Source organism: Pisolithus orientalis (assembly GCF_024613125.1).
Source record: "Pisolithus orientalis strain OTSU chromosome Unknown F5J12scaffold_72, whole genome shotgun sequence".
Lineage (NCBI taxonomy): Eukaryota > Fungi > Basidiomycota > Agaricomycetes > Boletales > Pisolithaceae > Pisolithus > Pisolithus orientalis.
In genome coordinates, this window is record NW_026260853.1 from 2,192 (window position 1) to 74,112 (window position 71,921).

At 45.8% G+C, this 71,921-nt stretch overlaps 7 protein-coding genes across 7 annotated transcripts; 4 read left to right on the top strand and 3 right to left on the bottom strand.

The window, feature by feature from the left end:
• Window positions 1-3,385: 3,385 nt before the first annotated feature.
• F5J12DRAFT_907693 (kinase-like domain-containing protein) lies at window positions 3,386-5,126 on the top strand (the record flags this gene model as incomplete). Its single annotated transcript, XM_051748972.1, has 10 exons — window positions 3,386-3,398; window positions 3,459-3,745; window positions 3,782-3,785; window positions 3,838-3,980; window positions 4,024-4,097; window positions 4,134-4,228; window positions 4,288-4,521; window positions 4,585-4,641; window positions 4,726-5,048; window positions 5,109-5,126. The coding sequence occupies 10 exons, from the start codon at window positions 3,386-3,388 to the stop codon at window positions 5,124-5,126; spliced, it is 1,248 nt and encodes a 415-aa protein (XP_051594795.1).
• Window positions 5,127-7,616: 2,490 nt separating this feature from the next.
• F5J12DRAFT_786874 (uncharacterized protein) lies at window positions 7,617-9,841 on the top strand (the record flags this gene model as incomplete). Its single annotated transcript, XM_051743542.1, has 10 exons — window positions 7,617-7,814; window positions 7,969-8,485; window positions 8,533-8,672; window positions 8,724-8,937; window positions 9,059-9,096; window positions 9,145-9,255; window positions 9,432-9,496; window positions 9,546-9,552; window positions 9,576-9,727; window positions 9,775-9,841. 10 exons carry the CDS (start codon window positions 7,617-7,619, stop codon window positions 9,839-9,841), a joined length of 1,509 nt encoding a protein of 502 aa, XP_051594796.1.
• An 8,921-nt stretch (window positions 9,842-18,762) lies between these two features.
• F5J12DRAFT_786875 (uncharacterized protein) lies at window positions 18,763-19,305 on the top strand (the record flags this gene model as incomplete). Its single annotated transcript, XM_051743543.1, has 3 exons — window positions 18,763-18,831; window positions 18,891-19,112; window positions 19,198-19,305. 3 exons carry the CDS (start codon window positions 18,763-18,765, stop codon window positions 19,303-19,305), a joined length of 399 nt encoding a protein of 132 aa, XP_051594797.1.
• A 9,568-nt stretch (window positions 19,306-28,873) lies between these two features.
• On the bottom strand, window positions 28,874-29,679 carry F5J12DRAFT_774588 (uncharacterized protein; the record flags this gene model as incomplete). Its single annotated transcript, XM_051742298.1, has 2 exons — window positions 29,255-29,679; window positions 28,874-29,068 (listed from the first exon to the last, which is right to left on the bottom strand). Exons 1-2 carry the CDS (start codon window positions 29,543-29,545, stop codon window positions 28,874-28,876), a joined length of 486 nt encoding a protein of 161 aa, XP_051594798.1. The 5' UTR covers window positions 29,546-29,679.
• A 57-nt stretch (window positions 29,680-29,736) lies between these two features.
• F5J12DRAFT_930080 (uncharacterized protein) lies at window positions 29,737-31,070 on the bottom strand (the record flags this gene model as incomplete). The annotated part of the gene is made up of 4 exons (XM_051749527.1): window positions 30,967-31,070; window positions 30,745-30,918; window positions 29,970-30,696; window positions 29,737-29,861 (listed from the first exon to the last, which is right to left on the bottom strand). The coding sequence occupies exons 1-4, from the start codon at window positions 31,048-31,050 to the stop codon at window positions 29,737-29,739; spliced, it is 1,110 nt and encodes a 369-aa protein (XP_051594799.1). The 5' UTR covers window positions 31,051-31,070.
• Window positions 31,071-35,145: 4,075 nt separating this feature from the next.
• Window positions 35,146-39,213, top strand: F5J12DRAFT_786878 (uncharacterized protein; the record flags this gene model as incomplete). Its single annotated transcript, XM_051743544.1, has 17 exons — window positions 35,146-35,169; window positions 35,260-35,275; window positions 35,472-35,565; window positions 35,770-35,803; window positions 35,900-36,049; window positions 36,312-36,563; window positions 36,616-36,834; window positions 36,895-37,080; window positions 37,131-37,246; window positions 37,508-37,550; window positions 37,646-37,803; window positions 38,110-38,191; window positions 38,244-38,453; window positions 38,512-38,616; window positions 38,650-38,820; window positions 38,878-38,971; window positions 39,065-39,213. The coding sequence occupies 17 exons, from the start codon at window positions 35,146-35,148 to the stop codon at window positions 39,211-39,213; spliced, it is 2,103 nt and encodes a 700-aa protein (XP_051594800.1).
• Window positions 39,214-39,772: 559 nt separating this feature from the next.
• On the bottom strand, window positions 39,773-40,240 carry F5J12DRAFT_786879 (uncharacterized protein; the record flags this gene model as incomplete). Its single annotated transcript, XM_051743545.1, has 2 exons — window positions 39,773-40,078; window positions 40,133-40,240. The coding sequence occupies 2 exons, from the start codon at window positions 40,238-40,240 to the stop codon at window positions 39,773-39,775; spliced, it is 414 nt and encodes a 137-aa protein (XP_051594801.1).
• Window positions 40,241-71,921: the final 31,681 nt, after the last annotated feature.

The following is a 71,921-nucleotide window of genomic DNA, read 5'->3' on the forward strand; positions in this document are numbered from 1 at the left end:
CCCGACCCACATGTAAACTACGATCACCAAGTTCCTGTTGAACCGCCCCATTTCTTCTCGTCGTCTGACCGCCTGCCTGTGATGCATCTGTGAGGGAAAGACTCAACCATCGGTTTTTCCTTACTACCATTCTCGATTGCTCATAGCGATGCGGCAACGGGTTCATCCCATACTCTGCGGTACCAAGCCAGCTCGATAGGTATAGTTGTGTTCCTGGTGAAACCTACTACTGATCTTCTCAGCAGCTTTGTGTTTCTGTGCCCCGTCCTCCACGCCAGACACCGCAGCACAGTGGAGCTTTCCCAGCTCCCCCTTCGGGGATCTGGCTTCCAAAAACATTCTTCCACAATACTCTGCCGTGCAGTTGGGAAATCCACAAGGAACATGTCTCTTTGCTAACTTACCCTAGCATTAGCGCGGGGTGTGTTAACGATCAGTGACCTGATCAAGGCGCCTGCGCAATCACGGGGTCAAGATCTGATCCACGAACCGACGTGCTATGAACTACTTCCATTGGTGATATTGATGACGACCATTGTGGACATCCGCACCCGTCGCTCTATTGCAGAAGAGAGCGGCGGAGAAGAAATCTTCCACTCGCGCAAAACACCTGTCGGACGCAGTCAAGCCTTCCTCACCTTCTCTCGCCACTCGTACCCCCCTCCCGAGCGAGCACGTCCTGCTCAGCGATTCGCCCACCTCATCATCCCCTTCAAGCGCATTCACTCCACTTGGCGAGGCGCGAACGCGCACCTCGGACGACGGGACGCAGGAAGGTTGGTCAAGCATGAACGACGCCACCCACCATCGGCAGTCTCAACCGCATCAGCCGCCGTGGTACGCTTGGAAGCATCGCAGATCGTGTCCATTGGAAGAGTGGCGTTAATGAGTGCAGTGGGGAAGTCAGTCGCAAGGAAGCTCAAAGGAAGGATAGAGAAAGGACCATGGCAGATCTGGCTTAGTAGATGTTGGACACGACACTGGCGATGCGCACACCTCTGCAGCCACGAGTGGCGACATGCATCAAGCGTTGTTGGGCCCCGACAGGACCCCTGAAAAGTCTATCAGTGCTGGTATTAGCTCCATGCCCAAGCGCGGCTCTGCATCCTCTACGACATACAGGCACCCCCACGAGTTCGCGTAACTCGGCATCGTTATCAACTGCAACAAGTGCGACATCCGTCTTTGCTATCTCATGTAGACACTCCACTGGTGTAGGCTAAGGTCGACGGAACAGTGCGGGGAGCGATATCTTGGGTGTCTACTCGGGTGGTGACGGTACTGTGAAGGATCGCACGGGCTTTCTGGCAAGTGGAGCTGAGGCGTTGGAGGAGGACTGTGTGCGCCCTGTCCCACCTCAGTCTTTCCACGATGTTGCATTTCCTCTCGCTGCTGGCGATGAGGGCAGTATCGAGCGTATAGTATCCCTGGAGAACCCACCGTCATCCAAATCCTATGATGTTCATTCGCACGAATCAACAAATCATGGGTTTCACTGCTGCACTTGAGACTGCACCTTCCGTTCACTAGACACCCTCGAAGAAATGGAGTTTTCTAACGTGCTGAATATCCAGTTGACGAGTTCGCCCTTGGTTGTGTCCATGAGAGTGGGAGACAAGGAGACATCGAGCTTCCCGCTGAGCCCGCGCTCCATACAAAGTTTCAGTCAGCAGTTGCGAAAGGGGTAAGCCTTTGCCTGTTCTGCGTCGAACAAAACTGTTTGGTCACCGATTTAACCAGAAGCCATCGGCTCTGCCGCCTCTTTCGCGTCGCTCTCTTCTGTCGGGTCCCCTCGAATGCCTGGCTCGCCTCCCTGCAGTCTAGAAAGACACCCGATCGCAAGATAGGGGGGGGGGGGTTGTAAGTTGTCCAGGAACTGGTTCCAGTATCAGCAATACCACCGCGTTCAACGCCAACGTGAATGCGTCACCCAGCCCTGTCCCTTCGTTCAGACGTAACCAGTCGAAACGCCTCACACCCTCCTCCATCCCATTCTTCCGCCGGTCATCTCCACACATTGTGCAAATATCAATGTCAAACGCTGCCGCGGTCCCAGTAACACCAACGATGTCGATGGCTCCAGTCGTCCTGTCCGGATAAAGCCGTATCAAAGTAGCAAATAGCTCGCCCATCAAAGAATCATTTTCTAGGCCTTCCCCGACCACACCAAGCACATCTCAGGAGAAGACATCAGTTCTGAGTTTAGGGTGACCTTCGTTTCTCAAGGGTTCAAGTTCGAAAAGGAGTTTGCACGGCGATATGAGTGACACTGGGACGGCCAAAGGGACGAGAGAAAGTAGTGGTAATCACAAAACGAGGGAAGGAGAAAAGGCGAGGGCGATGCAAGGTCTCGAGGATCGGAGCGAGAGTAGGACATCGGTACTGATGGGCAGGAAAAAGGACAAGGCAAGTAACAGCGTACTTGATTGATCCTCCTTTGGATATCCATGTGTAACAAACTATCATTTTGCAGACGCTCTCTTCCGCGGACCCGAAGAAGGCTCCGGCTGTGGCTTTGCACCAAAGCAGATGTCCGCGCTTCCTGCTACTACCGCGCAGCGTGTCGCCAATCTAGAGAACAACTCGGTACCTACAGCTGCTTCTGCCATCACGATGACTCCGCCGTCCTCTCGTATCAGGTCCCAAACCGTGAGCTCGATGGAGAAACAGTCGCTGCGAACCACCGATCAGGTGCCCACGATTGCCGACTTGCCTCCAGTTGGTACGACTAGTCATAGCGCGTCAAAAGAGCCCAAGGATCATCCACCCTCTGCTCTCCTCAATATGTTTGGGCATTGCCAAAGAAACCCCCAGCCAAGATACCTCGTATCTCGGGTCGTACATGTGCAGCTGGTTCACCAGGACTGCGTTCCGGGTGGGACACACTAGTTAGCAGACGCGTCAGCCTGAACATGACTGCTCCCTCTGCAAACTCGTCACCGATACATGCTGACGCAGTGACGGACGAATTTGGCGTCTTGGAAAACGGAGATGCTCAAAGTGGCAACAAGTTGCGGAAGCGGATGGCCAGCCAGTCTCCAGGCGTCAATCTGCGCGCCAGCGCCTCCGCTCAACGAATCATCGCACCTTCCCCCAAGGTTCTCAGCACTCTCCCCCCAAGAGCCTGAAACTCTTGAGCCCTAAGATTTCTTTAGCGGGTGGCTGCTCCTCCCATCATCAGCATCGTGCAGCGGAGTCCATCGTCAAGCCGTCAGTCACTATCGACGCCGTCCCCGGTTCCTGAGGCGGTGGAAGAGGAGTTCCTAGGTGATGAAGAGATGAAGCAATACATCAGTCGTCAGCAGGTAAAGATGGCACATGGAGCAACGCACGAAGAGTTGGATGAGATATTGAAATCCAAGACCCGATTTCTCCCACACCCGGAATGACGCCACAAGGTGAGTTGTACTGTGTGGTCTTTACCCGCTTCTCGTCCCCCTTACCTCGACTTGTTGCAGAACTGCTGCACAGCCCACAGGCTCGGCACCTGTGTCCCTACGCACGTGAAGAGATGTTCCATCATTCTCTAGTTTATTTCATTGGTACTGGAAGTCAGAAGAAGCAAGCTGATCCGGACATCTATCTAGTAGTGCGCAGTGACCACCTGGCGTATCGATATGAAGTCGTGGATGCCCTAGGCAATGGATCTTTCGGTCAGGTGTTGAACTGTCGAGATCACCGAACTGGTGAATCTGTCGCGATCAAGCTAATTCGAAATAAGAAACGCTTCCATCACCAGGATTTGGTCGAAATCACGATTTTGGACAATCTACGCAAATAGGTATGTGTGTTTCAACCGCAGTTTTTCTACCTTCCCTTTCATTTTCCCTCACCGAGACGGTTTTTTTTTTGGAATAGGACCAAAAGGAGAAAACCACGTCGTCAAGATGACAGAGCATTTCTACTTCTGCAGCCACTTGTGCATCGCAATGGAGCTGCTGAGCATTAACTTGTACGAGTTGATCAAGGCGAACAGACTTGTCGGGCTTCACCACCACCTTGATACGGCGTTTCACGAGCCAGATGACCATGTCATCGTACTTGATGTGGGATCATAATCATAGAATCGTTCGCTGCGGCCTTGAGCCCGAGTTAACGTACCCAGACATCAGTGCATTGTTCTGTTAACTCAGGCCATCCTTCTCAAAGGATGTTCTGCTCAAACACCCGCCGAAGAGCGCGATCAAGGTGATCGACTTTGGCAGTACTTGCTTCGAGCACGAGAAGAGTGAGCTTGGGTTCCATCAATTCAGGAGGTTCACTGTTATCTCACTCTTCTTTGCCTAGTTTATACGTACACCCAAAGTCAGTGCTACCCTTCACTGGAGGTCATCCTCGGCATCAACTACCATGTGGCCATCGACATGTGGAACCCAGGGTGCATCCTCGCCGAATTGTACACGGGATTCCCGATCTTCCCTGGCGAGAACGAGCAGGAACAATTATCTTGTATGATGGAGGTTCTTGGTCCTCCAAATCAAGAAGTCATTGACCGCAACCCACCGAAGAGGCTCCTTTTCGGTAAGTTTGAACAATGGAATCTACGTTGTCATCGCAGTTCAAACCCTTTTCTTGTGTGTATAGATAACAGTGGAGCACCACGATCCGTGGTCAACTTCAAGGGTCAGAGAAGAGGACCTGGTACGAAAAACCTTCCTCGAGTTCTTTGATGCCAGGATGATGATTTTGTCGGCTTCGTGGCACGGCGTCTTGTTCGGGACCCAGAACGGCGCATGAAACCACAAGCAGCACTTCCGTATAGTGTCTTGAAAACCGGACGACGGTCCAAGGTCACCAGTCCCTCGCCCACGACCACCACGGCGCTACTGCCATCATCCAGCCTTTCTGAATCACGGACGTCGAAGGTTACGGAGACTCCGAAGAAATCGCAGATTAGCGCACTGACACCTTTGACTGTTCGCTCCAGTCGCACTGTCGTCACAGACGGTGTCAATGCCACCCCCGTCCGTGCAACCTCTATGGGTCCGTTATCACGGCCCTACCGTTCCTCGCGACATTCATTTTGCCGGACACTAGGTGGGTTCGCCGTGTGTTGTCCATCATCGTCGGATTGGCCGTTCTAACAGGAGCTTATGACTTGGATGCAGGTGGCAACTGCTAAATGAGTTTTGGAACGGATGGATGGATTTTTCCCCCCTTTGTTCCTCTTTGTCTTTTTATGTTAATAAAACCCTCTGGGGAATCTTCACCCCAGCATAATTCAGTAGCAGGTTGACCTGAATCCCACACATCACACATACTAAGTTCATAATTTCATGAGTATGTTGTGTAGTGCTGCAAGTCTACTGAAATCCAAAGTATCAGTAAGGTGTCCATGATGTACAGTAGACTCCCTCTTAACCCATGGCTGTCAGGACTGTCTGGGAGGTATGGATTTTCAGGGAGTATGGGTTCTGTAAGAGGTTGGTTTTGAACAGGAAAAAAATATACTTCTGCATATGTTTACCTAGTAATAGGGTAGTAGATATTGTTCAACTACTCTTCCAAAGGAAAATAAGAAATTAATTTAGTATCCTTCATATTCTGTATCCCAGCTGTGCAGACCCTTCAGTCACCTGTAGGCCTGAAAGTGGGTCATCTGACATGTACATTTTGTCCTAAAAGTGGGACTAACCAATGTCAGCTGATGGTGCCCAAAGGTGGGTAGGCTGGTGTGTGGAGGTGGGATTGGCCAACCTCATGGGGAGATGGATGTACCCCATGGAAGTGGGGTCAGCCAACCTGTTTGGAGGGTGGACTCAGTGCCTGGAAGTGGGGTTGGCCAACCTGTTTGGAGGGTGGACCTGCTGCCTGGAAGTGGGGTTGGCCAACCTGTTTGGAGGGTGGACCCGCTGCCTGGAAGTGGGGTTGGCCAACCTGTTTGGAGGGTGGACCTGTTGCCTGGAAGTTGGGTTGGCTGACCTGTTTGGAGGATGCACCCACTGCCTGGAAGTGGGGGTTGGCCAACCTGTTTGGAGGGTGGACCCAGTGCCTGGAAGTGGGGTTGGCTGACCTGTTTGGAGGGTGGACCCAGTGCCTGGAAGTGGGGTTGGCTGACTTGGCTGGAGGATGGACCCACCTCCTGGAAGTGGGGTAGGCTGACCTGTTTGGAGGGTGGACCCACTGCCTAGAAGTGGGGTCAGCCAACCTGTTTGGAGGATGCACCCACCTCCTGCAAGTGGAGTTGGCTGACCTCACTGGGAGATGCACCTACCCACACCAATAAGAGGTTCAATTTTGGTACCTTCAGCTTTCTGTCAAAACTTGTATGAGGGCATTGCAAGATAGCATGGCAAAGTACAGAGTAAGCCCCCTCCACATTACTTGCTTTTTGGCCTTTCAGCAGGTCTCCCTTCACCACTAGGCACCTTTTGGTTGCGACCCCCAGTAGCCAGTACTGCATCAGCATTCATTGTGGAACCCCCCCCCCTTTGTCCCTAGGAGCAACCAATCTTGACAGTCTCTTGCTATGTCTCCATTCTTCATGTTTGATCCTAATCTAACATTCTGCACTTAGTTGTCTGTCTGCTTGTTTTCTTTTAAAGTCTCTTGTCAGGTTAGAACTGATCCTCTCATCCAAGGGGGTCTAAAGCTCCAGGAATCTGCTGACACTCACTGACAAGTACCAATGCAGTACCAAGGGTGGGACATTACAGCTGAGATGTTATGAAGTTGATCAAATGATACTGAACACAAAAGTGGACTTGCTCTGTAGTTGACATGTTATGTAGCAGTGTCCTTGTACAAGTCCTGACAGAAGGCTGATAAAGAAGACCTAGTAGAGGTATTACAGTTGATATTCAAACTGAGGTATCTACCACATGAGTTACCAACATATGTATGTACTACCAACAAGCAATGCAGGCTACAATGTAGGTATGCACAGCCAACACAAAGATCCCAAGTGCCAGTAATCCAAAGACTGACAGGTATGGTCCAGTACATCAGCAAAACACAAAAATGTGTTAGTAACTCATAGCTGCCCATAGTATTTGCACAATTCCATATTAGTCCAAAGCAACATCAAGCATCCTAGCAACTCATAGTGCCAGAGTAGACTACACCAGACTTGCCCAAAGTAGTTGCCAGCATCCAAGCAACTCATAGCACCTGAGTAAGCCACACCAGTGATACCAGCAATCCAAAGATGAATAGCTACCTAGCATACAAGGGAACAGACACACCTAGCTAATACAGCAACCTAGATTCCCACTGTAGTAGAGAACTTGGTAGATCTAACTTTGTTCCTATGCATGAAGGCAACAACACGCAGACATAACATACAGCATTTTTTGATAAGTACAGGAAAGTAATGGATAGTACTAGTCTAGATGAATGGCAAGTATTCAACTACCAGCATGCTCAATAATTGTGCCTATCAAGATCCAGCATAAGTAAAATAGTGGCCCAAAAGAAAAGAGCAAGCATAGCATACCATCAGACTTGAGAGATGGCTGCAGCTCACCAGCCAGAACACTAACATCAAAAATAGGCTCCCCCAGTCCACATTTTTTCATTGCTACATGTAATGAGCCAACCTCCATATCTTTTTCATGGACTCTTGCCTTGCTGCTGCCCACCTTGTACTTGTACAACTTGGCCATTGATTTGTATTCATGGGCAATGCATGTGGCCAGAGCTTGTTCTGCATGAAAGACTTTGCATTGTGTGCACACTACATTGAGAAGGAGAAGTGCCTCATGAGAAAGTTGACAGATCTCCCCAACAATTCCATTGTAAATCTTCTTGCACCTCTGCCCACTTGGCAGAAAAGGGGTGGGGGCCACAGTGCTGGCCAGAATGCAAAACCAAAGGTCAGTTCTAGTTATTTGCAAATATCAAGCTAACCACTTGCAAAGTCCAATGTTGCCCCACCACCCTATGTGCCTCCCATTGTGAATGGTCCTAGCCCAGCTGATATGCCTCCAGTGAATGTCTTTTCATACTGATATACAATGTTCATTTCAGAATCCCATCCCTCAGTCTTCAACAGCAGTAGCAACACCTGTCTTCCATCAGTGCCCCACAGACTCCCATTGCTTTAGTTTCAGTGTTCCAGCTCAACAGCCAGGTCATATCATGCCTCCCAGGCTGGAACCTGACCTTCAAGTGCTCAATAATCCTTATATTGCCACAATTCAGGGAGACCAAGTTCCCAGTAATACATCTTGTCCACCAACACCCCAGCCCAACTATCAGTGTCGGTTTATCCCCCACCAGCTGCCTGCTACTGTCCCTGACTCTTGTATTGACCCCTCCCTTGATAGCTTGCTCTCATCAAGACAAACTTCGGCAACTGCTGATGTTTGCCACAGGAGTTTGGAGAAGCTGTCATCAGAGGGCTTCTCAGAAGAGGAGTCAGAGTCCTCAAGTAATAACCCATTGGATGCAGAGGCTGGTGAGGTCTCTGGCAATGAGTCTGACAAAGATGAGGACAATGCATTTGGATGGGGTGCAATGAATCTTAGGCAATCAACTCATCCTGGTATGTGTCAGAGGTTATTATGGTATTGGCTCAATGTTCTTTGTTAGGCTTCTCCCAAGAAACAATGACAAGCAATCCTATTTGCTACAATTCCTTACCCCCTGACCATGAGTTTCAGTACTCACACAATGAGGATGACAATGCAGCTCTGCGAAGCTTACAATCCAAGGACAAGGCTCAGCCAGAGGTACAAAAATGCCATTCCTGCTAGCTTTATTTATTCAGATTGTTATTTTAGGGTTCCCCACATGGCACTGTTGTCAACATTCTTGAATGCCACCATCACACTAACTGTCATCCTTCTGTTCCCAATCATGATCTTCTGACCCTTGCACATGACTTGGTCAATGAAGTATCTCAGTGCACCAGAGCCCCTCATAACTCCAAGAAAGCTAAGGATGAGGACCAATTGCCTTCACAACTGAGATTTTACAAGGCAGTATGGAAGGACTGTCTTGAAGATGCTAAGTGAGAATGCAGGGCTGCACATGCACTTTCTAACCCATTCCCATCAAAATCTCATGACCTCAACCTCTCCAACTTTATATGTGTCTCGTTATCCTAACTTTATAGGTTACTGGCCTGACCACAAGCAAGATATGGCATGCCTTGTAAGTAGTCCTGTCTTTCAGTTACAGCTACTGACATACCACTGGTAGCTCCTTGGTGATATATCTACCTGGCATTCAAAATTGAAGTCAGTTATGCTGGCAACCATGCCATCTGCATTCAACCTTATCCCTCCTTCTGATGCTGCACCATGGGTTCATGTACAATGGATAGAGACTGCTGCTGCAAAGCTCCTTGACAACTCACTTTTCCTGTGAGACAGTTTCGATGAGAATGTATGTTCACACAGTTCATTGTCTGCACTACTAAGAGATTGGTTTATCAGGGAAAAACCAGGAATTTCACTCACACTATACTGGGACCTATCAAATTGCAGATAAGTGTCCTGAGTCCTTCAACAATTCAGTTCCCCTTTCCTGTCTGGCTCTTGTCACAGCCATGGTGAGTTATTTTACACCCCAAGTTGCTGCAACTCAAACTTTTCTTGCAGTATCATTGTGTGTTGGACAGATTTGCAAAGGACAGCACAGGAAAGACAATGCCTCAATTCTCTGGCAAGGCTTACAATTCCATTTTCCATGGCATGATGAAGGTGCTGAACAACATCCTTCATAATCCCTATCACAGTGCAAGGTTGCGTGATCAGCTTTCTCAGTGGGTGAAGGAAGGATGGTAAGTACTGGGGTGGCCAACATGCTTGTGCTGACTCCTCATATCAGGGCTGCACTGCAAGAGGTTGATTTGAATGTAGAGAGGTACCAGCACATTCGGGCAGTCCTTGATTGATTTCATAATACCTAGTTTTGTCATACCTGTCATTACATGTAGTACACAATTGATGCCAATGCTCCTGTTCCTGTCATACCTGCTGTGAACTGTTCCTAGTTGTGGAGTGATCACATGTTTACAAAGTAAACATTGAGATGGGGAGTACTGGACAACACCCCAAGGAGAATACAGTCTGGCTAGTTTTGTACAGTGATATCTAAGCATGAAAGTTCCATAGCAATTCATAGTAAGTAAGATACTGGACAAAGTTCCATGACAATGTGACCACTCCATAGTAACAGGCAACTAGCCATAGCAAAAAGTGTTGTTGGGTGCATCTGTCCAGCCTGGACCTAGCTAGGGGACTCTGCATATTATGGAGCACTGTGGAGAGCTCCACAGCTCAAAGTGATTTACTGATGTATAGTAAAGGTTAGACCCAATGGATTGAACATGAGCTTAGACCAATGGATTGATTACCTTGGTCTTGGGTCCCAAGACTTTGGCCTATGCCATACCCATTTGCCTACTACTTACACACAACCTCACACCCACCCCATGTGGTATGGATCCCTTAGATTTCACACTTATCTGACCCTCAGGTTTACCCTTTAACTCAATCACCAGGGTGGTGGGATTTCTACTTTGCCCAGTGCATGTCCTTTGCTAGGGTTAGGGTTAGGGTTACACAACTTCAAAAAATCAAGCAGCATGGGGGCAATTCATGTTACACAGCCTAGCAACTACAAGGATTGACCAGCCAAATACACAGCCCAGAAAATACAGGATTGACCAAATACACAGCCAAGAAAAATACAGGACTAAGTTACAGAGCAAATGTTCCAAGTGGAACTGAGACCTCAGGCATCCTGGAGGGGCTCCTCCCCAGAAAGACATTGAGATCTCTAGAGAAAATAAGGTATCTAAAAGACTAGTACAAAGATAATATAGATGTCAGTCAGAAGCTGGCCTGCACTGGCAAGCACAGACAATCAATCCCCCAGAACCCACAAAGCTGGCCTGCATTAACAGGCACAGACTATGCCCCCAGGTCCCACAATGAAAGAGTCCTAAGCTGACCTGCACTAGCAGGCACAGACTATGTAACCCCCAGAACCCCAGCTGGCCTGCAAAAGCAGGCACAGACTAAACCCCCAGAACCCACAGGAAGATAGTATCAGTAACCTACACACCCATAGTGTGCTGCAGGACAACAGCAGGATACTACAAGACATACCTTAAACCCATGCAGCTGCAGTCTACATAGGTGAAGTCTGGCATCAAAGGAGTGGTAAGAGGAACATGGGAGAGAGAAAGATGAAGAGTGGTGTGTTGAAGTGCATCTTTTATAAAATTTTCTGTTTGCTGCTGTTTGGTCATCAGCCACTGGTTGTAGCATGTGCAGTGAAGCATGTCACATGACATCACATGACATGCTGATGGCACACTGCACAGCACAACATTACTTTTATGTAATCACAAAAGCAGACCTTACACTACAAAGTAAAGTAGTTAATTGGTAATGAAAACACAGCTACAATGATGTCATGGCACATTTGTAATGAAACCCTGCCACAACTAATTACATAAGCATACCAATATTAATACCATCAGGGGACTAGATGACATTGAGAACAAGTGTGGAGTAGAGGAAAAGGTTTCAGTTGGGGAAGAGCCAACAGTTAGCAAGGTTGCACCCTCTACAACAGCTTCCATGGAAACTGCCATCAATGAAGGATCAACAACCTGCAAGCCATCAGCCTTTTGGCAGTTAGCAATCAGACAGAATAGTATCTGGTTTGCCTTCATGTGCATAAAGATGGAGCTGAAGTGACAAGAAAAACAAGTGCTACCCAAACTCAAAAGTTCATAAAAGTGGCAACACTTCAGCAGTGAACATACCAGTAGAATGAATGAATGCATCCACACAGAGATGTCCAAGCTTCTCCTTCCAAATGGCTGTGATACTGTTCCAGGAAGGAATGGTGTCAGTGATGGAGGAAAGAAAGAGGACCTGCCTTGCACATACCAACAGTCAAGCAGAGGCTCAAACTCCCTGCTAGTGACAGCATTTCAAACCCAGGTACAACATCACAAACACAGGAATGTATGTATCAGAGTACAAGAGAAATGAAGTTGACACATAACAACCCCTACCAAACAGAAGATGACTGATCACAAAGCACCAGCCATTTCATTCATAGTGACAGCCTGAATGCAACAAGGTGACTGGCAATGGATGTGATGACATAGCAATAATGTACCCTGCTGTTGTCACCATCCAAGGAATAGCACTGACAAAAATAGAGTACCTCAGCACAGACAGAAAGCTAGAGAAGACACATACCTACCTATATTTCACAAGTTGAAGCAGTAAGCTGGTGTGCAGGCATACTATGATAGTGACAGCAGTGGGGGGGGGGGTGAGCAATAGTGATGCCTGTCATTGGTTGACTTAAAAACTTGGAATGTGCTGGGTAGCAATATCAGCAATCTCTGATTCTCCAAAACCAACATCTGGGCAACAGCTATGCAACACAGCTGTTGACTAGCCTTTCATACTTGAGCAAGCCCTCTCATTGGCCAATAAGTGTTTTACCAAGCATGAAAGGAGTGTTACAACAAGTCACTTCCAAATGGAGGCATCCATACACTGCTCATCCCCTCAGGTAGGTTTGCAGATGAAGCATGCTCTCCAAAAACAAATCTAAATGCTCTCCAGAAACAAATCTAAACTGTTGTTTTAATTTTGGATAGTAGCTAGAGATTCTCTCCAGGTAACTTCAAATTCCTGCTTTTCATCAACCCTTCCACTAGTCCAAACAAGAAGTTTCACCAAAATTAGTAACAGTTCTGTTCTTTGAACATCTCTGTTGACCACCTTCTGTTATGCCCAAGCACAGTGACTTCTTCAAATGGAATAGGCACAAAGTGTGCAAGGGGGAGCCTACAGGCCGAACATGTTGTAACCCCTATGGCTCAGTTATTGCTGAAGTCTGACAGAGGTTCACTCCTTCTGGTGGTCCGTAGGGTTGTCACACAGAGGAGGGAATGAGGATGAGAGCAAAGGGATGAAGCTGAGTTGCAAGCTATTGAAAAACTGAGGATACAAGGTAAAGTACATGGGACCATATACTTCTAAGCATGAGTACCATACCAGTTGCGACAAGACATGTCATGACACATATCTGCAGTAACCAACAAAAGCATCAGTCAAATAAATAAGTCAGAATGAGTCATATGGTGTCATATGATGGGCAGAGGCAAGGAAACAAAGGCTATACCAGCTGCACAATCAATGTGCAGCAAGGAGCCAGACACTGGAGCTATAGTACAACATTTGAGCAACATAAACAAGTCATAGACAGACCAGAAGTGGGGAAAATAACAAGCCATCCATCAGAGAGGGCAGTGGAACACTGGATCAAACAAGAGGCACAGTCTTGACAGGTATTGGAAATACCTTGACAGCTGGAGATCTGAGTGAGCCTTGTGGCATACAAACCCCTAGGATGGTGACAACCATGAGAGATGTGATGAGGCATGTGATACATGTGACCTCATGAAGTCAAAAAAGGAAAGACCCCTGACATGGGTGTAACATCACCCCCCCTCTAAGGTCCTCAGACCCTTGAGGACAAGCCAGATGCATTGGCAGGGTGGGCAGAAAGGGGTCAGTGAGTAGTGTAAATGCAGGAATGGGTCTGCAAGGTGATAGGTGATGATGGTGATGGAGTTGGTGGTTCCTTGAGGGCTGGAGTATAGCAGGAGCCACATCCATTGCAACATGACCAATATCCCAGGTAATGACACTGGAAACATACATGCTGGTAGAGGATGTGGTCAGCAGGGACAGGGGACTGTCCTCCCAGATAGAACTGAAGTTGATCCACAGGGATGGGGACAAAAGGAGTAGCAGGGAGAGGGTCAGTGGAGTGGATGGCATTATGGTAGTGCTTGTGGATCCCAGCCCATGAAGCATCCTGCAGTAAAACCTCCCAAGCAGAGTTGTGAGTCCCCATACCAAGTCATGCACCAACCTCTTTATACAATGCAGCCCCATTGACATAGGTCAGCTCTAATGCCTTCCACCCATCATCATTCTTCCATTCTGACATGACTTCTTCCTTTTGTTTGTGGGAAACTGATGGTTCCTCTTGTTTTGGGCAAATCCAATCAAGAAGTTGAGAAGCAGGGGGTGTGAGGAACTTGCCAATCTGCTGATGGAGAAGATGATGGTATGCACCCCCAGTTACCACTTCTAAAAGTCCCAACAAGCTTCTTTCCAACATGTTGACCATGACAACTTCTGAGAGCAGGGCTGTACCATTAAGCTTCCAGGTGTGAATCTTAGAGACAGCATGGTCCCTGTCGTGGAAGACATCAAGCACCCTAACAATGTCCAGGTAGTCACCTGCTGCAATTGGTAGTTGAGGCTTGTCATCCCAGGCAAGGGCAGCCAAGGTGAGGAGGTTGACAGCAGCATGGTGTGTGCCATCAGAGTAGGTGGTGAAGGTGATGTGTAAGTGGGGAGGTTCAGGAGCATTGGTGGGACCAGCCTCGGCTGCTCAACCACTGGTGTCATCATCAGCTTGTGCCTTACCCTTTCCCTTTCCCTGCTGGTTACTGTCCCCACTGGGGAGGACTCTGGCCTTGGGGGCAGGGACCCTCTTAACTGAGAAGGATGTGTGTGGACATGGTCTGAGAGGGCAGGCAACAGGGGGTGATGTCATGTGAGGTTGTGAGACAGGGGATGAGGGGTATGAGTCAGGAAAGCCAGTGGTGGTTGTTGGAGGTGAGGTCAGGGCATAGACAGTGATGGGGGGGATGAAGAGGTCATCCCTGTTGGCTGCAGGGTCATAAAGGGATTCTGCAAGGGGGAGGTCGGCATAGTTGTTCTCAGTGTTGACAAAGTGAGTGGAGTCCATTAGTTGCAGAGGTGACAAGTGAGTTTGTACTGGTTGAGGGCCTCCAAAGCATGGTCTTTTATATGTTCCTCAGGTTCCCAGGTGTTTGATGAATGTGGGAACCCTTTCCACTTGACCAAATATTTTTGTTTACCTCTGTGCCCATTGACCTTGTGATTGATTATTGACTTGACTTCCCATTTGATTTCATCATCAATGAGTTCCAGTAGCAGTGCTGCAGGTGCAGCTCCATAAGTGTCATTTTCAGTAAAGGGGAAGATCCACAATGCATGGAAAACTGGGTGACCCTTCCAAGTGGGTGGGAGGTCCAATTGGAAAGTGACCAGTGAGATGACCTGAGTCACCTTGAAGGGCCTGAGATGTTGGGGCGCAATCTTGTCACACTGGTTTTTGATGTGAAGATGCCCAGTATCCAGGAGGACTTGATCTCTGAACTTGGGCAGTGTATAGGACCATTTTGAGCACAAACACATCAGGTCCTGTGCCTTTTTGTGAGCAAGAATGGCAACATCTTGACTCGAGGCCAGTCTTTCCAGTCTTTCATCAACCAAGGGGACCATGGTGAGCTGCTTTTCAGGGTAGGGAGAGGGGTCATAACCCAGGAGAAGTGAAAATGGAGTCATTTGATGGACAGAATGGATTTGGGAGTTGTGAGCAAACTCAGCTGATGGGAGTTTGGCTGCCCACAAGTTTGGCACTTCAGCACAGTACAGCTGAAGGTACCTCTCCACCTCTTGGTTGACACATTCACTTTCTCCATTGGTCTGTGGGTGGTAACCTGTTGAGAGCCTAGTCTTGACCCCTATCGCTTTGTACAGCTCCTTTGTGAATGAGGAAGTGAACTGTGGACCACGGTCTGAGATTACCGATTCAGGAACTCTGAAGCATGAATAGATGAATTGATGGAACAACTGGGTGATGCCAATGGAGTCAATTGTTTTGTGACACAGAACAAACAGGGCAGCCTTTGTAAGACCCTGATTGACAACCATGAGAATAGAGTCATACTTCTGTTCTCCTGAGACTGGGAGATCCATGATGAGATCCATAGATATTTTTTGGAATGGGAATGCGGTTTTAGGGGTTTTGTGAGGGACAATTGGTGGAGTTGGTGGGTGAGTCACCACTTTGGTGGTCTGACACATTGGACATCCTGCCATGTAAGTTCATATATCCTTATTCATACCTTCCCACCACACTTCTTTTCACATCTTTGCAAACATCGCTTTTTGTCCTGGATGTCTGGCTGACTCATGGTCATGATACGAGCACATGCAGTGGTGATGATCTTTGGGGGGAATGTAGAGATGTGTATTTCCAAACCATTTTGTTCTGTCTTCTGCAATAGTAACATTATCCCAAGGTTCCAGGCCTGTTGAGTCCTTTGATGTATTGTTCTTGATGCACTCATACAGGTCCACAGATATAGTGTAAACTCCCCTTGCTCCTTTTTCAGGTTTCCTCAAAGGGTGAGTGTCAGGCAGCCTATTCTCCTTTGGTTTTTCCTCAGCAGGGTGAGAATACAGCTTTGAGTTTTCTTTAGAATGTTGTATCTGGGTGGGAAGGCATCCTATTCACATTAGATGGTTAAGTTTTAACTGTTTTTGTCATTTTTTGATGGAAAAAGTGGGGGAAACAAGACAAACATGGGAATCCACCCCCTCTGAAAGCCAAAGGTCTTGGGGGAGGACTGTGGCTACTGGGGCAGGTTCCTCGAGAGTCCCTTTGTGGGACAAGGTGTCAGCTGGGACCTGTAGGTGGCCAGCCTGCCAGGAGAACCAGATAGGGTAGGACTGGATGGTAGTGGCCCATCAGGCCTGATGAGGGGTGAGCTGTTGAGGCTCACATTAGTATTCCAAGTTTTTGTGGTTGGTGAAGACCACAGTTGGTTCAACAGGGGATAGCAAGTAGGGTCGGAAAGCCTTGAGGGTGCAAATGACAGCTAGCATCTCCAAGTCATAGACTTGGTAGCATTGCTTGGCACCAACCAAAGACTGGGACAAGTAGGAACACAGATGCCACTCATTGTCAGCTCCCTTTTGGGTAAGTACAGCCCCAGTTCCAAGCTTCGAAGCATCAGTGAACAAGGCAAATGGCTTTGAGAAGTTGGGTATAGCAAGGACTGGAGAGGAGCATAACAAAGACTTTAACTTTTTGAATGTGGCATCGCATTCTGGAGTCCATTGATAGGGCACCCCTTTCTTGGTGAGATCATGAAGGGGTCTGGCGATGCTTGAGAAAGAGGGGATAAACTTGCAGTAGCAATTGCAGAATCCAAGGAATCAATGAAGCCCAGTAAGATTGTTGGGGGCTTCCCAATTACTAATGGCATTGGTCTTTGTTGGTGAGGTCTCCATATGCCCTTTTCCTATGATCATTCCTAGGTACTCAATTTCTTTGGCCTCGAAGCAGCACTTGCTAATCTTCAGGTGTAACCCTTCCTTCTTGCAGATCTCCAGGAACTCTTGAACTCGGATCCAAAGTTCCTCCCTTGTTTTAGCATGAATCGTGAGGTCGTCCATGTATCCCACTTGCTTTCCTCATTGAGACTCAAAAGTTTTGTACATATATTGCTGGAAAGAAGAGGGTGAATTGCACTGGCCAAAGAACATTACCATGGGTTCAAACAACCCTCTGGGTGTGATAAATGCTCCTTTCCATTCATCACCTTCCTTCACCCTCAGATTAGTGAACCCCCAATGAATGTTGAACTTGGCATAATACTTGGATTTGACCAACTCATTGAACAGAGCCTGTGTGTTAGGCAGTGGGTGTGCATCTGGGATGGTGAACAAGTTGAGATAATGGTAGTCTTGAATTAACTGCTTCTTTCCATCCTTCTTTGCAACAAAGAACACTGGTGTGGGACACTACCTCCAGGTAGCATGCAATTAGGGGGGGGGGAGCTGTAGGGCAATCCCTAGGCTCAACCCAAGGGGTGCTGAGTAGGAAGGAGATGTAGAAAACAGTGGTAGGGTTGATCGAGGAGTTGAATATGGGGCATGGAATTTAATTCCACAGAGATGTAGGCAAATTGGGAACCAGTAGACTTGTATACAAAATTCCAAGTTATGACCTTGGCATGAAGAAGTAATTCTGAGACTCATGAGAGACGGAGGGAAGACACAGCAACACAGAAGCCACAGTAGATGCAGAGTATGTGGCAGACACTTTTGAACACTTAGACATGTGAATGACTCAGATAGTGACTCCAAAAGATGGGGTGGGTATATTTCTGACATCATGGTGGAATTATATAGTACAAGGGAAGTAGGTACAAGTTGGAGTAAGGTGGGGTGGAAAAACTAAAAGACCAGAAAATAAAGGAAAGTATGTCAGATGTCAGTGAAAGTCCGGTGGGTAGTAGACAAGAGTAAGAACAGAACAATGGTAAGGGGTATCTTCCAACAGAATGAGTATGTGTACAAGTGGGAGGTGGAGCCAAGCAGCACAGGGGGGCAGAATGTAGCATACTGGCATGAAGTCCAGCTTGCAGAATTTAGGGTGACAGGGGAAACCAGAGTGTATTAGAGGTAAGTGGCATGGATGACCAGTGACATGACTGAGTGGGGGCATGGCTGCTGAATTCTGGGTGACTCTGCATGAATGTGGAATTTCCAGATCAGCAATTTGATGACTGAGTGACATGCTGAAGGGTGGCAGAAACTCTGAAGGCAACAGGGGTTGGGAGGGAACATGAGGACATGAGCAGGAAAAATTCCGAAATGGGTTTGTTGTAGATGCCTGCAGAACTTAGTGACAGATTCCTGTTCCAGCCTCAGGGAGTATATGGCTCCCTACACCTCCTGGGAACTTTGAATGCTGACTGTCCTCAGTCAGACCAAACTGAGACACAACAGAGATGAGTGTGGAATATTGACAGACATTATGTAACAATGATGGCATGTGGTTGGAGTTCTGCCTCATGCAGAGGGAAATTCTGCATTGTATGAGATGGCCCTGCAGAATTTAAACACACTCAGAAGGTGTCTCACCACTCATCAAACATCCATGCCCCAGCTACACCTGCATCCACTACCCAATCCATACCCAACCTTTGGGAAAAGGGAAACAGAAAGTGTGCCCTATGACCTTGACAACTCCAAGCACACACGCTGACTTCAACAAAAATTCTGCAGGCCACCAGCAAGGAGGATGAGCTGGCTGACAACATCGACAATGATGAGGGTGATGGCGAACCAGGTCCATCTGCAAAGGGACCTCATGCAGCTGGGGACAACAAGCCCTGCGAGGCATGTGCCCAGGCAAACCTTGTGTGTGTCAGGGAGCCAGAGGCATCCTGCAAACAGTGCAGGAAGGCAAAACACAAGTGCTTGCACTCTCGAGGCATAGGGAGAAAGGTGAGTACTGCACAGGTGAAATTCTGCAAGGGACTGAGTTGACACCACCTTCAGTGAAAGAACTCTGGTACTGTTGGGGAGGCAGGGCTGTCCCACAAATGAGTCAATAATGATCTTTGGAGAGAATAAGGACAGGCTTATGATTGACAATGACAAGAAAGAGTCTATAGCTCTCATGCTCAGGCCTGAATGAAGTAACCATAATGCCAGCTCCCATTCATTGTGGGAGTTGAAGGGGTAGTGCAGATTTGATGCCCATAGGTTGCTGAACTGGTCACCATTAAATTTGTCCATAAATGTTGGGCCAAGTCCAAATGTTTTAGCTGTGCCCTCAAAGTTGTCTGTGGTTGGCCCCCACATGTCAAATGCCATATGAACAAAATCCAGGTAATCATGAGTTGCATAGTCATTGGGGTTGGTGCTCATTGGGACATCTTCTAAGTGTGTTGGGTGTTGAGAGTTATGAATGTTCAAGCTCGAAGGTTGGAGAGACTCGTGAAGGTGGACTAAGTTATTGACCCAGGTATTGCACCCAGAGGATGGCTGGCTCATGTGCATTGCAACAGTGCTGTGACTCTGGAAGCCACCTTTACTGCAACTTGGACAGCAGGGCATACTCTAGATGGTCAGACAGGCTGATTCCATGTTACATGATTATCACTTCAGTGCAAATCAGGACATTGTTCAGATCGCTATGGAGTGTATTTCTCATGTACTACCCAATCACATACCATTCATGAACATAGTCACTCATGTCCATTTATAACCTCAATCACACACACCTTCATGCTGGATCAACCATGCCCACAGTTGAGTGTCACCCAGGCAGCAAAGGACTGCCCCATAAGCCTCATGATGGTGGGTTCTCTTCCTGCAACAGCCCCTCTAGCAGTGCTGAGGTCAAAGCAGAGACAACTGGTGTCTTAGTGGAGATGTATGGAATATTGGAGTTGTCCACTCACACAGGAAGTTCTTTTTTTCCTTCCTAATAACTGCTCATTGATAGGTTTTCAATCTGCAGCATGAATCAAAGAGTCAGCTGAATCACAAGGCACTTCTCCTTCTTGATGTAGCACACACACAATGTGAAGTCTTTCATGTGGAACAAGCTCTGGCTGCATGCATTGCCCATGAATACCAATTGATGGCCAAGTTGTACAAGTACAAGGTGGGCAGCAGCAAGGCGAGAGTCCATGAAAAAGATATGGAGGTTGACTCATTATGTGTAGCAATGAAAAAATGTGGACTGGGGGAGCCTATTTTTGATGTTAGTGTTCTGGCCAGTGAGCTGCAGCCATCTTTTGAGTCCAATGGTATGCTATGCTCACTCTTTTCTTTTGGGCCACTATTTTACTTATGCCAGTTCTTGATAGGCACAGTTATTGAGCATGCTGGTAGTCAAATACTCACCATTCATCTAGACTAATACTATCCATTACTTTCCTGTACTTATTGAAAAATGCTGTATGTTATGTCTGCGTGTTGTTGCCTTCATGCATAGGAACAAAGTTAGATCTACCAAGTTCTCTACTACAGTGGGAATCTAGGTTGCTGTATTAGCTAGGTGTGTCTGTTCCCTTGTATGCTAGGTAGCTATTGGCCTTTGGATTGCTGGTATCACTGGTGTGGCTTACTCAGGTGCTATGAGTTGCTTGGATGCTGGCAACTACTTTGGGCAAGTCTGGTGTAGTCTACTCTGGCACTATGAGTTGCTAGGATGCTTGACATTGCTTTGGACTAATATGGAATTGTGCAAATACTATGGGCAGCTATGAGTTACTAACACATTTTTGTGTTTTGCTGATGATTGGACACAACAGGTGTGAGTGGGGTGCCTGAGTCTGAGGCTGACCCTGGAAGTGACATTCAAGATGATGTATGGGTATGGGCTGAAGAGCTCAAGGGAGATGATAATGAGCTGCTGGATGAGTTGGAAGACAATGCAAGAAATGAAAGAGAACAAGATCTGTTCACTCTCTGTACATGCCCAGTTGCCCTGGCTCTAATGCACAAACTGATCATGCATCAGGGAATGATATTCTATTGGATGAAGATCATGACAATATCCACACATTTAACCTCCTTATGATGGGCCAAATCACTTGATGTGCATACTCACAGATATGATTCACTTTCTGACACAAAGTGAACCTTGACTTGCAATATGTCATCTTTCAGTGTGTGGCCAAACCATCTGGGATCAAACCCCTCTTGGTTGACTGCTGTGGAAATTCATGTGTGGCCTACACCAAAAAATATATTTATCTTCAGTCTTGTCTGTTCTGTCAAGAAGTGCGATTCAACCAGTACAGAAGGCCACATTGACAATTCATGTATCTCCCACTTATCCTACAACTGCAAGGGTATTTCCAAAGCATGAGGATGATCAAAATGCTCTCATACCATGTGGATTATGATATTGGGAGAGGAGAGATTGTGGATGTATTTGATGGGAATCATTACCAGTGGCTTCTCCATTGTCATGTTATTGTTGATGGAGAAGAGTTACCTCACCAATACTTCTCAGATTCCCAAGACATTGCATTGGGCCTTTGTACCAACAGCTATTTACTCTTCAGGTGGCGACACAAGGGCCCATCTGGTACACCATTCCTGTTTCAGAACTACAACCTGCCTCTACATGTGCAAACTCACAGCAAAAACCTATTGTGTGTCAGAATTATTCCTGGCCCACACCAACCCAAGGACCTTAATTCTTTTCTCATTCCCCTGGACAATGAATGTGCTGAGCTAGCATATGGCATCCAGACTTTCAATGCATCCCAGCAAGCCCTTTTCAAGATGCATGCATATATCATCATCAAATCTGGTGATATCATCACAATTGAGTGCTTCTTAAATCTCAAGGGCCATAACTCAATCTTCCCTTGTCATTCATGCAAGGTGAAAGCTGTTCATGGCTTAGGCAAGACCTATTATGTCCCTCTTCACCTGCCATCTCAAAACCACAGTGCAAGGACCCTCTATCAACCAGCCCCTTTACGAAACCATGATGACTTCTCAGATGCAATGGCGAGGATTGTGGTGGGAAAAACAAAAAAAGAGATGGTGATGATCACAAAGGAGACTGGCATCAAAGGATTGTCAGGCCTGGCTCATGTCAGGTCCTTGGATTATGCATGATCATCCCCATGGGAATGGTTTCATTTGTTCTTAGAGAACATTGTCCTGAACCCTGTTGACTTCTGGATGGGCCAATTCAAGGGTCTTGGGACAGGTAATGAAGACTTCAAAATTGCGACCAAAATTTGGGAGGAGACTGGAAAAGAAACTGCTGCTGCTCTCTGACACATACCATCTACATTTGTCCACATGCTCATGAATATATTGCAACAGACCACTCACTCTTTACAGTGGAGACATGGTGTTTTTGGTTTGTGCATCTTGCTCTGAAGCTACTGAAGGGGTGCTTTCCAAAAGACAAATACTACAAGCGCATGTGTGAGCTAGCAGCAATCATGAAGGCTACTTTACAGTTTTGCACCCCACATGGACAACTTGACAATATCAAAAGACATGTTATAGATTGGGTGCAGAAATATGAGAGGTATGCATGTTTCTGATTCAATTGTATTGCAACACTATTTTTTGTCAATAGATACTATGATCAATATGACATTGAATGCCTGCCAGCTTGCATGCTCATGATCCATGGTATCTTACATGTCATACAGGGTATCCAAGACTGTGGGCCAGTGTGGACCAGGACATTTCATATGGAGTGCTTTTGTGGGATGCTCCAGAATACACTCCATTCACACAGCCACCCTGGGAGTAATTTGAATAAAGCATTACTTCATTGCACATACATGGAACAGTTGTGGATGCAATATGACCTTTCAGATGAGCTTGCAAATGAAGATGAGCATGAAGATGACAGTCCAATAGGATATGAACATGTCCTCAAGGATTGTGAGTATGCACCAATGTCACTTACATGCAAAACTCATTCTCAAACTGACCAGACCCAGACCATGTGCTTTGGCCTCCATATGAGATGGCACACAAGCTTGATTGTGACCTCCATGAAAGGGTTGCACGATACTTGGGACAAGTACTTGGCAAATGAAGCTCAGAGATCAAGAAACAGCTTCCAGCACTTGTGCTGTTTACAACAGGCAAGCTTAGGGTCCACCATGGTGGAGACTTATTTCAGACTAAAGAAGTGTCATGCAGATTTGGTGCATTAGAGTGGAGGAATTGCTATGTCAGAGTAGGTCCATCATGGTCAGATACTCATAATGTCTCTAGTTACTAAATACCATAGTTTTAAACAGTGTTTGAGACCTGCACAGGTTCTGTCTTAACCCAAACTGGGTATGGTGACCTAGAAAAAATAATAGCCCTTGTTTTGCCTGCCACACCACTCTTTGGAGAACTCAGAGGCAAAACCATTGTTGTCACACTTGTTAGACCATGGGACACAGATGGAAAGGTAGCCTCAGAAGAGGTCATGTTCTTCGAGTCTTGAAAAGCAAGGATAATTATGGACATCAGGAGCTTAAGAGCTGTTGTAGGCCTAGTCAAGACATGAGGGAGATGGGGTATCATTGACAGGGCACCTGGGACAGTGATGACAACCTTCACAGATGATATGATGGAAGGATATTTACATGATGAACATGGTGACAATGATGACTTCATTTTGTGAGAGAAGTAGTTGATTCAATATAATACCATATACATGGGAATTTGTGGTGCAGCAACGTGCAGGATATTGATACATATATACATAATGGGGAGAGATGTGATCCCTTTCCAGGTGCAAGCCCTGACTCAGTGCACTCCAGATCCAAAAAGCTACCTGAAGGATGTCACAACAGACCTGCACCCACAATAGTCAATGATGTCTCCACCCAAGAAGGTGACTCCTACAGGTCATCAACATTATCACACAAAGCTGTCCTGGTGGTGATGGAGCCTGCATTGTGGCCATTGGCAGAGCTGGAGATGGGTTGAGAACTCTTCATGATGGGGTAGAAGGTAAGGGCAATGGTGGCAGCTGCAGGAGGGGCTGACCAGGAGAGGGTGCAGGTGGACAGATGCCAAGATGGTGCCAAGAGCCAACATTGTTGAGCCCAATGTTACAGGTCCTTGGGGAGGGGAGGCTGGGACAAAGGATAGTGAAAGTGGTGTGTTTGGTGGTACTCACCTTGCACCAATTTCATAATGTTCTGGTGTGTATGGATTACTTATCCACACCAGGGGTGGGCCAAAAAAGACAACACACCTTCACTTGATCAATGATCTTGAAGCATCCAGAACTATCAACTTCTGCAACATCCCTGGTGTGTATCCAGCCATCCTTCAGTGTCTCCTGGGTAGTCTTCTCATCTGATGGACACCATTTCTTCTCACAGGCCTTAGAAAATGGCAAAGAGGAGATGTACCTTTATAATATCCCATGAAGCAGTTCGGGCCATGGACACATAACTCTCCATGTGGGTTCAGCTTATTGTTAGACAGGTAATTCATCACTGGAAGGTCGATGAGTTTGACTTCGAGAATTGGTTGAGGCGGGCCAATTGTCCCACCACCAGTTGGGTCTCCCTGCAAAGTGTGTGTGCAAACTCCACAATTCTCTGTCATGCCATAACTGCCTGGAGTCATTAATGGAACATAATCAAGCAATCCCATGACCTTGCTTACCCTGGATGAAAATTAGTGAGGGAAGGAAAAGAAGTAAGTTCATCACACCTTCTGTAACACCACAACCAAAAGCAATCTGAGGAAATCAACCACTTTTCTGCTAATGGGAGCAGAACTGGTGACCATCAGCAAAATGTTCCCTCCAAGTGCAGTGCAAATCTGGAAGCCAAGCAGAGTGAGCCAATTGAGTACTGCATCAAGAAGCCTGCCATGAACATTGTGGAACACCAATGCATCCCATATGATGTGGGCAGTTACCCTGGTCTTGTGAAGTTGATCTAGTTTCATCTGCACTGCTTTTCGGAAAATAGCACCCTTCACACCCAGCACACTACCAGCAGACATGGCAGCTTGGTATACCCTAATCAGCACTCATGGTACTGATGGGAAAAAGTGAGGTTTCAAGGCTTGGGTGTCATCCATCAAGTGCATGTGGTTGCCAGTGGAGTACCCAATACATCCACCCACAGTGATTACTGTCAATTTGCAAATCTGCTGCACACTCAAATCATGGAGACATGTTATTAGACTTAAATAGAATCCCATGAACCTCATAAATGTGCACCAGTGGCAAGTATGACATGAGACAGCAGCCCAGGGGAAAGCTGGTACTGAAGGTGTTAGCATACACCATGCTCATGAGATTCATATAGGTGATGATTGCTCCTGTGAAAAGATAAGTTAGGAACCACTGGTGTCATGCACAGTATTCCACCTTTTGGCAAGTTTGTTGTTCCCTATCATCCAGAATGAATGAAGCAGCTGATCAAGAGTGCAATTAGGAATGTACTGAGGTGTAGCATGAAGAAGCGACCTGATCAGGAGACACTGGAAGGGGTTCAATGAGGTTTTCCTTGCCATATGTCTTGACTGTACAACCAAAGGTCAGTGTACAGGCCTGCCTGTCAAAAAAAAACAATCACAAGTTGATTTTGTGACCATATACCAACTGTCTCCATGTCTGTTGCCTTGAGTGTGAAAACCATGAAGACCTACTACATGATATGGGTGACAGATGTCGGCCAATGGTATCACAAGTAAGGCTCAGTGAAATGGGTGACAGATGTCAGCCAGCAGTTTCATGAGCAGGTCAAGGAGGTCTGAGTGCATGAGCACCAGCTCACAGAAACAGGCAACAGATGTAGGCCAACTGTTTCAATGAGCTGAGAAATTGTGAACACTTACTCCATGATATGGGCGACAGATGTCAGCCAACAGCATCACAAGTAAGGCTCAGTGAAATGGGCAACAGATGTCAGCCAGCAGTTTCAACGATCCTGCAGAGTTAGTATTAGAAGCTTCTGAGATTTGAACATGCATGACATAATGTGGTCAGTTATGTTGTGTGGACCTGTTTTCACATCAACAACACAATTTTCTTGTTGCAAGTTAGCACCTCATGTGTCAATATTTCGTTGAGGAACTATCCATTGCCAGAACAAGGCAGAATGTGAAGAAAACCACATCCAGTATTGTGCCACAAGTGCAAATCATTCACACTGTTCATGCAACCCCCATCCAATGTGCATCCATGCAGTCCACCTCAAAGGCTTCAACACTGAGTTTGTTGACATCTGTTCCATCCTCTCAGGGACAGTCCCCTCTGGCTGAGGAGTGGCATAACCAGGTATGTACTGTAGGTCCATCCTCCTATCACTGCTAACATGATAAGTAGTATTGCTACCTTTGCCACAATAGAGCTAAATACTTATTTGAGTGCTATTCCTGCCCTTGTGTCATGTGTGACCCCTGCTTAGGATTAGTGCAGTGGCTCACAGACAAGGCCCATGCCAAGGACATAGACTTCCAGTGTCCCAGTGTGAGTCAAAGTGGGGCTCAGTGGTGAAAACCAACCAAAACCAACACAAAAGACAAAAAGAGCAAGTGGTGGTGTGCCTATGCAGTACCTAGATGGTAGAACCTTTGACCTGGGTGGGTTTTTGCAAGCTACAACACTCAAGGACAAGTGCTGAGGGTTGGGGGTGCTCCTGATGAAGAGGTAGCAAGAATGTGATAGAAAGTGATAGGGTAGACTGCTGTCAGCCTACAGAAGGATGGATGGCAACTTAATTTGATGTTCTAAGCTGCACTGAGCTCAGGGAGGGCTTGGAGTGAAGTATATTGATGATAGACAAGGATAAGCGAAGTAGACGATAGTTAGACCCTTAATAAAGTCTCAACTATCAAAGCTGCTGAATGAATTACTGAGTGATGATAAAATGCGAGCAAGAGGGGCTCTCTGATGTCTTCTCTTTTTTTTTTTTTTTTTTGCTATCTAAGTACAGTGATTTATATACAGTACAGGGGTGTTGCCCTTGGAAAACAAGGTGCAAACACTTGGTAAGTGATTGGTAACTGATGAGTAAGGAATGTAAGCGATGGGTAATCATCTTGGAAAGCATTGGTAAGGATTAGCAAGCCAAAAGGTGAAGAATCAGTAAGCAAAGTCAAAAGATTGGTAAGTATTGGCAATAGGTGAGTCAGAGACAGTCAGAACATCAAAGTATGAATCAAGTAATGTCAGGAACTGAGAAAGTGCACTGGAATTGCATTAGGGGGAGGCTGTGCATGTCACATCTCAAAGAGATCACTTCTAGGCCAAGGTGGGATGACAGAGAGGCAGTGCCAATCTGATGCTGATATAGTACATCCAAAAGTGGACAGGGTGAGTCAGATGTCAACAGGGGTCAAGCTTTGGGGGTCTGTGGGGTGACAGGAGCATAGGGGATTGCAACTTTCCCCCCCAAACCATCCTCTCAGTGAAGCAGACAAAAACTTCATGAATGAGGCTCTGTTGGAAGAGAGGATGAAGGGGGAGTGTCTTCTGCTGTATCTTGCAACAAGGAGGCAAGATGTGCATCATACTTGTCATGGATGTGATCAGGGAGAGTGGAGAACAGTAGATTATACTGTAGCTGTCACAATCTTGGAAGAATGATGGACGAGACTGGTATGAAGACATTGCAGGGAGTAGGGAGGAAGGATCCATATGCTTCTTGGACTGGAGAGACTGAAACGACCACATAAGACCTTTCCAAGTGAATGACAGACCTGAGGTGACCAAAGAATGTCCTCCTAGAGGTCATACTGACAAAAAGAACATGCTGTCCAAGCTGGATGAGCTGAGAGGGCACAGACAAGGGTGGGATGTACCAGGATGCTTCAGGATGGAAGCTGGTAGGAACTCCTGGAAGATATATGTAGCCATGGTCCCTAGCAAAGGGGACAAGAGTGCTGTAGAAACATGTGGAGTGTGCAAATGCTTTCCAATTTTGGAAGGTAAGATCATGTGGCCGAGCACTACAAGCAAGTATGGGAATGGTCTTGGTATCTGCAGAAACAGCAGAGATATGTTGAAAACTGGAATGCCATACATGGGCACTTAAGAATTTTAACCAGTGCTTAACTTGCTCCCTTTTTTTTCTTTGGCACTGATGACTTGTTCTTGTGTGAGGGATGACTGCTGACATTTCTGGCTGTCCTTCTTTGCATGAGGGCTATGGTTTCCACCTCCACTCATCAGCTGTATCCATGTCCACCTCACCAAACACCTTTGGTGTGTGACACCAGTTGCCATGAACTCGAAGAGGGTGGTGCAAAGTGCAAAGAGCTACATCTGTACTTTGTGAGTTATTCATCATTCACAATCTGAATAGAGCTGACATGAGTCCAAGCCATTCACATGCACAGTACTTGGGAAGAGAATTCCCATGTTGGATAAGCCAGTCATCATCTTGGGGATTTGTGAAAGGGCATCTAAGTCTCAAGTGTGTGCCAAGTCCACCCTTATTCTTGAGTTCATCTGCACAGGAGTGGAAATTCAAGGTTTCTTGCCATTGCTCCTCAACATGACCATCAAGGAATATCACACAAGTGACTCCCTTCTGTATCAAAAAATAATCTTTGATATTGGTATGGATTGAGAGTATAGTTGGTGGAGTACAAGGACAGGCATTCTCACCAATAACAACCCACACAAAGGTATTCATTCAGTTCATTCAGAGTCAGGTATGGGGATGGGACTGGGGACCAGACATATAGTACAGTGACAGGACACATGCGTTCAAGATATAGAGCTCGCTACAAGAAAATTAGGCAGTAGAAGTGCTCGGTTCAACTCCCCCAAACGGCTTCAATCCGAAGGCAGGCAACTTGCAGAATGAATTGCACACATGATCATTTTCAAACCGCTCCACTCCCTTTTCTATATTCCCTTCGCCAAAAAGATCTTGGCCTTTGCCCACCTTGCTGCGAAGGGAATTAGTAAGTAATAGGAATCTGGGTCGCTGTCGGGCAATAGAACTTACGGATGTGTCAAAATTTGGGGATCTGTCAACAAGGATTTACTCCCTGTGTAACGGAGTAAACGTCGAATGAAACAAGGACATAGATAAAAAGAATACAATACCTTAGTAGTCAGCTATATAAGCAAGCCCCTTCGTTCTGACAAACTGGACATGCTGAGCAAAAACCAGAAACTCGGCGATGTCGTAGCTTTCTTCATCGGGATCAATGAGGGGAGTACAACTGACCTTATGAATGAACTTCGTGAATTCCCCCCCATCATCGGTAATCCACTCTTCAAGAAGGTATGCACCTGTCGCCCTAGTTGAGCTTGTAGACACATTTTTGTTCTCGGGCAGAGCTTGGGTGTATGCAAGTGCAAGGCCAGCATCTACAAATTGAAGGCGAGGAATTTCAAAGGGTGGGGGAACCGACGATACTGCAATGGCGTGATCAATGAAGTCGTAGGTCATCTGCATCAGCGACTTTTCCCAGTAAAGAACATTGGCTTCTCGATCTCTTCACAGAAGACATAGCGGTTAAAGCGAACTGTGTCACCATTACCAGGCGTGTTGCCCGATTTATGATAAGGGCGTTTCATGATAACATCGTGGCGTGGCAGCGAACCTAGGCCCGATGGCGCTGGAGGGGTGAGCACGAGCTGCGCTGACTAAGCCGTCTTAAATCCTCCAGCCCCTACAAGAGAATCGGAAGAAGTATCAAATATCAACTGGCCGGGGTGCGAGGATAGTGGGTCGACTTTGAATGAATGCTTGTTGGGGTTCTCCAAGATCTCTACAAAAGGCAGCGTGGGGATAGGATAAAACACAACGGACTCAAGTTTCAGTTTCAAGACGGTAAACATATGTTAGTTGTTGATGGCAATTGGCCCTACATGCCCACCTTTCTTGACATCGACATCTGCTGAGCCACCAGATAAAAGTGCTTTTATCACATGATCATGGTCAGGGGACAGAGGCCTGGCCAGCTGCTTCTTCCTAGGCAGAGATGTCGGAGATGATATGCTGTTGGAATGCTGGTGGGAACGCTTTCCCGGTGCAGAAAGTCCAGTGGTCGAAATGAACAAAGGTTCTCTGCATTGACCGACTGCTGATCCATTGGCAGCGATGACACCAAGGTAGAGAGGTTGATTAGCAAAACTGGTTGTGAACGAATCTTGGCTGTGATCTCGCGATACGGGCGTGGGTAGTTCATAGGCCATCGTGGCCCTGCTAGAGGATACATCTTGACTCTGGATCTGAGTCACACCACACTCTATGGCAGGTTTGTCGAGAGCCGAGGAGATGATTGCCTCCACATGCTCTTCGTATTCTTTCCACTGCGATGCAGGAATAACAATGTAAAGGGAAAATTGCTTGGTCTTGAAGACAGGTGTCTTCGCATTCTTCCGGTTTGCTTGAATACAACTAGAGTAGAAATAGGGCCAGTGCAGTTCAGGATGAGTAGAGAGATCCACCCATGATGCATCACGAATGATAAACTCTTGAAACCTCCATGGAAAGTCTGGACAGAAGGCGATGACTTTGGGAATAATGGTGGTAAGTGCGAGGGTCACAAGTTCGGGAGCGGTGATGCGAGCGTCGATGTCCCTTTTCCCTTCACATATGTTCTGACATCATAAGTACGATAGATGCAAAAGTGAACAGAAGGTACATACTCCAAAGTGTGTACCATGAAGATGACCCTTCCTTGTCCCTCCTTCATATAATGCTGAGATATCTAGCATGATTGTCTCCACGGGAGGAGAACAGTAAGACAAACGTGCCCACCGCTCACGCTCTGAGGCGTGCAAGGCATGCTGAGGTGTATATCCAGACACGGACGCATGCGGCTGAACAGGTAAGTGTGCGGGACTCTGCCTCGCAGATGGGACACAAACATTTGGACCCATCTGTTGCTGACTCAGAGAGCTAGCATCACCATACTGTTGAACAACGGATTGGATGATGGATTGCAGAGACATGGGATTCCCTTGTGGTGTTGGATGTGGCAGAGAAAGCACTTGTGGTGGACTAATAGCGGCTGTTGCAATACTGTCAATGAATTATCCTTGACAGGAAGTTACACTTACTGCCTCTCTGTGCTGCAGTCACAGACTGTTGTATAACTTGTGGATCAGATAGTAACAGACCACAATTTGGCACTGCAGGGGTGGCAGCTGTAGAGAAGAGTTAGCCTAATGGAATGATGCAAGATGCTTAAATGCACACCTTGTGTCCATATACCTGTAGCTAGTTTCTGGCTATACCGCCATGCAAGGCAGGACTTACATCAGGAAAATAACACTTTACTATTTTTGACTTTTTGTGACTAATGTGACTTTTTGGGAAGGAATCTACTATCATTACCCATGTCCTGCAGGCATGGCTGCACTTTTCTTGCTGATTTTGGTCTTGTTCAAACAACCTAATTCATAGCTTTCAGTAGATACCACATACATTCAAATTGATGGAGGTTCCAAAGATATATTGTGATTTTTCTCCCAGACAGTGTGCATCACACCAATGGTTCAATATCTCTGAATTTTCAGACATTTTCTAGTCTTCTTGGCTTAGATATATCATCACTTAGTTGTCTCAATAGTTTCTGTTCTCTTTTTATTCTTCAAAATGCTGTATATGGTCAAAAAAAAAGTACAGATAGAAGGTTCCTTGCCAAAAAGTCACAAATAGTCTCAAAAAAGTCAAAAAAAAGTCACAAAAAGGTCAAAAATAGTAAAGTGTTAATTTCCTGATGTACATACATGCTGCCCTGCCTTGGCTGGATCTATTGTGGCAATATAATGACATGGTGCACCCTTGGGGATAAAGATTCCACAGGATGGGCATTCACAGTGCATGTCACTGTTGGCAATAGCATCTTCAGTGAATTGAGACATGATCTTGAATCTATTAGACTTTGACATAGGTTGAGATATGTGATCTGACACCATCTGCTCAACTCACCATGACAAGACTAAATATGAGGCCCCCTGCTCGTACAAACTGTACCCCTGCTGCATTTTGATTTGCCACTCCTTTGACAATAATTGAGCCCTGTGAACACATGCAAGAGATGGGCAAATCATTGCATGAATGCTGTACTATTGAAGCTCTGTCAGTGTCCAGAGAATGTAAGCATGATGGGTGACTGGGTTGAGAAAATCTATACACACATGAGGCTGGATGTCCGAGGAGTAGAATGTCCAGAGAATGTAAGACAATGGCTCCATGATGGGTGATTGGGTTGAGATGAGCACAAAGTCTGACAGTAAACTTCAGTACTGAGTGCTGCAATTCCAAGGAGATTGTATTCTGGCAAGACATAAACCATGTCTAACCCATGTGGATCTCTAGCAGGAACAGATAGATTGACAAAGTTCAAGGAAATCTGGAAGGGCATGGGACTACTCTGCACATGCCAGCAAGCTCACACTATAGACTTGATTCATGATGCAATGATTGAGCTCTACCAAGTGTACCCAAATGCTGGTGTCTGAGAAATGGCCAGTTTATTATTTCATGAGGAATGTCTGTTGCACAGTAAGGTATCTATTCACTGCACCCAAGTGGTTGCTCAATACCACATGACAGCTGTGTTATTGGGCAGTACTTCAATACCTACAAACCCCATCTTATTCCGTGGTGGAAAGCACAGCACCTTCATCAGTGCTGCTTTTGGGCTGCTGGAGTTAATGATCTATGGGCAGTTGACCAACATGACAAATGGCAGTGATTTGGCCTTGCACTCCATACAGGTATTGAACCATTTTCTGGAAAAGTTCTCTGGATGCAGATATGGCATTCAAACCAAAACCTGCAATTAATCCTTAGCTATTTTCTTGATGTCATCAGCACAGCAGGCTGTAGGTCATGAGTCTGTGTTGCATCCCACTATTATCTTACTTCCTTCACAGTTATTCCCCTTGTCATGCAAAGTGATCCTGGAACTGAAAATTTTTGAATTGCAAATGTGTAAACAATGCTTCGCCAGTGGCATGATGAAGGCTTAGTGGGTACTATCCAGCACCAGTGGATGTGGCAGAAGAAGAACATGATGCCAGAAATTGCATGGTCTCAACTTTGGCAGCACTTCATGCCAGGCTTTGAGACTGTTCTGGACTGTGGGGTGGAAGAAGGCTGGTATGATACTAATAACATGTTACAGCAGTATTTCCTTTCCTATGCACTAACATGCTGTTCTAATGGCCATTTCACTGGCAGGTTGATCTTTTACTGGGTTTTCATTCCATGGCTCCAGTCTGAGCTTGATGCATACAAATATCACATGAACAACACCTCAAAGCACTGTGATTGGAACAAGATACTTCTGCACAGTGTGCCTGAACTCATTCACATGTCACTGGAAGACTATGGGGCACTGGATTTCAAGGTGTGGTTGTATTCTTCATGTCTACTAGTGGCCTACATACTAACTTCATACAGGTAACTGTTGATCATGCAGCCATAGAACACATATGCAAGCTGTATATCAATCCAACTCACCCTGTTTTTGATCTTGTCCCTCCAACTTTCAATACATTCCTGGAAGTGTGTTATGCTGATCTGTGAAGCCCACCTGTTGGGTGTGACACCGCTTGGACAGTATATCTTGATATGTTAGATCTTGTTCAACACTGTGAAGTGGCTCAGACCTTCCACCATGGAATCTTGAACATGGACATATCCATCTATGACAATGAGCCCCTCCCCCTTGACCCCATGTAGTCCATTTAGTCACAACATATAGGTAGCCTGTGTGCCAAAATGCCAACACTTATATAGACCCCACAATGGGCCCATAAGCACAATTCCACAACATATGGGAGGGCCTGTGGAGGGTAAGGATGCTGCAACATATAGATGGGCCCATGACCAAGTACATATGCTGAGCTACTGTAAGACATGGACAGGCCCATCCATGGTAGGGTGCACCCCAGTCACAATATCAGGACAGGCCCACCTATTGTATCATGAAGAAGGTTGCAACATATGGATGGGCCTGCCCATCATATGCTTTATAGGGTCACAACATAAAGAGGGGCCCCTCTATGATAGATTACAGAGTTGGCAACATATGGAAGGGCCTGTCTTTGGGATAATATACCCCTGTCACAACATAAGGATGGGCCTGTCAGTAATATCATTGACAGCATCACAACACATAGACAGGCCTGTCTAGTAAGATGCATCCCTGCCACACAACATAAAGATGGGCCCATCAGTAATGTCATTTATAGTGTCACAACATATGGATGGGCCCTTCCATAATACCATTTATACCATCACAACACATGGGTGGGCCCATCCATAGTAAGATGTACCTGTTGCAACATAAAGATGGGCCCTTCAATATATATCATTTACAGGGTCACAACACATGGACAGGCCTGTCTAGTAAGATGCACCCATGTCACAACATAAAGATGGGCCTTTCAGCAATATCAATTACATGGTCACAACACATGGACAGGCCCATCAATAGCAACACATATGCCTGTTGCAATGTAAAGATGGGCCCATCAGTAATATCATTTACAGTGTCACAACATATAGATGGGCCTGTCTAGTAAGGTACACCCCTGTCCCAACATAAGGATGGGCCCATCAATAGCAACATGTATGCCTGTCACAACATAAAGATGGGCCCATCAGTAATATCATTTGCAGTGTCACAACACATAGATGGGCCTGTCCAGTAAGATGCACCCCTGTCACAACATAAAGACAGGCCTGTCAGTAATATCATGTAAAGTGTCACAACACATAGACAGGCCCATCCAGTAAGATGCACCCCTGTCACAACATAAAGATGGGCCCATCAGTAATATCATTTATAGCATCACAACATAAGATGGGCCCAACACCAATAGCATATATAGTGTCACAACATATTGATCAGATCACAGTAAAATATTGAGGCAAGCATCCAAACATGCCATAATTTTCCAACAAGCTGCAAGTGGCTTGCCTGCTATACAACTCTGACCTCATCCACCCCAAGCATGAATACTATGCAAGACACATCTAAAACCCCCCATGGATGGTGAATGGAACTAACAGACTGCATTGTGTCATACATGAAAGCCAGATTTCAAGAGGAGGTACTCAGCAGACCTTGCACCCTTCCAGATATATCAATTCTGTTTCCAGTGTTATGTGAAGCAGATCACATATTGTCAGTAATCTCACAGGCCTATTGTCACCCAAGTAAGTCCATCATAATGGTGCAATGGAAGTTTTCATCTTTCTGCAGTCAATTTCAGGAAAAATCAGGTTGGAAAAACCTGCAATGCAGAAGCTGCTGAGAGATATGTGGAAGTGACTGAGCCATCCATTCTGTTGCAAATTTTTGAGGTGCATAATAATGCCACTGGCTGACAATGCTTGCATATTTCCTTATTAGGGTCATTAAAATGGTCTGGTAATGACATGTCAATGGCTTGGGGGCAGTTCCAAGGGAAGAAATTTCATTGGATGGGAGTTACCCAAGTTACCAAGTGATAATGATCTGATAATGACTGATATGGTGTGACATTGTCTTACATCAGCTGAACATGGTGCATGCAGCATGTCTGACAACTATCAGTCAGCTATGATACATCTTCTCTCATGGCTCCCTCCCATACCACCCATTCAGCTTTGACCCATCAAAATGCTGAACAGAATCATGCCATTCTCCATCAATGCCCTCACTGTAACAGGAAATTTCAGAAAACCAGTTTCAAGCAGCATGAGGTGAGTTGCAGGAAGTGCAAAGAAGATGAGAGGGAGCATGTAGCTTTCAAACATCAGTATGAAGAGAAAGAGTGAGGTACATGAATTGGTGCATAGCACAGGCAGACCCAATGTAATGGTTTCTGGCTTCAATTATTAACTCAGCTGCCCACCATTGAGCTGCAAGAGCATTGGTACTCAAATTGCAGCCTCAAGTGCCTGAAGCTCACCATATGGATACAGGATATTTTTTCATTGATGAACCCAGTGAGTCTGATTTTCATTTATGTTGTGGTCCTAGTATCAGACAAGCTGTGGCTGCAGTTGAGGTGACTATGGGACAAGATTACAATGAGATGAGCAACATGCTCCAAGCCTCAGGTATGTATTCACTTCAGCACACATTCTCATAGTGCTCATAATTCCCTCAGACATGTTGATGCCAACTGCCACAAGTTCTAATGTGGCAAAACTTCCTGAATTCAAGATCCGATTTCATCCAAGAAGCAATTGACCACCAATTTATCAGTCTTACAAAGAGTTCCATGTTTGCAGTGAGAAGTCCCCATTCCTGGTTGACAAAACACCTTGGTCCCCATTTCACATGTTGGGTGACTTCAAGTTTGCAGAAATCACACTCACTTCACTACTCAACCAGCAACAAGTCAATGCCCTGCTGGATCTCTTTGCTCATGTCACACAGGGAGCCATCCAAGTCATGCTCAAGAATGATGCCAAACTTCACAAAGCATGTGATGCAGCTGTGATGGAACTCACTCTGGTATGATTTTCAAATATCCATTCATTGCCATCCATCCTACCTATCTAAATAGTTCTCCAGGGTCGAAGTTAAGGTACCATACAAAAAGGAAGAATGTATGTTTGAAGCACATATTCACCCACTGTGGGAGTGGGCACTTGATATCTTAGAAAATCCATTCCTCAGCCCACACTTCACCTGGGATGCACAGCAACTTTACAGGCACAATGGCATTGAGTATGAACATTTTTACAATGAGCCCTGGACTGGAGATTATTGGTGGGATATTCAAGTATGCACCTGGTTGATATGTCATTCATTACCTGTACATAACATGTTGTATTTGTGCTAGTTGAGTCTACCAGATATCAAGAATGCCATGCCATTTGGCCTGATCCTTTATGCTGACAAATCCAACCTATTGTCTTTCAGCACTGCCAAGAGTTACCCTGTCATTGTGTGCTGTGCAAACTTGCCAGTTGAGATTCAGAATAGCAATGTCATTGGAAGAGGTACTGTTGTTGGCTTGCTGCCTATTGTGAATGATGTCCACTGTTTAGATATTCATATAGGCTAAGAACATTTCAGGTCCCCAAAGATGCCAAAGAAGAGGGAAAGCTAGGCTACACAACCCTCAAGTGTGTCATTTGGCATGAATCTTTTAAAAAGTTACTTCTGGAGATTGAGCAGTACTCAAAGACTGGGTATGTACATACATCTTCACACAACAACATTACCCATTGGCTCTTTCCAAGTCTTATGATGCTGTCCACTGATTTTGAAGAGATGTAATATACTTCCTTCTTCTTGCTTGGACTAACAATACTAACTCAATGGCCTACTACAGATGCATGATGGCACTCACTCATGGTCACAGTGGCAAATGCCCTTGCCCTGTACATCTTGTACCATCAGAGCTACTCCATGACCTCTCTAGGACTTTTGAACCTTGTATGCATGCCCAGGGCATCGATGCATTATGTGTTTGTGCTACAAATCGAGCTGAAGGTAATGAATTGTTGAAGTGGTTAGGTTTATGACTGATTGAAGTATGTTTCCACCAACAAATCACCATCAGTGAACTAATATATAATGGGATGCAGAATGTGTTCTGGCTGATTGGGTTTTCTGATCTCCACCTCACCTGCAGCTTTGATCAACTGCATTATGGGCATGGGTTTTGGGGCAAGCACATCTTTTGGGACCTAAAGGTGATTGTAAAGGTGCTTGGGCAACAGATTGAAGCTGATGTTGAGAAGTAGTGAGTCACTGTTTTACAATCAATTGCTCTGAACATTGTCACTTCTCACATTTGACAATGACAGTGTTGCAAGTTTTCCTTGCTGACAAAACCTTGCACACTTCAACCAAGTTATTTATGTCACTTTTTCAGATGGTAACAAGCTGGCCGATATCTCCAAGGTACATGTGTCCAATACCAGATGGCTGTCAATGAACTGTTTTCCTAGCAAATCTTCTACATGGGGATCAATGTTTTGAAGAAGAGTATAACCCCTGAAGGGTACCAGCTCCTCTGAGTCATCTGAAGCTACCTACAGCTTGATAGCCTTGTCAGCTTAGATGTCCAGACCCAATGTATGGTTAACATGATCAACAACAAAATATTGACATTTGATCAGACACTGAAGGTAGTTATATGCTTCATGCTCATGCCAATTTGTTGTAATGTGTCATTTTCAGGACTACACCAAATGCATCATGAAGTCCAACATTGATGGTCTGCAAACTGACTGGAATTTCCCAAAGGTCCACCTCTGGAAGCACATTGTTCGAGATATCTGCCTAAAGGGTGCCACATGCAGCTATAGCACTCAGCCCAACAGAAGTATGCATAAGCCAATCCAAGATGCATATGAACACTGTTCAAATGGTAGAGACATTCCTGCTCAGGTATGACAACCATGTGTGCCAACACTCCTACTCACAGTCACTCTAAAATGCATGTTAGGTCTTGTGGGTAGATCATCAGGTTCTTGCTATGAAGCTTCTCAGATTGTGTGTTGATCACCTCAAGAAATCCATCTCTGGGGAATCAGATCCAGAAGTTGATGTGGTCAGTGAGCATACCTCAGTTGATCATATTAAGCTTGGTGCACATGTCATTGCAACCCAAACCCTGAAAGACTTGGAGGAAAATGGTCAGCCAGATATGGCATTCCATCAGTTCCATCAAAGGTTCTGCAAGTTCCTTAATGATGCCCTTCTGGCATATGGATATCAAGTCAAGTCATGGATCTCCCTCCCTGCTGACTTCATGGTATGTATCTACACTCTCATTATGCATTCATCTAGTTGAAACTGTGCTTGTGCTAAGGTTAAAGAATACTGTTATCTGCTGGTCAACTACAAGTCAACTGTCACTTGGAACCAGTGCACAGATCATCTCTGCTGCAACCTGTCATTTTTTGGTGTGCCCTGCTATGACTGTGTGCTTATTCAATACACCAAGACAGAAACTGCCTTCATTCATCTCATCTGCATGTTTTCCTGTGTCATTCCAGACATAGGAAACATGGAATTTATCTTGGCACAACCCTTCGCAACAAGGATTGAACTGGCCTGCACTATTGATTGTGATCTCAGACTCAAACATGTCAAGACAGTTCTGCAGGCTGTGTCCATCTTCATACCATTGTGCTCAATCATCTGAGGGGCTGTTCTAGCACCTGACACTGAACATGATGACAAATTTCCAACCAGAGAATTTTGAGCACATTGCAGATGTCTGTTCTGACCCATCACTGTCTTGTCCTTTGCAAGCCATCAACCATCCTAGCAAGGAAACTGAAGACTTGCAACATGCTCAGTAGTTGCTCAAAGGTACTTGGGCGACAGATTGAAGCCAGCATTGAGAAATAGTAAGTCACAATTAATACCATTGGCAACCACTCTGGAACAGATCACATCAGATGCATGCCCAACTCTTTTCCCCCCTGCTGTGGAGCAAAGCAGTAAGTAGTAGGTGCACTGATGCAGGAGGTCATCAGGGGAATATGGTGAGGTCTGTTTCACTACTCATTATGCCCACCACATGAAACTCAATCTACCAGATGCTGGACAGCAGGCTGCCAGAGTGGACAATGGTCTTGTTTTTTTTATGTATGACTACAGATATATGCTCTGACCAATGAAGTGTTGAAACTACAGGGCAAAGGGATGTATATAGGTCTACAAGGCTGTTGAAGCCTCAAAGGCAAAGAAACCATGATTCAGCTCCTCTTCCCTTCTCTAGTCCTCCCTCTTCTGTTTTTCAAGAGCTTCTTGGACACAACTTGTTCAGCAAGGAAACAGTCCAGTGTGTAGATGATGGCTTGTAGGGTGTTGTGGAAAGTCAGAATTGAATGGAAGTTGACATCTGCATCATGCCTAATCATCTCAGTGATGGGAACATCATTGGCTGGGATATCAGGAGGGGGATAAGCATTGAGGGAGAGTAAAGTGGGGTCTATTGTGGAGGGTGTAGTGATGGCAGCAGGAGTGGCCCATTTGGGGGGTGAACTGTTGGGAGAAAAATTCTAGTGGTGAGTCAATATCAACAGACTAGTACACAAGCAGAAAGGAAGACATACCACAAAGCTGTACAAATCACTGAACACATCTGTCACTGCCTCAGCAGTCTCAGGCACATCAACGGGTGTCGAAGCACTGTTGGGAATTTTGAATGCATTGGGGGACATGGGTAGGGCAGGGAAGGGGCAGATTTGAAGTTGCTGAGTGTGGAAGAGGAGATTTTGAGTTGAAGTTGCTGAGCATGGAGGGGGAATCAAAACTCATGCCTTGCAAGAGACAACAGTCGACTGTCAGTGAGGGGAATTCATGAATGAGGCACAAGGTGAATTTCATACAATGTGAGAACAGAAGCTACTAATTTAAACAGATACTGGACAAATGGAGACTGTGAGGATGCAAGAGCACTGAAGATACTTGAGGTGGATACACTGCTGACATGAGTTTACAGGCATACAGTAAGGTGTCAGGAAACAGAATGAGTGTTGGTGATGCTTTACACCTGCAGATACAATGGATGCATTGCTGGCCAGTCAAGGTTGCAATGGAACACATTCAAGTCAGATGAGTATTGGGAAGTTGAGCATACCCTTTCACCTGTGTATCCAATTCATCATGCACTTACCTGCTGACTTTTTTCCTTGACAACATCAGATCTTTGTACAGAATGCAGTATCTGGTCTTGTTTTTTTTCAGGGTTCCATCTGAAGTGGGCAACTCATCCCCCACATTGTCCAGCCAACCATCATCCAAAGCATAATCCTGCTCTGAATTTGCATCAAGAAATGCAGTCTGCTGTATGGATTTGCTGGTGGAAGTGTTGGAGCCTGCTTCAAGGTGCAGCTTCAAGTAAATTGCAGCATCCACAATAAAACCTGGTTGTTTGGATGCAATGTGATCAGCACAGCATGCCATAGCCAATTTTTTCAATTCAGATGCCTGTTCCCCAACATCCTTTCTGTCCATTTGAAGTGAGGTTATGGCCTCTTCTAAGCATAAACTGTGTGCTAGCCAACTAGCTGCTCCATGCAGGCTTCTGCTGGGTCTTGGTTCCTCCAATAATGCTAGTTCAATGGCACACACTGTTGGTGCTTCTTGTGATATGTTAGTATTTTGCATTTATCCAAAAAGGCAGATGCCATACCCACCCTTAATTGAACTTCAATGATGTCCATGACAGATGGGTTGTCAATGCGATCATGCAGTGCATGAGTCTCTTGCATTCACCAGCTGTTTCACTGCTCTGCAGTCAAGGCTTCATCTAGCTTTATATATGCCTGCCTTGCCAATGGCACTGCTGCTCAAGCTGCTTTGAGCTTCTGCAATAGGCTATCCACTTAATCTTGGATGTCAGAGAGTGCACTGCAAGTGGATCCTCAAACTAACCAATCTGAATCATCTTCATGAAGTTGGAATCATTCATCTGGAAATCCAGCAGTTCTTGGCAGTGTGGTGAGGTCATCCTGCATGCAGATGCAGATGCCACATTAAGGACAGACCACAATGTTTCAATGATTTCTCCATCTACCCATCCAGCCCCCTTGATGAACAGCAGGGCATACTGTGCATAACATTCCTTCTTGTGCCCATGCACATGCCATATGCTGATTCCAGGGATAAACTGAAGTGATGACAGGATATCAATCATCTCACTTTGACCCACATGCTTCCACAAATTTGTCATGTGGGAGCAGTTAATGTCATAGAAGCAAACCACTTGTTTGATCCCTTCCATATTGTATCCCAACAGATTTGCCAAAGAGTAGTCCATGTTCAACTGTCTGCAGCACCATCAGTGGGTGTCAAAATTGACAATTCAACCTCATACCTTTCTCCTTTTTGGAAGTCAACAACACAATGTGGATAAAAGCATCCATGCCATGCACATGCAGTCACCCCAATTCTGGTCACATGAAGCTTTCCCCAGGCTGCATTTGCCTGACTGATAGCTCTGTGGTTGTTGCAGGTGGATTTCTGTGCCTGAGCTCAGATCATGTTTTGCATGGGTTGAATGAATTCATACCTCTGCAATATGTGTAGTGGCCTTCAAATAGTCTGCATAGTGCAGATTGGTCACCATATAACCTAGTCTGTCCATCAACCACACTTGATCTTCAGATTTCCACTCATCCATGTGTTCCACTTTAAAGTTTCCATCCATTACTACTGTGCAGGTGAACTGCCAGCTGGAGAAGGTCAGCATATGAGGATTACATTATTGGAGCTGCTTACTGGTCCAAATCCTCATTGGTATCAACATTTATTCCAGGCTGGGGGCATGCTGTGCAAAATAATGCCAGTCTGCCTTTCTCTGCTGACCTGGTTGTCCCACAGAATCCATTCCAACACTTGGAACCAAAATACCAAATCTTACTGGAACAAGGTGTGGAAACACACTGGATGTGATCCAATGCAACTTGCTGTAATAGTTCATACCAGACATTCCACATTCCAGGTTGTCCCTCAGGAAGTCATCCAGAACCACAAATGTGAATGTGGTGCTTGGCTTCTGGAACATTGAGGGAAATAGTTTGGCTCTGAGCAACTGTATGTATCAGGTTTCTGCAGTCTCGCATTCACACCAATTCACTACAATGCAATGAACATCTGTGACATCCATGATGGTGAGATATCTTGAGCAGCTAATTCCCCTTAGCACATTTTGCATAATCAACAATATCAGCGCCATTGTCCCACATTGGACCCCACATGCAGCTGATCCCAATTTCGGCTTTGCATTCCCTTGGTGGATATATTGTTCCAAGGAATACACAGCAGATTCCCAAAGATTGCAAGGCAAGGGATTGTTTTCTATGGCCTGGGATTTTTTTAAGGTATGCTGCTTATTCTCTTCACTGCAAATAGTTGATGATGGCCCAGGGCTTATGGCCATTGCCTGAGGTGCCAATCACAGACCATATCAATGGCCATATCGAGGAGCAGGTAAACTACTGCATTGAAAATATTCAGAAATATGCCAATGTTGTCAATGGTCAGGGTCAACAAATCAACCATTTGTCATAGTCATGTCTTGACCCTGGCCAGACTCAGCCTCACACTTGCTCAGTCCAGCCTTGGCCTCACCAATTTCTTATCTCCAGATGTCCTAGCACAATGAACACTGCTTTGCAGTGCATGTCACTTTGGTTAAGCTCTGCCCAGTCTTGTCCCTGGTTTGCCCTGTCCCAGTCTCCATTACCTTCATCATACCTTACTAATATTTGTCTTACCAATCACCTTAGCAATCTTTTGCAAGACCAGCATTACCAGTCTCTGTACTATAGCTACTTCTAGTATATAAGCCCATAGATACTTGGCCTGTATTCCCTCAGTCTGAAATCAAATAAGTTCTATCTGTAATCCTCAGCTTCAGACTCAGACTGCAGCCCACACAAGAGAATAGTGCTGTAACCTCAGTCGCTAAGTCCAATCAGTCCACCACTCTGTATCTGTCTTTCCTCCTGATCCCAACCCCTCAGCCTCATGCCCACTTCAGTCTCTGGTCCAGACTCAACCTGGACTTCACAAACTTGACAGTATTTCAGACTCACCACTTGTGTGGGTCTAATACATCATGGCAACCAAGACCTGTTTCCAACCTCCCCATGGCCATTCTGCCACCAACCCCAACTCCACCTCAGCCAGGGAGACTTGCTGCATGACAGCACTAGCTGCCTTGGGGACCATGAGGCAATCCCCAGACCCTGTTAGCCCTTTCAGGGGCTTTTCTGCCTGAACATCCAACACTCCTACTCCACATCACCCTGTTGCCCCCATCCCCAGTGGTGATTCTGGGAATGGAGGGCCAGATGACAATGACAATAACAACCCTGATGATGATAACCCCAGCAATGGTCCTGGTGATGATGGGCCTGGTGGCAATAATCTGGATGAGAATGATCTGGAGGATGAACTGGACTTCCCAGACCTGGACACTGAACCCACAGTTGCAGTCTTCAACAGTCTCACAAAGGCCACCAAGCTACTGGCCTGCAACACTCACACTAGTCCTGAGTCCTTGAGCAGGACCAAGTTGCATGAGCCTGATACCTTCGATGGCACCAACCCCAAGAAGCTTTGTGCTTTCTTTATTCAATGCAAGCTGAACTTCCAAGACCAGCCTCAGGCTTTTAGGACCAACTGTGCACAAGTCATCTTCACCCCATCCTACCTCAAAGGTATGGCCTTAGAATGGTTTGAGCCAGACCTACTTGGGGTTGAGGACCCCAATGACCAGCCCCTTTGGATGGACTCCTGGAGGGAGTTCATCCTGGAACTATAAACCACCTTCAGCCCTCATGACCCAGTTGCTGATGCTGAGAGCCAACTTGACCATCTACACATGAAGGATAGTCAGTGCATCAACAAATATGTAGTGGACTTCAATGGGCTTGCTTCACAAGTCCAAGGCTATGGAGAAGGTGTGCTGTGCCACCACTTCTACTCCAGACTGGATCAAAGATGAAGTATGTCAGGTTGGCAAGCCATGGACTCTACACAAGCTCTGTCATCTCACCCAGGAAATAGATGCATGCTATTGGGAGTACTGTCACACACCAAAGGTGTCGTGGACATGTGGACATGGTTGCAGCTGACTCTGCCTAACTTGTCAACAAGTTGTGTGCAATGCCCATGCCATGCAGATGAAGACTAAAGGCCTCATGCATAGAAAGACTGCTGGACATTAACAGTCATCCTTTGCACAAGAACAAGTCATCAGTGCTAAAGAGAAAGAAGAAGCAAGTTAAGTGCACATTAAAGGTTTTTAGCACCCATGTATGGCATTCTGGTTTTCATCATATCTCCACCATGTCCAAAGATATTGACTTTGTTCTCACACTCTCTTAAAGTGCTCAGCCATGCAGTTCTGCCTTCCAAATTTGGAGAGGATCCTCACACCCTGTACATTTCTACAGCACTCCATCCATCAGACACTCATTTTGTGAAGTCCATCAATCATGGCCACCTCTTCATTGATCATCTCACTTGTCTCATTTTCCAGAGACAGTGGCTATGTATATCTGCCAGGCATTCCCACCAGCTTCTGTCCTGGAGCCCCCTGGTTCATCCCATCATTGTCAGCCCCATCTCATCCCATGCAGCTTGGTCAGCATGTTCTCCTTGTCAGTATGACTTCCAGAAGGATGTTCTTTGGTTGCCTCAGGTCTGTCACTTGGTTAGAAAGGTCTTATGTGGTTGTTTTGGTCTCCCCTTTTGATGAAGCATATGGATCATTCCTCCCTGCTCCCTGCACCATCTTTGTTCCAATCTTGTCCATCATTGTTCCCACATTGCTTCTCCAGCCTCCCTGATCACATTCATGACAAGTATGACATGCATCTTGTCTTCTTACTGCAAGATCCAGCAGAAGATGTCCCCCATTCTCCTCCTCCTCTGTCAGAGCCCCATTCATGAAGCTTTTGTTAACTTTGCTGAGAGGATGAAAGGGTGGGAGACACAATTGCTTATGCTCCCATTGCCCCACAGACCCCCAATGCCCTAGCCCCTTTGATACCTGACTCATGCCCTTCAATTCTGGAATTAATACTTCCCTATCTGGAAACACCATCCATCTGTCATGCCATCTTTGGGTCTAGAGATGTCTCTGCTGAGATCTGACTTGCATTGCCACCCCCTAATGTGATATCAGTGCACATACTCAGTTTCTGACTCCATTTGACTCATTCTGTGATATTTTGACCATCCTTGACTCATTTATTGCCAATACTTATCAACCTTCTTTGCTTGCTTACTTTTCATTTCTTGCTTACTCATCATGATTACTCAGTCCTTACTCATTACTTACCAGGTGTTTGTGCCTTGTTTGTCAGAAGCTGTGCTCCCCCCACAGTATATAAACCCCCATGTACTTAGCTACACCCCCAGTGAACCAGAAGCCATTCACTCAGCAGTCAGTTCAGCTCAGCTCAGCATAACTTGTTGCTGACAGTTGAGGCTCATTCAGAAGAGTCTATCTGTCTTCATTCATATCATTGGTAGTTGAGGCTCTACAAAGGGGTCTATCTACCTCCATCATTATCTGAAGCTTCATCCACACTTAGTCAGCAAGTCTGCTTAGTCATCCATCCACTCCTGCATAACTCATCATCAACTTGTGCCAGGAGCATATTCTATTGAAGTCCATTACTCCCAAGTACTTTTGGCTGAACACCTTCACTCTGTTCAGCATCCCCTTCTCAATCAGCATTCATTCATCTTCTCCTGCATAACTTGTCATTGACTTGTGCTAGGAGCACCTCCCATCGAAATTTCCCCCACTTTAGGTTTCTCTGCCCTCCAGGTTCCATGGAGGTGAACCACCACTTGCTCATATTTGTCTTTGGTGTTGGTTTTGGTTGGTTTTCACCACCTTTCCACACTTTGACTCACACTGGTAACCCTGCTTTTAGTGCTGTTGGATTCTGAGTGCAAGATAGTCCTCAGACATGACTGGCTCACCTGCTACAATCCATTGATTGATTCGGTACTGAGTAGTCTGACTCTCTGGACTCCTATACAAGGAATGCCAACCCTGTTGACACCCCCTGTAAGCCTGGCCCCCACTGGTCTTCCTGACCCCAGTCCTAGTGACCAACACAGCCTTGTGCCATCTGTACCAGCCTCTGACTCCTCGGTTCATGCCCCCCTGAAGACCCCCCTTGTTTCCCTAGTCAATGTAGCTGCCTTCATATGCACCTGCAAACTTGAAGGGTCTGTTCAGTTCCAACTTCAGCTCTGCCCCTCAGACTCAATTCAAGCCCAATTGGCCTCAGCTTCCCCTCCTCCAGCCTTACCCAATGTACCAGAAGAGTATCATGACTTTGCTGATGTATTCAGCAAGGCCAAGGCCTTGGCACTCCCACCACACTGGGAGTAAGACATGAAGATGGAGCTAGAAGAAGGAACAACCCCACCCCTAGGCACCATCTACTCACTGTCCCTGGTCAAGCTCCAAGCTCTCCAGACTTTCATCAATGAAAATCTCACTACCAGTTTCATTCATCTGACCTCCTCCCCCTACGTTGCACCAGTCCTCTTCATTAAAAAGAAGGAGAGCTCCCTCCATCTTTGTGTAGACTTCTGGGGTTTGAACAAAATCACTAAGAAGGACTGCTACCCACTGCCACTCATTTCTGACCTCTTGGACTCACCAAGCCATGCCAAGATCTATACCAAAATCGATCTCTGGCATGCCTACCATCTCATCCAGATTGCCCCAGAAATGAATGGAAGACCATGTTTTGAACTTGGTATGGGTCCTATGAGTGGTCAGTAATGCCTTTTGGCCTCACCAATGCCCTGGCCACCTTCCAATGCTTTGTGAATACCATTTTCATGGACATGTTGGATGTCTGTGTGGTCATCTACCTAGATGACATCCTAGTCTACTCCAGAGGTAAGGAGTCCCACAAGCAGCATGTCTGAGAGGTACTCTGCTGGCTTCAGCTTCATAGCCTTTATGCAAAGCCAGAGAAATGTGAGTTCCACTCAGACTCAGTCAAATATCTTGGATTCCACCTTTCCCCTGCTGGCCTCATGATGTCAAAAGAAAAAGTCCAGACCATCTGCGACTGGCCCAAGCCTCACAAGGTCAAGGACATTCAATCTTTCCTCAGCTTCACCGACTTTTACTGCCATTTTATTTTCAACTACTCAGACATCATCATACCACTGACTTGGCTTACCCACAAGGGTGCACCTTGGAACTTCTCTGAGGAGTGCCACCAGTCATTCAACAACCTCAAGGCTGCCTTTACTACCATGCCAGTCTTAACCCACTTCATCCCTGGGGTTCCCATCACCATTGAGACTGATGCATTGGACTACACCATCACCAGCATCCTTTCCATTACTTGTGGCAAAAACCAGATACATCTGGTCACTTTCTACTCCCATACTCTGACAGCCCTGGAGTTGAACTACAATACTCATGATAAGGAATTGCTTGCAATATTTGAAGCATTCCAGACCTGGTGCCACTACCTTGAGGGTTTGGCCTTGCCAGTCAACATTGTCACTGACCATAAGAACCTAGAGTACTTTTCTACTTCTATGGTACTCACCCACCACCAAGCTCACTGGTCTGAATTCCTCTCCCAGTTCAATATGATCATCCAATTCAGGCCTGGTAAGCTCAGGGCTAAGCCCAATGCCCTAACTAGATGATGGGACATCTACCCCAAAGAGGGGGATAGCAGCTATGCCCAAGTGAACCTGCAGAATCTGAGACTGGTGTTCACCCAGGAGCAACTAGTGGTCTCCCTCCATGCAACCTACCTTGAGCACCCAGTCTTATGAGCAGTCACCTTAATGGATGTCAAAAAACTCCACAATGAGATCCTGACTGCCCTGCCAGATGACCCAGTCTCACAAATCCACTTGTCTGACATGTCTGATCCCCAGTGGTCCAGAGATGACACCAGCTTCCTTCACCTTGATGGAAGGATCTACATGCTGGACTCAAATAATCTCTGCCTTAGGGTCTTGCGGCTTAAGCATGACCATCCCCTGTTTGGCCACTTTGGCCAAAATCACACTTTAGAGCTCATCTGGCATGAGTATACCTGGCCTGGCCTCAGAATGATCATCAAAGACTATGTCTGGTCTTGCACTGCCTGTGCTTGGCTAAGGTCCCCCACCACTGGCCTTATGGCCTCCTCAAGCAACTTCCAGTGCTGGAGAAGCCATGGATTTCATTGAGCAACTCCAGCCTCATCTGGCTTCATGGCCATCCTCATAGTAGTTGACCAGCTCTCCAAGAAGGCCATCTTCATCCCCACCCACAACACCATCACATCCCCAGAACTCACCAAACTCTTCCTACTCCATGTTTTTTCTAACATGGAGTGCTGGCCCATGTAACCTCAGACCAAGGCTTGGAGTTTGTGTCTCACTTCTTCTGGTCACTTGGTAAGGCCTTAGACATGTGCTTACACTTCACCTTGGGCTACCACCCCAAGGGTGACAGCCAGACTGAGAGGACCAACCAGACACTGGAACAGTATCTCCAAGTCTACTGTAACTACCAACAGGACAACTAGGCCGACCTACTACCTTTGGCCAAGTTTGCTTACAACAATGCTCCTAGCACTACTACTGGTGTCTCACCATTCTTTGCTAATAAGGGCTACCACCCTAATATCTCGGTATACCCAGAGTGTGACCTCACCTCCACTCAGGCTCATGACTACACAGTTGACCTGGATTCACTGCACCAGTACCTACATGAGGAGATGACCCTTGCATAACAGTGCTACCAAGGACCAGCCAATGCTAAATGCATGCTGGCCCTGGACTTGAAGGTTGGTGACCAGGTGTATGTCAAAGCCAAATACTTCCAGTCAACCTGGCCTTCCAAGAAACTCTCAGAGAAAAACCTTGGACCATATCCAGTCATAGCTCAGGCCAGTACCCACTCATTCACCCTGCACCTGCCAGACTCAATGCATGCAGTACATCCAGTCTTCCATGTCTCTCAGCTCAAGCCAGCCTTCCCTAATACCATCCTGAACCAGACTAAACCACCACCTCCACCAGTCAAGGTTGACAGTGAATTAGAGTTCAAGGTGGCTGAAATCCTCAACTCCAAGGTCAGCCAGCATCACTGGTGTTGGCTGCAGTACCTGGTCAGGTGGACTGGCTATGAAGGGACCAATGAAGAAACTACTTGGGTACTCGCTACAGAGCTGGACAATGTGTCAAGTCCAGGCCTACTCTGACCAACTCCAACACTGGACAAGGTCTGAGGAGAGGTTTGGAAGCAAGTCCAACAGAAAGAATTGAACTCTGACTGGTGAAGTGTTGGCAGGAATGAAGTCCACCGAGATAAAGGCAGAGTGGAGTGAGGGCATTGGGTTTAGCTTGTGTGCTACCCCCTTGCATGATTTCAGCCCTCATATTTCAGAGGGAGAGTACAGACAGACAGAGGGAGGTAACTCTGACAGACAGAAGATGGAGACAGCGGGAGTAGGAACTAAGTCGATATTCGTACTGAGGAACAGCAGAGTATGATACATGCTTTTATACTACTATGGAGGTACAGTAACTGGAATTGGAACTGACATATGGAGACCCAGAAATTTTCAAGTAAAACTTCCTAGACAATGAATGAAGGGTAGATGGAGGACATACATATGGGTAACATAGAACATCCAGAAAAGGAAACAGTCCAGGCACTGGACCATGCAGTGCACATGCTGTGGAGTACCTGATCATGCACTGTCAGGGAGAAGTCCAAAGGGTAGTCACATGACTCCTCAGGGGACAGCCTGCATGGTCCAGTAGGAGAGCAGTACAAGTCCAACAGCTGTCAGAGCAGAGATGGTTCATAACCAACAGAAGTTGGGCAGAGTTGGTGTGGAGTGAGTGAATGACCAGCAGAAGAGGGTGCAGAGTGAGTAAGGACTTAGAGTGAACACATGGTTATGACACAATGCGTCTAAACTTGTACAGGAGTTTCACTCCAGCTATCCTAGTAAACCTGGCCCATTCCAATGAGGACCAGCTTCAGCTGGCCTCAGTTCTCTTTTCTGTTCTCTCCCAGTGTCTAGTTTCCTTTGTCCTCTTACTTACCTTGTTTGTTTGTTTTTTCCTTGTTCCTCTGACTTTACTGTATGAGACCAGACACCAGGCATGACATTTGCAGAAGAGGGAAAAAAAACAAAAAAGGTCTACACTAAGGCCTACTCAGCCTCGGTCATGGGCTTGTCTTCCCCCTTGACTCCCTCTTCTTTGCCCTCAGCCAGCAGCCACTCTGCTTCCTCTCGCAACTCCTCAGCATCCAGTTCAGGAAAGCCTGAGTCCGAAGGGGTAACTGCCACCCCAAAGCCATAGAACTCATTGAGCATGGCCTTGAGTGCATCAGTGATCTGGCCCAAGTTCTCAACCATAGCCTCTTGGAGCTTGAAGAGGCCTTCCAGGTTGTTGGCAATGAGCCCTATGATGTCAATAAGTTACTCAAGCTTGTCTTCCAAGCCTGTGAACCCCCCTGCAGCAGCCTTCCTTGCCCCACTCCCACCAGCCTCAGGCTCATCAATTTCCAATACCTCAGTCAGTCTTGACTTCACCCACCTCTTCTGGCTCGGCCCAGGCTTAGGTGTCTCTTCATTGGCCTTCCACTTCTTGCCTTTATTGACCTTGGTAGTGGCCTTGGGACCAGCCTCAGTATCCTTCCCATCTCCCAGCCACCAGCACTTGCCCTTTGACTGGTTGCACCATATGCAGGCAACCCACTTCTTGTTACCATCCATGAGGAACTTGCAGACAGTCTTCACCTGGGTGCAGTGGGTACAGCTAAAAGAGTGGACTTCAGACAAAATGCACAGGAGTAGAGAAGGTGCTCACCCAGGGTCCATGACTGCCTTCTTCACCCCAGTGGCCTCACTACTACTGGCCCTGGCTTCATCATCCTTCATGGTCTCAGCCTTGCATTTACACTTGGCCTCTCGTCTCTCTTCCTCCTTGCACACTCTCTTCTCCTCAGCCTCCCACACTGCCTTCTCAGCCTCAGCCTTCTCCCTCTCCACTCTCTTGGCCTCAAGCCAAGCCTGCTCCTCCTGCCAGGCTTGCTCAGCTGCCCTGTGCCACTTCCTCTCTTTGGCCTTGGCCCTCATTGTCTCCTCTTTGTTGTCAGTGTCATACCTGATGGCATCATCCAACACCTGGGTCCAGTCAATCACAGTCTGGCCATCACTGTTGTCATCAGTTGTGATGATCAGTCTCAAGATGGACATGATGCACAGCAAGCATTTTACAATTTTCTTTGCACAAACATGTGAAAAAAAATTCTTTTAAAAGATACTCTATTTTATCACATGCTCTCTGCTTGAACAAGTGGAAATAATCTTATGTATTGAATGGCTTTTCTGACAGAAAATATGGCACAGTAGATTTCCAATGTTTTGCTGGTGAAAAACAATTACTATGACCCACCACCAAAAACCAAAAACAATCATAAAAAAAAATATTAGTACTGTTTTCTGCATGTTATGTAATTGATTAATCAAATGTTGTAACATGAAATAATTTAAACACACTAGTCATTAGAGAATGTATGATGTTACATAGAACATCACAAGTAAATGATAAATGTTTTGTATGTGATAATACTAATAACCTTTAACCAAGTCTTGCAATGTTGACCCACAAAACATCAGATTATTGGCTCAATGTTTACTTCATAAACATGACATTTAAAACAATATTTGTTATGTGCAAAAACATGCTACTGAGATTCCATATTAACATGATAAATAAAGAGTGTATTAAAGTGTCCTGTTGTACCACAGAACATGATAAGTGGCATCTGTAACCATCAATGCTATCACTGCTTGTCCTTGCTCAACCACCCCATCACATGCTGTCACATGATCTTATCTCATGGAATAAACCTCAGTCAGTCATGATATGTACCACCTGACTTTTGATACTTGAGTATTCTGTGTCCTTTGTTGTTTTTCCTTGCAACAACACATTGATGACACACATTAAAATGTTCTGTGGTAGAACAGGATAGTCCAAAATCTATGGTTCCATGGTTGCCCTGACTGACTAGAGAAAGAGTAGCCTCTGATAGCACCCCCACCACTCATGAATGTCCCCAGTCCACTTTTGAAAGTGAAAGAGCACAAGGCAGTTCATGCAAGAAATGGGGAGTTCAGCACTGTATTTGCAGTAGGCAGCAGTCTGACGATAACTGTACAGCTCAGAACCTTCACAACACCTCTACATATAACATGCCTACTTCACAGTTATTCTGTGGTAGAACAGGATATTTTAATACATTATTTATTTATCATGTTTTCTGGGAGATAAGATACTGTAATTTGACCTAGAACATTTGGCATGCTCTCAGTACCATGTTCTTGTACATAAAAATTGCAGTTTAGCATGTCATGTTTTTAGAGAAAACCTTGAACTGCTGTTCTGTTTTTTTTTTTTTTCAGGTGAACATTGAAAGACTTGGCCAAATGTTTTTATGATTATCACATACAAAACATATATCATTTACTTTTGATGTTCTATGTAACATGACATGTTCTTCAATGATCAGTGTGTTTAAATTATTTTGTGGTAAAGTATTTGATTAATGTATTGCATAACATGTAGAAATCAGTACTAATAATTTTTTTGATGATTGTTTTTGGTTTTTGGTGGTGGGTCATGGTAATTGTTTTTCACCAATAAAACATTGGAAATCCACTGTGTCATGTTTTCTGTCAGAAACACCTTTCAAAATTCAACATTATTGCCAGTTTTTTCAGCAGAGAACATGAGATAAAATAAAGTATCTTTTCAAAGATTTTTTTTCCCTATGTTTGTACAAACAAAATTGTAAAATGCTTGCTGTGATGGTTGAGATACAAAGAAAAGATGCAAAAGGCTTAGTGGGCCACAAGTATCACTTTTTCAAACTCAGCCAAGGTTCAGACTCAGCCTACCTCTTCTGCAGGGGTCTCATGGGTTTGACCCCTAAGAGGGGGATACTGTCATCATCATGTCTCAACCCCAGCTGGACTTGGCCTCACACTTGCTCAGTCCAGCCTTGGCCTCACCAATTTCTTATCTCCAGATGTCCTAGTGCAATGAACACTGCTTTGCAGTGTGTGTCACTTCAGTTAAGCTCTGCCCAGTCTTGTCCCTGGTTTGCCCTGTCCCAGTCTCCATTACCTTAGTCATACCTTACTAATATTTGTCTTACCAATCACCTTAGCAATCTTTTGTGAGACTGGCATTACTGGTCTCCATACTATAGCTACTTCTGGTATATAAGCCCATAGATACTCAGTCTGTATTCCCTCAGTCTGAAATCAAATAAGTTCTATCTGTAATCCTTGGCCTCAGACTTGGACTGCAACCCATGCAAGGGAATAGTGCTGTAACCTCAGTCACTAAGTCCAATTGGTCCACCACTCTGTACCTTCGTCTTTCCTCCTGATCCCAACCCCTCAGCCTTGCACCCACTTTGGTCTCTGGTCCAGACTCAACTTGGACTTCATGAACTTGACACCATTTCTATGCTAGGTGGTGGGCATTGCACAGGTTGTTGGGCATGCTGCTTCAATAGTTTACATGTTTTTGACTGTGGAGTTGGTTGTATATACATTGCTGTGAATGTCAATCATTTATGAGATACTGCCCATTCACATGATGTCAGAACACCCCCCCATCCATGCAATGTCTGACAATCTGTCCATCTGCATGATGGCCTGAGTAGGTTTACTTTTGTTGCAGTTTATGATGCACACCCTTTAGCTCTGAGTACCTGCCCAATCTATGATGTTGAAGCACCCTCCCATTTGCAAAATCCTGGCAACACCACCCATCTGAAGTTCAAGAGCCAGCATATCCTAATAAAATATGAGATCTGCATTGCCTACTAAATCTTACATTAAATTTTGCAGCTTCAAATCAACAGTTCTCCAGTTGCAACTGGTCTAGGTAGTAGGTCATCCATCCATGATGATTGACACATGGGAATGTGCACCGACTGATGTACATTGGCACACATGTAGTATGCTAGGTATGCTCTGTCACTGTCTACAGCTCCCACCCCATGCTCCAATGCTGAACCTGAAAATGCAATGATCATCCCTGGGTTGTAGCACAGCCACAGATTCAATGTTGGAATGACAAAGTCCAAGGGCAGGTAGTCACCCACAGTTACCAGCATGTCATACCATGGATCCCATCCATTGATATCCCTGTGGTAACAAGTTGCCCAATTCACCATCACAGACATGCTGCTATACATGGAGCTCCATATCAGCAGTATGGAGCTCATATCCAAATCCACCTGCTGTTCTGCCTGTTCACCAAGGTGGATCAATGCTTTCCTGCCATCTGCATACATTTGTGGATGGATTACATGCAGGATTGCAGATAACAGGGCATTGGTGTTGGACATTTGGTTGACCCATTCCCTTGTAGAAGTGTTTTCCATCCTGGATTTGAGCAGCTGTGAGGCTTCCAGGAAGCCATTTTGGGGCTTCAAGACAGATGAGTGCTTTATTCACAAGGCCAGAAATGATCACCCACCCCATGACCCTGTTGAAACCATGTGGGTGATTTCAACTCAGCATTATCACAGAAATATGACTTGACTGTCCACCTGCCATTCCATTAAGTCAGTAGAATATGAGATTCTGCATTTCCTTACCCTTCTTTTTGGGCTGAGAGCATCTGGAAAATACCATATGTGGATGGTGTTTGAGTTGGTCACCAGATGTTGCAAATTTCCTAGATCCATGACAAGTCATTAGCATACCTTAATAGGAGTGGATTTCCCAGATCAGAGTCACATAAATCTGAATCACAGCTGCCAGGGGCATTGGGGTCATGCAGTGTGGAAACAGGTGGGGTGTGACTCTCAGCAGGGTCAATGTTGTTGAGTTTGTCTAAAAATTCATCTTCCCAAGTATGCAGCTGCTCCACATTAGCAAATACCTCAGATTTGACATTCACCAATTGAGACCCCTTCCAAAAGACTTCCTGGTTGAAGAAATTCATCATGCTGACAGCCCAAGGAGATGCTTTGAAAAGCTTCTCAAGGTAGAAATTGTATTCTGATCAGTATTGACCTGCACTGGTAGCACTTAATTCAGGATCATGCAACAATAGGAATTGAACCTTGGTATGATATTGATGTCAGCATGTACTAGCACAGTGACCATGGACACCCTCACCAAGATGCAGGCACCAGCAATCAGGCCCTCAGTAATGCTCAGCACACCCATCTTCTGACCCCTGGCTGGGGGCTGTCCACATTTGTTTTCTGCAAGGTTTTCCAAACATCAGGACACAGATAACCTATGGGCTGAAATCAATTTTTGAATAAGAGTGGCATTGAACTGTGCATGCTTACCTTAACTAGGATGGGAATCTTCAAGAAGCCTCCAGTGACCATCTGCTTAGGATCTGCAAAAAGAATGGGTGCAAAACAGGTGTATTCTCCAACTCCATCCTTCTTCAAGAGTGCCAGGCATGCCTTGTTGTCCTTCTTACAAGTGGGCTTTCCAGTAAAGAGATCCAGCAAAATGTTATATGGAGTGAATAACATGCCAGCACAGTCCTTGATGACTTTGAGGACATTGGATCTCTCCTGACCATGCACTTGTATGAACTTAAAACAAATTAATATGTTAGTGGTCACCAAGGTTGGAATTACATGTACCATGGAGCCAAATTGCTTGTAGGTTACCATTGACTCAGGTAAATCCATGGGAATCATCTTGTAAAGCTCAGTCAGAGTGCCCTTGAGCTTCCCATCCTGTGATTTCCACCATTGTCAAGTCTGGGCCTACTCCAACCAACTCCAATGCTGGATGAGGTCTGGGGAGAGGTTCAGAAGCAAGTCTGACAGAAAGAACAGAACTCTGACTGGCAAAGTGTTGGCAAGAATGAAGTCTGCTGAGGTAAGGGTGGAGTGAAGTGAGGGCATCGGGTTCAGCTTGTGTGCTACCCCCTTGCACAATCTCAGCCCTTGTATTTCAGAGGATGAGTACAGATGGACAGTTGGAGGTAACTCCAACAGGCAGAAGACAGAGACAGAGGGAGTAGGAGCTAAGTCAATATTCATACTGAAGAACAGTGGAGTATGGTACATGCTTTTATACTACTATGGAGGTACAGTAATTGGAATCAGAACTGACATACAGAGACTCATAAAATTTCAAGTAAAATTTCCTAGATGACAAATGAAGGGTAGATGGAGGACATATGAATGGGTAACACAGAACATCCCAAAGAGGAAACAGTCCAGGCACTGGACCATGCAGTGTGTGTGCTGTGGAGTCCCTGACCATGCACTGTCAGGGAGAAGTCTGAAGGGTAGTCACACAACTCCTCAGAGAATGGCCCATGCAGTCCAGTAGGAGAGCAGTACAAGTCCAACAGCAGTCAGAGTGGAGATAACTCATAAATGCCAGGGGGCAGGCAGAGTTGGTGCAGAGTGAGTGAATGACCAGCAGAAAGGCATGCAGAGTGAGTGAGGACTCAGGATGAATGCACAATCATGACAACCATGCTGGATCATGTCAATCAGGATTGGGATTTGGAGCTGCTGGGAAAAGGCTTTGAATGATGAAAAAATGATACAGTAGGAGGTATTTCTTTGCTTCTTGCTCAATATGAGTTGTGAGGCTGTTTGACTTGCTAGATGTGTTCCTGGACTGCTTGGAATGCTGGCTATTGGCTTCGAAGAGAGCCTTCCTTGTCTGGCACAGTTCCTTGCAGCATTTGGTGTATGCTCACTGCACAACACTGAGAGCCTAGCATCATGTCAGCACTAATGCCTGGTGACTCATCATGAACAAGAATGTATAAATACATACCACTCACAGCTCAGCAACATCAGCTTGAGGTCCAGGAACATGAGTAAGTTGCCTGTGCTATTCAGCATTGCTGTCCAGGTCTTCCAAGTCAGTATTGTCCATCCCTTTGTCAAGGTTGAAGTCTTCAGGACCTCCATCCTCAGCATCAGAGTTGAAGGCATCATAAGCAGCACTGGGTGCCATATCAGTGAAGGAAATGGACATCAAGGATCAGAGGAAATGGTAAGGCCACACATGGATGGTTGTGAACCTTTGCAAGCCTCCCTTTATTCTCCTTATTAAGGGCCACAGATGTTGCAAATCCTGATGGAGGTTGACACCTGCCAGTTGGTCACTCTTAGATGAATATGGAAATTTTGAATAGTACAAAAAAAAGCAATACATACATAGTAGTAGCCTCAGGGAATCCACATGGCAGACCATCAGCAGGTTGGATGTCAGTGGTTGGACATAACCAGCTATTGAGCCAGTCTGAGGACATAATAAAGCATGATTTGACAATGCCATCAGCAGTAGGTGACTATGGTATGAAAGTTGCTCACCTTAGTCCCTTTTGATATGTAATCAACCATGCATTCTGGTGATCAATGTTGATATGTATAGTGTGTCAAACCATGGGCAAGATGGAAAGTTGCAAAGAGGGACTAGTCAAGTACACAAAGACTTTGTCTTGCTCACAACATGTATTGTGAGTTTTGTATATGTGCATGTGAATGTGGCAGGACCACAGTACAAATTACCGCTTCCATCCACTCTTGGCATTGACACATGTCAAGCTTGAGGGCTTCAAAATCTTGCAGAAATGGAGCTGAAGCTTTGCACAGGTCAAGATAATGATGTGCTACATGGCCTCCATTGTACACTGGCAGACAAGGCAGCTGTCTTTCAGGGGGTGGTGCACACAGCTAGGAGCTATTCTACAAAAACTCAGGCCTGGGATATGATCTGCACTATCAATGTCTCAGTAAAAAAACAGGCCATGATTTATAATCAATGCAGAGATGCCATGGTTGTACTTAGCACAGGTGCAGATATCTTAGGACATTATCAAGAGCTTCATAAAGAAGACCTGGCTGTGCAGACAGTGGCCTTCTCCCAAAATGCACAGGAGCACCATGGAACCCATCTTCTATGGTTTTGGTCAATCAATCTCCCATGGGACACAGAATCAAAGAGTTGGATGTCTGAATGTATGTTGACCTTACTGTTCAACAGTGCTTTAAGGTTGATGAACTTTCTTCAATTAGTTTATCACATTCATTGGCTGCAAGTCAAATCCATCAAAGATGGTTGGGAAGAAGAGGAAGAGCTCGTAATATCAGAATTTCAATGGGCTATAAGTTTCTTCAGATTTTGAGCAAAAGAATGGCATAAGATACAGATGGGAAGCAGTGCTATTGGAGCTCCTGGGGTGTGGTGTTATGCAGCAAGGCAGAGGATGATGTATTCAAGGTTGGCCAAGCATGCTGAATGCAAATGGCAGGCCATGAATACAACTGATATTCAGTTTGTCCTGGAGAAAGATTTGTAGTTAAATGTTAGCTCAATGTCAACCTGCAGTTTCTGTCCCCTGCCCTTGCATTCTGCCCTGTAGCTGATGGGTGGGTCCACAGGTACTTCACAGGAGATGTCCAGTGGCAAGCTGGCCCATTCATTCACCTTTCACATGTTTTATTTCCATTGTGGATATGTCTGGTATGACATGAGTATGTATATTGTTTGTCTTGAAAGGCTCATGCATCTGCAGGCTGAGATGAATGGCAACAAACCATTGTTGGGAAACAGAATATTTATTGCTCACTGCAGAGGATGAATTGGGCACTAGTGACTGGCTGAATGCCCTTGGTTGAATTTCCATCTGCTGAGAAATATTTATCTGCTCATTTTCCAAGCTTCTGCCTATTGACATACATTGGCTCCTGCAAAAGTAGAATGCAACATTTTCCCTGAATTGAACCTTGCAAATCTCACACTCCACTCATTTGCACATGTCCCACCTGTGGGCATACCTTGGATCCTACATTAGTGCAATGAGAATATTGCTTTGCATTTGCATCCAATGACCAATTTCTCTCAGCCTTGCATCTCACACAGTCTGCTCATTTTGAAGGGTTCTGTCTATCAGGATCCATCAAATGCCATGTTAGCAGGTTGAGACAGTCCATATCAACCTTGCATATTCATATTGTGCAGGCTGCTCACTTGGAAGGGTTCCATCTATCAGGATCCATGGAATGCTGTTTTTGCAGGCTGACATCTTTCTTTGCATTGTTATCCTATTATTAGCCATTATCTTGTTTTGTAACTCCCAAGTGAATGCTGCAAATAGCATAGCCCACTCATTCACCAGGTGTCTGTCTATTGGGATTCATCAGCAGCCATATTAGCAGACTCAGATGTGTTGGCCAAATCAGACTATTAATTGCATTTGTGTTGGATGGCAGGTTGCTATTGCATATCACACAGTTCATTCATTTGCAAAGGTTCCATCTATCAGGTTTCATCAGCTCCAGTTTTAGCAGAATGAGACCATCCCACTATCTCATTTTTTAAGTTTCAAGTTAACTATTCTACATCACAAAGCCATGCATTTGCTAATCTTCTGCCTATCAGGATACATCAGCAGCTGTTTTAGTAGAATGAGATTATCCATCACAATTCTGTTGGCTGTCTAGCCATTATTGTCTTTTTCTCACCCTTAAATAAAGGTTGAATATACAATGGGGCAGGAGTGGTCAATTAAAATGTAAATACAAAATGACATTGTATGTACCATGGAGGAGTAAAATGATAGACAGCCTTGTTCACCCTGCTGTCCTATCCACCCTTGTCTCATCTGCCAGAGGCCCTAAGAGATTGATGAGATCATCACCCAATTCTTGTCCATATACCAGAATATGCAGAACCTCCAGCTTACAAGCCATCCTGTCTGGCATCTGCATGGTTTTGTCTTGTTGTATTTGGAAATCATACATTTGATCCTCATAGTATTGGGATTGGGCCTCAGCATCATGGAGTTGACACTCCAAATCTTCAATTTGCTCTTCAATTGTGTTGGATGTTTGTGACACCTCAGTGATTGGGTGGGTGATGGTGCACTGGGAGTTGCAGTGGTTGTGCATTGGATGGGTGCTGCTGTTGTTGATGGGTGGGTGTCTGCTTTGAATACAAGGGTTAACCATGATAATTAGTGTAAATGTAGAGTAATTAAACATACCTGCTGCCATAGATTGCTCTACCTCCTGTGCAATGGATGGGCTAGCCTTGATGATCAAATCTGCTCGTACAGCAGCTGGGATTGTGCAGGAATCCCTGTGTTTGAATGCAGGAATATGAATCTCTGAATAAAATTTGAGTCAGCATAAATACATGAAATTGTGAACATACTGAGTGAAGATCCCTTGGGGATCATCTCTCCCTGGTTGGAGGGCCCAACCCCAGTGTTGATGGCTTTGGAAGCCATTGAAACATGTCGCTTTGGGGGACATTCCTTTGGACTTTGGGATTCTTGGGCCTCCATTGTCAGGGACAGACATCAAGCTCACTTTTTTCCTCTGGCTCATGATGGATTCCGTCAAGTTGGAGTGGAAATCCCACCTTTGGCATGGCTACATTGAATCTTGCAACCATCACATGGGAAGCAGGACTTGCCAGGGTTCTTGTAGCATTGGACCTTGCATCTGCAGCATGACTCACAGGAATGGGGGTTGGGGGAAGGTGTCCTTCTGGCAGCTATGGCAGTGTGACTGTATAGTCCATCTGATGGTGGATGAGGCTTTCATTTTGATTGGCCTTGAGCAGGAATGTTGTCATCATTGTTGGTTTCTGCTGTTGCCTTCCCAGAGCAGGATTGACATCTGGATTGATGGGATGTCATTTTTGCAGCAGCTTTGCACTTCTGCCTGTCTCATGCTGGTTCTTTCTCATTGTCCTCCTTCTCTGGCACCTCATCTTCACCCTCATTGTCCACCTCGATCCTGTGCAAGCTCTCTGCTATCATTTGCTCCACCTCTGCCTCAGTCACTTTCCATTTTCCTTTGTCACTCATAGGCATTCAGTCTCTTGAGTAGGTGGTGTTGGTGTTGGCACCACATGGGGCATAGGGAGGCCCAACCAGTGGTAGTTGTATCAATGCTCAATGATGTCAAGCCACTTGTGGTTGGTGATGTTGGTTTTGGAAGGGGATAGGGTGGTCTTCCACTCAGGCCACAGGTGCTTGATTGAGCTGAGGTCTTCATGCCACTTTAAGAACATGTCGATGCTAATGAGGGTCATCAGAATCTCGTCCATCCTAGCAATGAGGTTGTGTACAGCATCCTGAATGCATCAGTTAGTGAAAAAATGTGATGATGCTATGATGCACTAGTTCATCATTTATTGCCTTGATGGCACCTCTCCACTTTGCAATCTTGTCCACCTTTCCCAGCTTGCTGCTTTCCACAATATCCTTGAAGTAAATTTGAAGGATGTGGTTTGCCACAGCATTGAGCTCAGGCAATTTCTTGAAGAGCTTGTGAGACAATGGAGTAGTTTGACAGTGAGAGTGGTGATGGTGATTGGAGAGTGGAAGAGTCAGAGGTTAATGACAGATGACAAGATATGCAGATGTCACATTTTTTATCCTGCCTATGAATGATTCCCATGGCATGACAGCAATACCAGTACAAGTCAATAATCCTGAATGCATATATGGAGCAGAGGCTCAGATAAAAATATGATGCATTGTTCTGGAATAGCATTGCCATTTGTTTTGTGTGTTTCCTGTCTGCTCCAATGGCAGAGCCTGGCTCACAGCTACATAGAACAGTGCCTGAGATTCCAACTGAATAGGCAAATCATCCAATGTGAAACACAATTTATAGTGGGAAATTCAGATACTCTATAGTGCAAGAGGTTCCACTTTCTTCATTTCTTTTCTTCCTGGGCCCATCTTATATTGTGACAGGGGGATAACCCAATTATGGATAGGCCTGTCCATTTGTGGTGAGCTATCTATGATATGATGGATTGGCCCATCTTATGCAGTACCAAGGGTTTGTAATCCTGCAATGGATGGATCAGCCCATCTTATGCTGTAACACTGGTTTTTGTTTTCCCTTATCTGCTGCCTGAGAATACAATGGATGGGCCCATCCTTATGTTGCAATAGGGGTGCATCTTGCTAGATGGGCCTGTCCATTTGTTGTGATGATATACATGAGATTACTGATGGGCCTGTCTTTATGTCTCATCAGAGGTACATCTTACTGTGGACAGACCTGTCCATATGTTGCATAATACTACTGATGGGCCCAACCTTATGTTGCAACTCTATTAAATGATACTAGCAACAGGCCTGTCTTTATGTTTCAACAGCAGTACATCTTACTGTCAACAGGCCTGTCTATATGTTGTGACATTATGACATGACATTACTGATGGGCCCATCTTTTTGTTGCAACAGGGGTGTAACCTGCCAGGATGGGCCCCTCCATGTCTTACAGCAACTCAGTATACTTAATTGGTCATGGGCCCATCTAAATGTTTTAACATCCTTACCCACCACAGGCCCTCCCATATGTTGTGGTAATGCACTTACAGGCCCATACATATGTTGCTCTCACTTTAGTCCCTTGGGCCTGTCCATGTGTACTGGCTAATCTATTTGGACAGGCCCATCTTGGGGTCTATATAAGTGTTGGTGTTTTGGTGCACAGGCTGCCCAAGTGTTGTGACTAAATGTGACTACACTATGTGCCCCCTCATTGATGGACTTCATGATCTTCTGTTTGACAGCACCAACGGAAGCTATTATATGGGTGGAGTAGGAGGTGGCCTTGGTTTGCATAAGTAGTATCATACATGGCTGCATTTTTATGCTTGAACTAACCTCTAATCTATACACATAGAACAGGAACATATTGATGCCCTGAATCAGCTCAAGGAGGATGAACCTGATGTCAATGACAACAAGTGGGACCTGTGGCAATTGTTACTGCCTTTTCTGATGATGACAGTGATGACAGAGATGACCCTGATGATTGGTAGGCTACTATACATGTTGTAGTGACTATGCACCCCTTACACAGCTTCTGCAATGCTCATATTTTGATGTCATTTTGTGCATCCACTATATACCAAGGTACAACTTCACTATGCACTGTGCAGCCAACTATATTTGCTGTGCAAACAACTTTATTTGCCATGAAAACAACTATATTCGCCATGCACCCAGCAATAGTCACTGTGGGGAGTGTCCAAGGTCTCCCAAAGCCAACTGCCATATGGAATTTGCTGAGTGTTGGGATTCTCATCTGAACTGAGTGTGACCATTAGGCTTTCCATAGTTTGTGCAGATTGACATCACTATCGATGTGAACAAGCTTATGATCATAATCAAAATCTATGTAACCATCCCTTTTGTAGGCAAGGTTCAGGTTGCCAAGGCTGTTGGAAATCTGCACAATGGCATCAAGCTCACCATTGGATACCCACCCTTCATTGGGGGCTCATTCACCATGAAACTTGATAGAAAGGATGTTGTGTTGGAGTATTCCATTGATGCTCTCGGATGGAATTATCACAGCAAGATCGTTGTCTTCACTCTCCCTTGAGAGTGGAATCTTTGAGGTACAAGTTATCATTTACCATCTTAACACCAGCTGACATATGTATATACCCCTCTCACACAGTGTGGGACAAATAGATGAGGCAGAACATATTACTATCAGTGTGCACCTGCCTGCTTCATTGAATGTCAATCATTTTTAAGTCATTTTTATCATGTGCATTTCCTGAATAGCAACTGCACAATATCTTCGAAGGTTTGCAGAGAACCAGTGATGATAACCGTTGCAAGTATGGGAACTTGTTGTGTTCATCATGAGGTCTGCTGGAAGGGGGTTTTCTCCAAACATCTATTCCAGTCCTGACTTTCACCATCTTGGTCACTTGGCATTGCCTGCAGCCATGCTCTCAGTTGAATTCTCACCATGCTCACTGTTGAACTGTTCCTTGTACACAGCTCACAGCACATGGCAATTACTGCTGCAATACAAAAAGCTGAACCCCTCCCAATTGCATGTAGAGCACATGCTCCTAGCATACATCAATTTGATTAATGACCTGTTTTGCATCCTGCCACTAGAATTTGACGATGGGCACTTGAGCCTGGGCTATTCTCATTGTGTGAAATACTTGGTGAGCACAGTAGCAATGCCTTGATGGTCTCTACACTTGATTCTGGCAACAAGACTGTCATGATGTCACTCTGGAGGGAGTGTGGTTCTGGGAGTATCTTTATCTCTTTGCAGAGCAACATAACCATTCATCAAGGGAAGGAGTAGGCATGCCTTCTTTGTAAAAGCTACACACATTGAAGTTTGACCTGGAGAATACTAATTCTATTTTCAATAGACAGTTCTGCTAGGTCATTACACAAAAATTTACAGGATACACTCTGCTGCTTCCATACATGCATCTGGTAGACACCCATGGTTATTAGTAGGGATCACATCTTTCAACCTAGAAGCCACAGCTTGAAGGATAACATCTCATCTGAGGTTGAGCTCAGAGGGGATATGTTGGCATCCAGAAAATGAGTACTCACTGTATCTGCCTGTATGCAACCCTAATACAGTGGCTCACAAAATTTTCCCAATGTTTGCATGTTTTTCATTAATTATGGTGTAGTGAGTGAACTATCATTATTGAGTCCAAGGTGCTGGTGGATGGATTAAATCAGCTGGTCATGGCTCTCTGATGAGACATATTACATAATATTTGGATAGAAACTGATGGCAGAATACCCAAATGAAAATGAGAGCTCATTGGGCCAATTATGTAACTTTGTGATATACTGGAGATGTAGTCCTTGGGAACACATATAAAACATGGTGAGATGCTCACCAATGCTTACATAATGTATTACATGGTCTACTGAATGATTTGTCAACAAACAAACAATGCCAAACAGTGATTTTGCACCCCTAAGCCTCCTTGCTGCAACAGAAGTCAAGAAATCACCATTCTGGCTCATCAGGGACATTCTGTAGGGCAACATCAGCAAATTCTGGTGTACACTATAGTATAATCAATAGAATATGCTATCAGCACCATTGGTCTCTTCAGAAACCTGCTGGAAGTCATTTCCTGCACTGTTTCCCCACCAATGCCCCATGTGTCCTGGAACCAATCAGTACTGTGAGAGCTGAAAACAATGTGGAGGTCCAATCTGGCATTCATCCTATCATAAGCAAACCAATCACCCATTAACTAGTGCATTTCTGTGAAGGGGAAACTGGTATGGAGGTCAGGGTGAAGCTAAACCCTCTCACCCCAGGTTACCATGGGAGGGATATGTTACTGAGCTACCAGGTTGCACATTCCTGGCCTTCTATCTGGCACTGGATATTTCCTTTAGTCATATATGATCAAATAACTCCTTCCCAGTGATCCCCAGTTCAGCTCAGAGTACAATCTGGCCAACCCTCCCATGATACTGGGAGTGCCCAGGAGGGTTGTGCTTCACCCTGAGCCTTCAGGTAGGCTTGTCTTCAGCTGTGATGTAGTAGTTAGTGGGTGATTGGTTTGCTTATGATAGGATGAATGCCAGATTGGACCTCCACATTGTTTTCAGCTCTCACAGTACTGATTGGTTCCAGGACACATGGGGCATTGGTGGGGAAACAGTGCAGGAAATGACTTCCAGCAGGTTTCTGAAGAGACCAATGGTGCTGATAGCATATTCTATTGATTATACTATAGTGTACACCAGAATTTGCTGATGTTGCCCTACAGAATGTCCCTGATGAGCCAGAATGGTGATTTCTTGACTTCTGTTGCAGCAAGGAGGCTTAGGGGTGCAAAATCACTGTTTGGCATTGTTTGTTTGTTGACAAATCATTCAGTAGACCATGTAATACATTATGTAAGCATTGGTGAGCATCTCACCATGTTTTATATGTGTTCCCAAGGACTACATCTCCAGTATATCACAAAGTTACATAATTGTCCCAATAAGCTCTCATTTTCATGGATTTGCAGCTCATGCCCACCAGCAGGTCACCACTGCCACTTTGGGCTGGAAAGTGCTTCATGCTTCCCCCAGTCACTATACTCTCCCACACCACACATCATATTAGCTTTACCTTTGCATCATCCCCCTGTACCTACTCCCATAGCTACACCACCTTTATCCTACACCTGCACAACCTGAGCAGCATCCAAAGAGGTGTTGGCTATCTTTGCCACAGCATGAGTGCTCTCCCAGGAGGTGGTTTTGGCTGACATAGAATCAGCATGAGCCCTCTCCCTGGAAGGGGTGTTGGCTGACCTAGCCTCTGCATGAGCCCTCTCCCTGGAAGGGGTGTCAGCTGACCTAGCCTCTGCATGAGCCCTCTCCCTGGAAGTGGTGTCAGCCAACATAGCCTTCACATGAGCCCTCTCTCTGGAAGTGGTTTCAGCTGACCATACATAACCATGAGGGAGGTCCCTGAAAGTGATGTTGGCTGACATAGCCTTCATATGAGCCCTTTCCCTGGAAGTGGTGTTGGCCAACATAGCCTTCACATGAGCCCTCTCCCTGGAAGTGGTGTCAGCAGACCTAGCCTGCACATGAGCCCTCTCCCTGGAAGGGGTGTCAGCTAACCAGCCTCTGCATGAGCCCTCTCCCTGCAAGTGGTTCTGGCTGACCTCACATAACCATGAGGGAGCTCCCTGAAAGTGATGTTGGCTGACCTAGCCTTCACATGAACACTCTCCCTGGAAGTGGTTTCAGCCAACATCACATCAGCATGACCCCTCTCCCTGGAAGTGGGCTTGGCTGACCTCACATAACCATGAGGGAGCTCCCTGAAAGTGATGTTGGCTGACCTAGCCTTCACATGAACACTCTCCCTGGAAGTGGTTTCAGCCAACATCACATCAGCATGACCCCTCTCCCTGGAAGTGGGCTTGGCTGACCTCACCTAACCATGAGGGAGCTCCCCAACAGTGATGTTGGCCAACCTAGCCTTCACATGAGCCCTCTCCCTGGAATTGGTGTTGGCTGACCCAGCCTCCACATGAGCCCTCTTCCTGGAAGTGGTTCCAGTCAATTTAGCATCACCATGAGCCCTTTCCCTGGAAGTGGTTTTGGCTGACCTCACCTAATGATGAGGGAGTTCCCTGAAAGTGATGTTGGCTGACCTTGCTTCAACATGGGCTAGTACCCTGCAAGTGATGTCAGCTAACCTCACCTAACCATGGCTGAGCTCCCTGGAAGTGGTGTTGGCTCACCAAGCCCTGGCATGATCCTTCTCCTTGGAAGTGGTTCCCAGCCCCCTGGAAGTGGTATCAGCCAACCTCAGCTAACCATGAGTGAGCTCCCTCCAAGTGGTGACAGGGCCTTTGAAAGTGGCATTGGTCATCCTCCCCTGAGGATGGCCAAAGCATGGCCCAGCCCCTAGCAGTGGTGTTGGTGGACCTCATCTAAACCCAACCCAGCCTCAGCAAAGCATGCAACTGAAATCAAAAAAATTACATTTGCATATCAGCTGTGCATCAAGTCTGTGATGTTGGGATTTGAGACTGGACTGGAGACTGAAGTGGGTGTGTGAGGCCAAGGGGTTGGAGATTGGAGGGGAGCAGAAGTCAGAGGTTGGACTGATTGGACTTAGCAACTGAGGACACAGCACTATTCCCTTGCATGGGTCACAGTCTGAGTCCAAGGCAGAGACAGAGGATTTCGGATAAGACTTAATTGATTTCAGACTGGAGAGATACAAGCCAAGTAACTATGGGCTTATATACTGGAGACAAACTATAGTATGGAGACCAGTAATGCTGGTCTTGCAAAGATTGCTAATATGATTGGTAAGAAGAGTATTAGTGAGATATGACCAAGACAACTGGAGACCAAGACAGAGATGAAGGCAGACCAGGGACAAGGCCATGTCAGGCTCAACAGAGATGACACTGACACACACAATGAGTACTACCTCTCTGCTTTAGCAGAGGTCTCTGGGTTGGGCCCCAGAGCCAGAGGAGAGGTAGCCTGATGAGTCCCAATGGGCAAGGTCATGAATAGGGGCTCTAGAGCAGGACCTAGACATGATCAAGTGACTTGCACAAGTGTGAGTCAGAATATACTGTCAAGTATGGGTTTACCCTTGGGTGACTGGGCTTCAAGTCCAGGTGACAGGGGCTAAATCCAGTTGGACTGGAGTTGAGGCCAAAAGTCAGGGGTTGAGTCCAGAGGTCTGGAGTCAAGGCCAGGAGCACAGGAACAAGGCTGGGAGCATGGGAAACCAACTGGCCTTGGAGTCCACACACAGGAAAGCCAGTCCAGGGTTGGATCTACCTCCCTTGGTCTCAGTTTATGTGCTGTACCCTTATGCAAGCTGGGGAGAGGTCCAGGAGAGGGGCCAGGGATACAGTGAGGGACAAAAGCATTGCAATGTTTGTGAGGTGTGACTTGCTGCTGATGTAGCTTGGGCCATTCTGCACAGATAATCATGATACCTATACCATTGGAAAGGGGTGCTAAGCTTTCCAGAGCACTAAGGTTCAGTCCAAACAAATCAACACATGCCAAGATACAGATACACCATATTCTTTCTGAAAAGTGCATTGCAATGCTTTTGTCCCTGACTGGTGAAATAGTGAAAAGTGACCTTTTGATGGTATTGAGGGCATGAAAGATGGGGAAATATGATTACATAATAAACCACATGATCTTCCAGATGATTTGGCCATGAAGCCAGATGAAGCTGGAAGTTGCTCAATGAAATCCATGGATATGGAGTTCCATGGCTTCTCCAGCACCAGAAGTTGTTTTAGGAGGCCATAAGGAAAATGGCAGGGAACCTTAGCCTGAGAACAGGCTGTGCAAGACCAGACATAGTCCTTGACAAATGTCCTGAGGCCAGGCCAGGTATATTCATGCCAGATGAGTTCTGGGGTATGGTTTTGGCTGAATTGGCCAGACAGGGGATAATTGTGCTTAAGCCACAAGACCCTGAGGTGGAGATCATTTGAGTCTGGCATGTAGATCCTTCCATTGAGATGAAGGGATCCAGTGTCATCTATGGACCATGTGGGATCAGACACTTTGACTCACAACAATGCAAGCATCCTCATATGGAGGCTAATTCAGAAAGACTGGTGAGTTCTTTCAGGTGTTCTATGTACTGACAATTAATGCAATTGTATCCTCAGATAGGTGATGACAAGATGGCTGGTTGTTCACTGTCCCAGCCAGTGTTTCCAGACCAGGGTGACCCAAATATCCCCTAAGAATTTCTATTTCTCCCACAACTTTCCTTTTCCAATAATCTGACAAATCTATCTCTTCAGATCAATACATATCCTCTGACAGACCCAACTGATAATGACCAGCTTCATCATCCTGATGATCATGATGATTTCTTTTCCCCCACCACCATCTGCTCCCAAGTCTCTCAAATGTGATATTTACCTGAGTGCATGCAACAAATCATTGCCAAGTGCCAAGATAGTGGCTCAATCTCTTTAGTTGATGATATTGCAGCAGGCTGGGATTATCTAGGCACCATTCTCAATGGAGACATCAGGAAGGATGACATTGTGTTGATGGTCTCACTTGACAGTGCTCAGCTATACAAGAGCAAGCAATCTGATTGCTGGATTTATACATGGGTTATCCTCAATCTAGCACCTGACAGGCACTACAAGAAGGTCCATGTCTGCCCAGGTGGATTCATACTGGGTCTGAATAAGCCAAAAAAACATCGACTCATTCCTATTTGTAGGCCTCCTCCACCTTGCAGCCCTTCAGCACAAAAGCCTCTGCATCTGGGATGCATCCCATGATCACATATTCTCATCCAACCTCTATCTTCTCTTCATGACAGCTGACAGCCCAGGTCTCATCTGTTGGGATGGGATGGTCAGACATAGTGGCAAAAATTGCTGTCAGGTCTACTGTCTGATGCCAGGGAGATGACAATTTCATGGCACACACTATTACCCAGCACTCTTGAAACCATGGGGAAATTCCATGCCAGGTAGCAATCACCCTGATATCAACATCTTTCAGCTTCCCCTTGGCAGTTCTAGCAATTATGCCCACAACCTCAATCAGCTCATTAGTGCTCCCAGCCAGTGGCAGTGGGATATGTGCAAGACAGAAACTGGTATCACTAAGCCACCTCTGATCTTAGGGCTCAACCCATTGTGATTGCTTGGAGTACCCTTATGCATGACTACAGATCTCATGCACCTGGTGGGGAACCTGTCAGACCTTCTTATCTCACTCTGGTGCAGCATGATGGAATGTGGTCACACAGATGACATGACAAGGACACTTGGACTGCACATGGGCAGGCTGTCAAGAATACTGGCACATACATTCCTGGCTCCTTCAATCATAAACCATGCAACATTGCCAACAAAATTAATATGGACTACAAGACTTGGGAGTTTCATCTGTATATCCTTGGCCTTGTGCCTGCTCTCCTTTATGATGTCCTTCTGGAACACTACTGGGCCAACTTTTGCAAGCTTGTTCATGGCATCCAAATTATGTCCCAGTATGTCATCAATAAACAAGACCTTGAGCATGCCCATGTCCTTCTCTGTGCATGGGGCTGCAAGTTTAAACTTATCTGCTACCAACTCAGGCAAGACTGGCTTCACTTCATTTGCCCATGTCCATCAGGTTCTCCACCTTGTAACTGAGATGATGCACAAGGGCCCTCCAATTTGCTATGGAGCACAACCTTGGCCAAGAAACATGGCAGCCATCAAAACCTTACAAGACCCTTGCTGAGGAGGGAATGTGAAGATGCAGGGTACATGTCCTCATGTTGTAACATTCAAACTCACTGACACCTCATCAGGTCAATGCACTTCTTGCAATTATGCCCAAACTCAATGATGGGATCAAGGGGGACCCTATGGGCTCCATTAATTTAGGAGATGGATACATCCTACTATGGAAGCAAGACAAGCACCCTTGGCTCCTGACTGGAGAAGAAGCCCACATTGTTAGTGAGTTCATCAGTCAGCCACCTGATCGGTTCAAATGATGGGCATGGCTTTGTCTTCCCAATGGCCAGATCTCCTGATCTCTGTGGTGAGAAAAACTCAAACTGTCCACTCAAGTCTGTGTATCAAGAAACATCAAGGCAGGTCCAATGTCACTGGTGATATAATGTGCTAACATCAATCAGTTTATCTACAGGGATCAGGAATGATTTGGAGAAGTACAATATTTTGCCAGACTTGCCATGGATGCAACTGAATTTGAAGACATTGCCATTGTTTGCCTCTACTCACTCCCAGATGAAGCACTTCTGCAAAAATGATTACACACTCACCTTGTCAAAGCTGTTGAATGAACTCATCATTGTGTGTATCAAGTCCATCAAGAGTGTGGTTGCCATGATCCCACACCACCTCAAGGAGCCATCCAGCATTGTAGGAGATTGTTTTTTTTAATGGAGAAACCAGGGCTAGATGTCTCACAAGTGGGTGTACCATACAGCATCTATCAAGATGATGAGGATGACCAGGGTGCTGG